A 72,089-nucleotide genomic window follows, 5' to 3' on the forward strand; every position below is an offset into this window, starting at 1 on the left:
CACAATGCAGCAAACAAAAACCATTATCCTGCAGAATAAAATCAAAGCCAGTTTGAAAAGAACAGTTCAGAAAACAACTTTTGAACTCAGCATCTAAACTGGGAAAAAAATAATAATAATAAAAAATATTAAAAAAAAAAAGACTCTTGCTGCCTTCAACTAAAAGTTTCCTGTAGGACTCATAGGACTCTGAAAATAATTTGAAGACAGTGAACTATACAACTTCCTCCTACCAACTAACCTAAAGATTAGTATCCTTGGATACTAATGCCCTAGGATGTCCTGGGCTGTGTTTCCATGCCTTTTATTAACCAGACAAGTGCTCTCAGCACTCAACAAGAAGAAAATTTAAACTTTAGTGTCCTTCTTTTCCAACCCACTCACTGGTATTTCTGAATACAGTTACCACGTTGACTTATGCAGTACTCTGTGGAAGGGATGTAATATGTCATCACCTTCACCAAAGTGAGTGGTCTGGTGACACTTGCCCAGTAGCGAAGTAGTTAAGGATAGGTCTTCAGTTAGTACTCATTTCTTATGTGGAAAACTTAAAATAAAGGATGGTAATGTACAAGATCTGATCACTCCCAGAGAATGCTTTTTTTTGTGAGACAAAAGGTAGGAGATTAGGCACCTACATCTACTAGACTGCCTTGTTTTATTTGAGGTGAGAGCATTCTAGTCCTAATGTTTATTGCAAACACATGAAGTATTTTAATATCTCAGTTCCTGTACCTTTAGAATTTATTAAAGAGATTATTTGATAATTACTTCAGCTGAGTATCTCAACAAAGAATCAGCAAAGGACAAGTAAAAACTTATTTATGAAGCCTTTGTTTCATCATAGTTGTGTACCAGATCCTATGGTGTTACATCTCTACCTAACACATTGCTATAACTACCTGAAAACACTTCCATTTTAAATAGTAAACATTCTACAGTGATATTATTAATCAGAGAGGTACTTTTATTTAAAAAAAAAAAAAAATCTTTCAAATTCATATATCATATCTTCCGTATCATAAGTATTCAAATAAGCTCTCTGAGTCCCATGGGAATTTAGGACTTAGTCCATTTGTAGGGGAAAAAAGAAAAAAAAAAAAAGCTACATATATGCTATTGAAAATTCTGTTCATCTGTCTTTTTGAAAACATTTGTAAAAAAACAATTCCCCACGTGCTAAATCAGAGATCCACATTTAGTTCTAACATTCAAAATTTGCCATTCTTCTTGTACTTGCTATTTACATAAATTAACCAGCAAGCAGAAGTAACATCATACGACTTATGCGAACAGTCAACACGTTCTGAATTATGAATATTTATAGGAACTTCTTTATGCACTAGATATGAAAGAGAAAATTACACAGAAATTAATGAATATTTGTGAATAACAGTGGTGAATTTTAGAATCCATTTGCAAACAACATGCAAAAGAAAAAACAGTGAATGTTAATGAATATTAATTAGCCCTCATTCTTTTGTCTGACATATATGCACTCTCTCCTTTATTCAGTTCAATAAAGTTGTGTAGATGAACCAGATGGCAAAATTTGGTTTACAATATGGGTATCAATTGGTGTTCATATTCATACACACATTGCAGTGTGCTCTTAAGTAGTGTGTTGACAGACCATGCATACCTGTTCCAGATACAGCAAGAGAGTCTAAAATGTATCAATCCATTGTGTGAACCTGCAAGACATTTGGCTGTGCTATTTTCAGAATATCATCCGAACCATTAGGTATATAGGCAAGAAACAAAAGACAAACTTTGAAGTACCTTTTAACCTGGCCAAGTGTTGTTGGCTGCATTATCATAAAACCTGTTTAAACTCAGGGGAAAAGTTTTATTTAAAATCTATGCTTTTAAGAGCAAGCACAGCTTATTAAATGCAATCATAGTAATTTAAGCAAATCCTCTCATATAGGCAAGTATAAAAAATATTCTGTAGATTAAATAATCAAAAAAGAATCTGCAGTCTGAATTTCAAAGCACTTTCCCACAAGAATATGCCATTAATATTTTCTCACCAGAATATTGTCTTTTGCTACCCAAAAGTTACATATTTCCTTATATCTTGATAAGCAGAAGAAAAGATCAACAGGAGTCATCAGTGCAACATGCTTTTTTAACTGAGCTGTATTCCTACTGCCTTTGAACTAAAAACTATATATAACCAAAAGTAGCTGAGTTTAGCCTGTGTTTACCTTATATTTCCTTGTTTCTTGTCAGAGGAAATCAAGTCCAGAAAATAACTGCCCATTTTGCTACATTAGATAAAAGTGCACACTGGGCTCAGCCAGGTTTGCCTGTCAAAATAATCTGGATTTTAATAAGGAACAGAGAGAAAAGATCTTTTGTTGCAAAAGTAGGCAACTGCAGTAGCTGCAAAGAGCTTACACTCAGCCAATATATTAGCTTTATACCAACTCAGGAATTTCTTGAAGCAACTGACCCAGGAGTTTTGATGAAGTCACCACTGACAAAAAAATTGGGAAAAATAAATAAATAAATAAATAAAAGTCTAGTGTATCCCTTGAAAGAGAAGCAGATATGACTGTAAAACCTAATTAAGAAGACACTAAATGCAGCTTTGGTGTCAATTTGTCAATTATTCCTCTTCAAGTTATGCCATAATTTCCTATTTCAGAAACATCTAGTTTCCCAGAGTGGAAAAAATGTTCTTGGTGCTCATTGCTAGCCATGCTGATAATGCTGTCCCTCTGATCTCCCCAGCCTCATGTGGGTGGTCCCATTTCTCCCAATGGGAGCATACTCCCTTCTTTCTTTTCCCTGGATGTCAAAAGAGGAGAGGAAGCAGCTAATCACTGGAGTCTCACTGATATACAGCGAAGTCATCATTAAAACACGAACCTGCATAAAAGGTGTTATTTCTTCAGTTTTTACACAGCTTCTGGTTAGTGCAGCTGACATATTAACTCCACAGGACTATTAAAGACTGAAGTTATATCTTAGAATTGGAAAAATTGAAGTCATCTGTTCTTAGAGCCATTCCTAGAGTTAATGTATCACATGCATCTTTTCTACAGTGAAAAATTCCCTAGTTTTAATTCAGTTGTCTGGTTGGCTCCCTTGAAAATGCATTACAAGCAAAACAATGTCCTATTTCAGTTCAAAACTAGAAAAAACTTTTGAGCAAACAGATTTCATGTATAATTGTTTTTGTCTAATATTATGTTTTGTTATTCTATGTTAGAAGATTTCCTTCTTGAATTAGAGGAAAAGTTTATATTTTAGGAAAACACACTGCTTTGATATGCATATGACTAATTTTCACTTTCCACTGTCCCTCCTAGTTGGACTGATCTTCCTTTCTGGAAGGCAAAAATAGGAAGCAAAGGAATCTTACAGTTTGAAATCCAGGATTTAGTGGCCTAATACTGCAGTGATAAAGGTAAAGGGGAACAATGTTCCTAAAGTGAAAGCTGTGCAGGATGAATATGAATCAGTGACATGAAACCTTAAGAAATTGAAATGATGCCTCAAAGGTGCTGTGCAAGCAGAAACAGGAAAGAGATCATTATTCTCACATTAGTCTCCAAATCAAGCAGAGCTAGATGAGGAACTGGTGCTTCCATGCAATAGCTTTGACAGGTATGAACATCTCTTCATTGGTTAACCAAGCCAAACCAAAACAAAACAAATCAAAACAAACCGATAAAATAAATAAAATAAAATAAAATAAAATAAAATAAAATAAAATAAAATAAAATAAAATAAAATAAATAAAACGAAACAAAAATCTTCTGAAGAGTTCAGCTTCTTTTGGCTAGTAAAATTTTAAATGATATTCAAATACTCTTTTAACTGCCTGTAGCTGGTGACCAGGAGAGTGTTTAAAACACTGCAAAGATAAATTCTAGAATCCAAATCTAGATTAGGTATAAATATAATTTTTCTGGAAGTTATCAGTTTTCACCCAGAGAAATTCATTTGCTCTTCTCACTTTCAGAAAAAACAGGAATACGTAACTGTTTATCATGTTCCCTTGCACTGTGTGCTTGTGATTAGCAATCTGCACAATCATGGCAGTCAGAAACTAGTATTTCACCACTCCTCTATCCTGTATACTTGTGACTCTACTACAAGGACAAGGCAGAGTTTCCGTTTTCATATCCAGTTTAGTTTCTACCATGACCAGCCAGGTTCTATGTCAGAGCACTTTCAACATCTTAGTGTGGTCAAATGGAGGATGTCTTAAAAAAAAAAAAAAAAAAAAAAAAAAGAAATCCAACATTGCATCCTCTGACGTTTGGGATGCATTCCAAAATTCAGATTTTTCCCCTAGTTAATGTCTTTATTGAGGTTAATAGAAGAGTCTTGATTTCTCACTAGATCTTTCAGGTCTGATTAGAATCTTTTCAATGACTTTTGAAATGATTTTTTAGAGAGTCCGCGTAAGTAAAATCAAAACCTGACATATAATTTTGACATTTTGACATTTTGATTTTAGCAAATCTTTCTTGCACTTGGCTTTAACTAGAATGAAAAGATTTTTGCACGCTCAGGCAACAAGAACAACAAAAAACAGCAACAACAGAAAAAAAAAAAAAAAAAACAAAGAAAAAAAAGCCTAAATCATTCTATCTGATTAAGCATTTAGGTTTAATATTAAAACAAAAAAAAAAAGAAAAGAAAAGAAAAGAAAAGAAAAGAAAAGAAAAGAAAAGAAAAGAAAAGAAAAGAAAAGAAAAGAAAAGAAAAGAAAAGAAAAGAAAAGAAAAGAAAAGAAAAGAAAAGAAAAGAAAAGAAAAGAAAAGAAAAGAAAAGAAAAGAAAAGAAAAGAAAAGAAAAGAAAAGAAAAGAAAAGAAAAGAAAAGAAAAGAAAAGAAAAGAAAAGAAAAGAAAAGAAAAGAAAAGAAAAGAAAAGAAAAGAAAAGAAAAGAAAAGAAAAGAAAAGAAAAGAAAAGAAAAAAAGGAAAAAAAAAAGCATACATCTTAAAATCATTGTAACTTCTAAGGGTCAAGAGTAGTGGGAAATTGTAAGCCTTGAATTACCAAATACTATAATCCTTATATTCTAAGAGACAACAAGAGATAACATTTGTGAAGAGTTTGAAATTCTCACTGACCTACATTGTGACAATGTCATAAAAAGTATCACTGAAACTCAAACTCATTTGTGAGATTTCACACTTACAAGGAATGGAATGGAAAAAAGATCAGACAGCAAAAAATATGAAATGTAAACTGAGAGTATTCTTTAAAGAAAATTACATTCATAAAGTATTTAGATGTTGCAGTGTGTTTTGTAATCTGTGTTACCATGGCAAAATCTGTTTTTAGAACTGAGCCTAAAAACACTCTTCAAGTTCAGTTTTCCTCGAACTTTTCTGTAAACATGTTCTTATAATATTCTTAAAATCTTTAATGAGCATTATGTTGATATGATTTCATATGTTTCACATTGTGGAGTACGTTAGCTCATTTTTCAGTAGAATGTATATTTGAATCTAAGTTTCTTTAGCTCCTGAAAGTCACTATATTTCTTGCTTCATTAAACAGTTACTAGTACTAAAGGAATTAAAGTTCTACTATAGATTATATTTAAAGTTTTGTGGGTTGTTTTTGTTTCTATTAAATGATTTTATAGTATTTACATTTTGATAGGGATTCATTAGCTTGTTCATAGATATTCTCAATTGTAAAAAACAAAACACAGAAAATTAATATTGGACCCTTAGTTAGCAAACTATTAGAAGCAGGAAGAAGTACATCTGATTTTTATTCAGTTTATCCAGAAGTACAGAGATGATCTTGGCATAATGGTCACAAAATTTACTCAATTACTGCAAGGTCCTGTTTATAAAGATGTTTAGGTTGTAAACTATGCATCAATATGTGCTTAGATGATTTCAAAGTGATCTTGAATGTGAAATTACTTGCATGGCCATGAATACTCTAAAATAGCTTTTTCACAAGGCTATTAAGTTCAACAAAAACTCAGATTTCAGTATCTTCTTGCTGTTTCCAAGAGATTGTGAGTAATTTTTTTATTATTTTCTTAATATTTGTAATATTTCATCTGAAGTGTTTTAGTTTGTTCCTTTGGATCAGGATTCTCAAACTCTTTGTGACTCTTGTACCTAATTCCCACAGACTACTATCCTCAAGATGAATGTTCTTCAACTCTTTCAGCTATCTACCCCCAGCAACAGTCTTTTCCTGAATTCATCCTTGCTAATAAGAACAAAAGTATTCCCAAATCCCCTTTTTGAGCTCTTCTGCTCCCTGATTCTTTATCTCCCTGAGTGTGAGGCTTTCTGTATCTTCATCTTTAAAGAACACTACACGTCATCTACATCATTTTTTTTCTTTGATGGTCATGATTAATTACCAGTTCAGTTTTACCATTTCAGTTTTTTTACCAGTTCAGTTTCATTAATTACCAGTACCAGTTTTTTACACAATACTAGCAAACATTAGAAGAGTATGAGAAGAGTGGAGCATACATGTAATATCAAGCATAGCTAACAAAACCTGGTTCAACACAAGATCCCTTAAACGTTTAAAACTGTCCAGGAAAGAGATGAAAGTTCATGGGTGGAACTACATATTTTTGACCAAGTCACAATATTTATTTTTTTTATTTACTTTAGAAATCAATAACATATTCACATTTATGTTCATATTACAGGGAAAATTCTTTTTAGTTCAGAAGAAAATTCATCATGCTTAATCTTGTGGTGGTGTTGGTCATGTCATTAGATTTTCATTCATGAAATGGAAGTCCAATGAGCCTCTTTCCACTCTGTTTTGAGGTGGAAATATAGGCAAGCATATGTTGAACAGAGAACTCAGTGTCTGATACAAGGGAAAATGTTTTCTTCTCACTAATTTTCATGAAATAATAAAGTGCTAAAATCAACTAATTACAGAGAAAAAAAAATAAACCAAAAATTATGAAGATATTATTTCACTGCAGTAAAAAATAGAATCACAGAATGGCTGGAAAAGATGTTCAAGAAAAGATGTCCAAACATTAATTTGAACTTCCAAGTCCCATCATTAACCATGTCTTTTAGTGCCACATTCGCACATCTCTTGAATACTTCCAGAGATTGTAACTCCACCACTTGCCTGGGCAGCTTGTTCCAATGCTTGATCACCATCTATGTAGAAATTCTCTATGTAGAAATTCTTCCTAATATTCATTCTAAACCTCCCCTGGTGCAACCTGAGAACATTTCCTCATGTCCTATTAATTGTCACCTGAAAAAAGTGACAAAGTACACTTGAATGAGTACAACACATTTCAGACAGTTGTAGGAAGTGATAAGGTCTCCCCTCAGCCTCCTCTTCTCCAAACTAAACAATGCCAACTCCCTCAGCTACTTGTCATATATCTTGCTTTCTAGAACCTTCACTAGCTTACTTGTTTTCTCTGCAAACACACTCAAGCAACTCAATATCCTTCTAGTGAGTGACCCAAAACTGAAAACAATATTTGAGGTGTGGTCTCATCAGTGCTACGTACAAAGGGATGAACACTTCCCTAGTCCTGTTGGCAACACTACTTCTGATGAAGGCCAGGATGCCATCTGCCTTCTTGGCCACCTGCGCACGATATTTTGGTGCCTCATATTATGTATTAACATTAAATATTTAGCCAGTATTTGCAATGATTATACTCATATCTCCTGGTCTCATGGAAGAATAAAGCAATCAAGATAATCTATTTTTAAAAAATGGAACAAACTTTTAACACTTACTAGTATTTTCTGCTTAGCCTTGAAACCAGAATTAACTCAAACAGCTCATCATGTCTCATTTCCTTTACTGTATTGTTCATAACCAGCAAAACATTAGAATGGGCATATGTATATTCTTTATGAATGACAACTTAGTATAAATCACATTAAAAAAATGGTAAAAGGCATGGGAGGGATGTCTCTGTTAATGCACTTAACAAACAGAAAGGAAAACATATCAGTAACAATAAACTATAACTCCACAAAGGAAGCAGTACTTTCAAATATCAGCCAAATAAAATATGTTCTAAAGTTTATCAGGTAGCCTCAAGAAAGAGAAGTTAAAATTAATAAATGCTATTGTTTGCTTAGCTAGATGTTTCTTTGGCTGTACAGTAGATTTATTTTTAAGTAGATTGTTTTGAAGATAATTATTTTTAAACTAACAAGAAACAAGCATGGAGTTTAATTGAATAAAGGGATGACTGCATTACAACCTGCTAATCACCTGTTGACATGGTAGTAAAAAACATATTCTGTCACTTCATTAAACATTATGAAGAAATCAGATGAATTAGTCTGATGAACAAACTACTGCAGTGCCACCGTTACACATTAAGGGAACTCTACCTGTTGATCTCGACTATGACAGATTTGAGTGAAGGTGATACTTAGTGTTCAGATACCTTGACGGGAAATGGAATGTTACAGTTAGAAATCCTGTAATTAGTAAAGACATGGAAAGATTTATTTCCATTTGAAAACAAAATCTATTTGGAGTCAAACTAGAAGAAAACCATACTGCCATATCTTCAAGAGTCTGCAGATTTTCCATCAGTAGGATACTTGTTTAAACAAAAGTTAGATAGTATTTCTGAAGAAAATTTCTAGATAGTGATAGATATTACAATTATTCCTTTGCCTTTTTAGCTGATATATGTACCAAAAGAAAAAAGAGAAAATAAAACTTTGAAACTTACTGGTTTTTCTTCATTTTCTAAATAAATAAAACAAAAATATCTTAAGATGATTCAGATTTAACATTATTACTCACAAATGAGGGGCTCACAGTCCCAATCCCTTGGGTCATCAAAAAACAATGTAAAACTTTTTCTGGTGTCTTCTCACTTCCTTTTGCTGTACTAATTCTAGAAAGAAAATGAGTCATTTACAGGATTCCCTAACTCATCTTCTGATGAACCTCTTTAAAACAGGAGACCACACAGAAGCAGCAGTATCTTTTCAGACAGCATAGCAAGGAAGCGGATTTAATACTTTAACCCCTTCCTCCGCTACTGAATTTGGTATTCCTTATCAACTGTGAAACTTCAGTAGATCCCGTTCCTTTTCTCTTTACAATGGTGCCAGCTTGTTGATAGAAATATATAACATACTACAGTATTTCTTATAGAAAAAATAATAATAATAATAATCATCCTATTTTCTAAACCAAGTAAGGAGGAGACGTATCAGTTTTCTACAGATGAGGGATGCTTCTCACAATATTTTTCAAAAATAAAAGGATTGCACTTATTTTGATCATATTTTCCACTCGTCTTCCATGCAAACATATAATCAGGTTTTGCTAGTAAAGAGTAGGTTGTTTTTTACCCTTTAATTAGAGATGGACAAAAAATGCAAATGTATATTCCAAGTAGAAATATCAAGTACTATAATCTCAGTGTAGTAATTCAAAAAAGTTCAGTGCTCACAACATTGCTAAAATGGAAAGGATAAGAGCTTAAGGAAAAAGTTTGAAGACAGACACAGGAAAAAAAAAAAAACGCTACAATTTATTTTGAAACTGCCCAGAATATTCAGCTGATAGTAACATCACTTCCAAGTGTGTTTGCACAGTCTTATCTAATCTATCTTACTGTTTTACTCAGTATCTCCAAGAATGTTAATAAGAAAACAAAATGGAATGGATTGGTCATCCCAATCTACTTTGGAAGCCATGAAGAGAGTCACAGGGGATAAAATAAACATTCTTCTCAAGAATTCACTACGGTTGGGAAAATATCTGAGATCTGGGCTATGAAAGTAAGTCTAGAGAAAACCGGATTTCTGTTTAAACATTGGTATAAGTTTTCATAAGCAGTTCTTGAAATTAAATAGGACAAAATCAGGATGGTTCTATAGCATTTGTTCTGTATTTACTTTATAAAAATGACATTTTCCTACAGCTTTTTCTAGAATTACACTGAAAATGCACTTTTTTTCTTTTCTCAAAAGAAAACTGATGTGGAAATCAAATTATCAAAACAATTCATTTCAGATTCAACATCCTGACCTTGGTACAATAATGACAGTATGACATCAACACCACAACTGCATGTTGACATAGGTTACAGTAACTGTTATGCTATGCATACCCATTATGCTGTTTTTTGGGTCACAGGAACAGCTTCACTGTTGTACACCTCACTGGAAATTCTAAACTAAATGGCATTACAAATTCAAATTTAAACTTAAAGCACATTAGACCAGATTCACTTGTCATCTAAGTCAGATTATTATTACACTAGAGCTATTTCAGTTAAATAATGACATTCAGCTATGAAGGTCTACATAGTGTGCATGTCAATAAATACAGCTTGCATTGTGTATTATAGTAGGCATTAAAATGAATTAAGCTACTGTTTAGCTATTTACTTATATCTAAATTCTGACAAATATTGCAGACATAAACTCTAAAGTTTTCCATTCTCAGGTCCCTGAAGCACAGGAGATTAGACAAGACACAGAAATGCCATTCTCTGTTCTCTCTCTCTCAGAAATCAAAAGCATTAAATAGATAGGGGGCAAGGCCAGGACAAGAAAACTACATCACGGAGAATAACAGGAGTTATTCTAAATATATGATCTACAAGTACAAAGTCATTAGTGTTTGAAGGAAAAGGAAAAGGAAAAGGAAAAGGAAAAGGAAAAGGAAAAGGAAAAGGAAAAGGAAAAGGAAAAGGAAAAGGAAAAGGAAAAGGAAAAGGAAAAGGAAAAGGAAAAGGAAAAGGAAAAGGAAAAGGAAAAGGAAAAGGAAAAAGGAAAAGGAAAAGGAAAAGGAAAAGGAAAAGGAAAAGGAAAAGGAAAAAAAAAAAAAAGAAAAAAAGAAGGGAAAGGAAAGGGAAAGGGAAAGGAAAGGGAAAGGGAAAGGGAAAGGGAAAGGGAAAGGGAAAGGGAAAGGAAAGGAAAGGGAAAGGGAAAGGGAAAGGGAAAGGGAAAGGGAAAGGAAAGGAAAGGGAAAGGGAAAGGGAAAGGAAAGGGAAAGAAAAAAAGAAAAAAAGGGAAAGGGAAAGGAAAGGGAAAGGGAAAGGGAAAGGGAAAGGGAAAGAAAAAAAAAAAAGAAAAAAAGGGAAAGGGAAAGGGAAAGGGAAAGGGAAAGGGAAAGGGAAAGGGAAAGGGAAAGAAGGCAAGGCAAGGCAAGGCAAGGCAAGGCAAGGCAAGGCAGGGAAGGGGAGGGGAGGGGAAGGGGAAGGGGAAGGGGAAGGGGAAGGGGGAAGGGGAAGGGGAAGGGGAAGGGGAAGGGGAAGGGGAAGGGGAAGGGGGAAGGGGAAGGGGAAGGGGGAAGGGAAGGGGGAAGGGGAAGGGGAAGGGGAAGGGGAAGGGGAAGGAAGGGGAAGGGGAAGGGGAAGGGGAAGGGGAAGGGGAAGGAAGGGGAAGGGGAAGGGGAAGGGGAAGGGGAAGGGGAAGGGGAAGGGGAAGGGGAAGGGGAAGGGGAAGGGGAAGGGGAAGGGGAAGGGGAAGGGGAAGGGGAAGGGGGAAGGGAAGGGGAAGGGGAAGGGAAGGGGAAGGGGGGAAGGGGAAGGGAAGGGGAAGGGGAAGGGAAGGGAAGGGAAGGAAGGGAAGGGAAGGAAGGGAAGGAAGGGAAGGAAGGAAGGAAGGAAGGAAGGGAAGGGAAGGAAGGAAGGAAGGAAGGGAAGGGAAGGAAGGAAGGAAGGAAGGAAGGAAAGGGAAAGGAAAGGGAAAGGAAAGGAAAGGAAAGGAAAGGAAAGAAAGGAAAGGAAAGGGAAAGGAAAGGGAAAGGAAAGGAAAGGAAAGGAAAGGAAAGGAAAGGAAAGGAAAGGAAAGGAAAGGAAAGGAAAGGAAAGGAAAGGAAAGGAAGGAAAGGAAAGGAAAGGAAAGGAAAGGAAAGGAAAGGAAAGGAAAGGAAAGGAAAGGAAAGGAAAGGAAAGGAAAGGAAAGGAAAGGAAAGGAAAGGAAAGGAAAGGAAAGGAAAGGAAAGGAAAGGAAAGGAAAGGAAAGGAAAGGAAAGGAAAGGAAAGGAAAGGAAAGGAAAGGAAAGGAAAGGAAAGGAAAGGAAAGGAAAGGAAAGGAAAGGAGGAAAGGAAAGGAAAGGAAAGGAAAGGAAAGGAAAGGAAAGGAAAGGAAAGGAAAGGAAAGGAAAGGAAAGAAAGGAAAGGAAAGGAAAGGAAAGGAAAGGAAAGGAAAGGAAAGGAAAGGAAAGGAAAGGAAAGGAAAGGAAAGGAAAGGAAAGGAAAGGAAAAGGAAAGGAAAGGAAAGGAAAGGAAAGGAAAGGAAAGGAAAGGAAAGGAAAGGAAAGGAAAGGAAAGGAAAGGAAAGGAAAGGAAAGGAAAGGAAAGGAAAGGAAAGGAAAGGAAAGGAAAGGAAAGGAAAGGAAAGGAAAGGAAAGGAAAGGAAAGGAAAGGAAAGGAAAGGAAAGGAAAGGAAAGGAAAGGAAAGGAAAGGAAAGGAAAGGAAAGGAAAGGAAAGGAAAGGAAAGGAAAGGAAAGGAAAGGAAAGGAAAGGAAAGGAAAGGAAAGGAAAGGAAAGGAAAGGAAAGGAAAGGAAAGGAAAGGAAAGGAAAGGAAAGGAAAGGAAAGGAAAGGAAAGGAAAGGAAAGGAAAGGAAAGGAAAGGAAAGGAAAGGAAAGGAAAGGAAAGGAAAGGAAAGGAAAGGAAAGGAAAGGAAAGGAAAGGAAAGGAAAGGAAAGGAAAGGAAAGGAAAGGAAAGGAAAGGAAAGGAAAGAAAAAGAAAAGAAAAAGAAAAGAAAAGAAAAGAAAAGAAAAGAAAAGAAAAGAAAAGAAAAGAAAAAGAAAAAGAAGAAAATGTTGGCTCCAGTAACTTCTCCTTCCCCCTTTATACTGGTCTCCAATGAAACATTTGGGAATCTACTGGAAGGTTGGAAGTAAAGCTTATATTATTATGAATCAATGGCTTCTATATTAAATATAACAAAATAGAACATGTCATTATTTGCTTTTGACACATTTGTGCTATAGGAAATTCTATATTTGTGTCACAATTCTTTTTCTGTGGAAATAGAGGAGCATAAAACAAAGTGAACATCAACAACAAAAAATATATAAGAAATATCTTAAACAAATTTAAGTAAGTGGTTGAAATGTGTTCCATAATGTTTTCAAAAATATTTATGGATCCAGTATTATAAGGCTCATCTGTAGGCACAGACATTTATTGCATTCATTATTTTATTTGTTTCTAATATATATATATAAAAGCTTTTAATACATTCTCACTGAACTGACCTTTTTTAATGTTCTACTACCATTTATGCAAGAAAAACTGCACACTCTGAACTTATTAGTGTTATTTCAGTTACTAAAATAAAATGTTCTTGTAGTTTGAAAAAAATAATATTTCAAACTGCCAAGATGCAACATGTTGAGATCTGTTTGTTTTTACCAGACACACACACACACACATGCATGCATGCATGCAAAATCACAGTGGGCTTGAAATAATTATATTTAATTGAAAGAATAAATCAATTCTTTTCAAGCATAGAAAAAGCTTCCTTTTTGCTATTCAAAATGGGCTGGTAGATAATTAAATGAAAATTAGAGATCATAGATAAATGTATACTTTGTTGATTGCACACAGCATCTCATACTAAAGCAGGTGCAGAAATGCTGAAATAATCAAAACAAATTCTCTAGCATCTTTGATCAGTAATATGGAGCAATACAGAAATGTACTTATACTTTCATGCAAATTGATCTGTTAGTCTGACAGACGAAAAAGGAAGAAATATCATACATCCCAGTTTTTCTTAGCAAATGGTCATCGCCTCCAGAATGCTTGGCATTTTCTCAAACTTCAGATTATCATTAAGTAAAATAGCAACAGAGATCAACCACAGTGCGTGCCCAGGTATTGTACCTTGCCAACAAGATTAATTTCTTTGAGAAATCTATACAAACTTCCCATTTATTATCTTCATTTCTGCACAAAATATATATATATATAAGCATAAAATTTACATTATTGTAATGCCTTTAGAATCTGCAGATTAAGATAGTATATGAGTATATAACTTTTATTATTTCATTAAATCTGCATTTTCAGACAAATAATTTTGTAAATCCAGATGCAGATTTTGGTCCAGTAAGCATGAGATCCCTTTTCAAAAACATTTCTCAATTAGGTAAACACGCTCTTTGTCATCCACTGTCTGAGAAGCACCATTTCACGAGTTGCTTCCTTTATAAACAGACTAATCTGTGTGCCTCTTGTGGTACTGTAGAATTCTCAGTGTGGGGGGAGAGAGAATTTTATATATATACATATATAAATGTATGATATATATATTATTTGACCATTCAAAGCCTCTTTGTCCAGCAAATATGGTCTTGCCACTACTTGAAATGGCCTACAGGCTTGGCAGTAATATACACTTCAAGATGTGCAAGGCTTTAGCTGGACTTTTCTCAGTCTGTCTAGAGACGTATTTTAGTTAATAATAGCATTCATCTAACTCTATTTTAGCTTTAGCTTGCTTTAGCCTTTGCTTAACTAGCCAAAAAATAATAATAATAATGCTAATAATCAACATCCACAAAACATACCAAATAAAATAAATTTGAATGTAAAGTGAATGGATGAAGACCGAGATGTAGAAGACCAAGATGAAGAAGATGGATGAAGACCAAGATTTGCTGGCATAGGCCAGCAAATACATAAAAGTGACCTCAAACAGACCCTATAACCATCAGCATCAAGCCCTTCTAACAATGGCCTTAGGATAGTAAATACTCACCATACTCCCTGAACTCCCCTGCCAGATGCCAATGGCCTGAGGAGTCAGAGAGGTAATGAAGGAGTGAGCACAAAGCATGTGTACATTTAGCTTAACTGCACATGACCTGGAGTATCAACACCATTATAACTGGACTAACAATAGCATTTAATTACTTCCTAATCTAACAAAAAACTTAACAGGAAATTTTTGACTGACTTTCCTTTTTTTTTTTTTTCTGAAAAATTCAATCATTTCAGAGCACCATATCAATAACATTTGTAAGCTATCTTAGCTTACATATAATAAATATTCACATCATTCATATAATTCTAAAGGGATTATAGAAAATACATACTATCTAAAGATAATTTTGTCTTAAATTTTGTAGGTATGTCAGCATAAATTTTCCAAAAGTAGAAACATGTAGAATTAATTATAGATTTTTAATTTAAAAGCAATTTTTAGACATGAAATATGGACTTATTTAATGAGCTACAGATTATTTTTCCCCCATGAACAGCTTTGTCTAGGGAACTAAAATGAAAATTATTCAAATACACATTATGTTCTCACCTGGAAAGAAGCGCGAATAGTCCTAAGTGAATAACATTAGCACGTACTATATGCACTTTTCTATTAGGCTCCTTATCTGTTGTTTGCAAGCACAGGGAGACATATGAAAGCAAAACAGAGGTGATCAAACTAATGACAATCAGGGATGATTATTTCTTACGGTCTTTCAATCTGTCTGTTCACTCAGACACAGCTAAAAGGAACCAGTCTGCTAACCAAAGTGATATGGGATTCCTTCAGGATGAAAATCAGTTTCAGTGAAGAGAGAAGTATCTCTTGAAGACTTATTTAGTTTTGGAATCAATTTAAGAATCAAAAGTAATCAAAGTATTAAAATGTAAGTACTGTAAAATGGAGGTCAACACAGCAGTCAGCAAAGCACTGCAATTCTGCTTTTATGAGTTTAGATACTGCTGCTATATAGACCTTTGTCTGATCCAGTTCAGCTTTTCTTATGATCTAGATGAATACAGAATTCAGTTTCCTTTCTTTTTTTCTTTCTTTCTTTCTTTTTCTTTTTCTTTCTTTCTTTCTCTTTCTTTCTTTTCTTTCTTTCTTTTCTTCTTTCTCTTTTTCTTTCTTTTTCTTTCTTTCTTCTTTCTTTCTCTTCTTTCTTTCTTTCTTTCTTTCTTTCTTTCTTTCTTTCTTTCTTTCTTTCTTTCTTTCTTTCTTTCTTTCTTTCTTTCTTTCTTTCTTTTCTTTCTTTTCTTTTCTTTCTTCTTTCTTTCTTTCTTTCTTTCTTTCTTTCTTTCTTTCATATAGGGAAACCTGGGGTGGGAAAGGAAGTACCTCATCAAGTTATGTTCCTTAAACTCTATTCAGTGGGATATTAATACATGTTCTCTGCAAGCCCAGCAATATTTCAGACTTCTTCTGAAAAGTCTGGCATGAAAGTGTTTGAATTAGCAAAAAACCACAGTGACACTCAGCATCTAATTTTAGCAAGATACATTTGTTTGAAAAAAAACTTCTGTGTAACTCAAGATTTTGGAAATCTTAATATACAGAGGAATATACAGGGAAAGGAAGCTTGGCTTAAAATGAAGTAATAGAGAATTCTGTACAGGCTTTCTGAAATAAAATAGAAAATGACTACATTGCTTTTATGCAAACTACACCATCTGTGGGAAAAAGCAAAACTTCATTCACCGCCCTAAGTAAAAAGCAAAAAGTAAAACATAAACAATACTCACTTTCAGTAAAGATTTTGAGAAAGTGTTTCTTTCATTGTTCTGATAATTCTCAGAAGCAATTTTGCATTATTTACCAGTTTGGCTCTCTTTTCCATCATCATATTGAAAATGGATGCTATCTGTTTTTATGTTGTGAACTATTTATGTTATCTTAATTTATTTTATTTTTTTTCCAGAACAACAGTCCTTTTTCCTCTAGACTTTCTCTCTTAACAAAGTGCTTCATCTCTACAATTTAACTATTGGTTAACTTTTGAAAATTCTTATTTCAAGTGTTTCCATTTCTAAATAGTACAGATAAATACTTTTCTTCATTCATAAGTTCTTCAGCAACATCCTAAATTTTCCTTTTTTAATTAATACTGATATATCAAGCACAAATACGGGCTGGGTGGAGAATGGTTTGAGAGCAGCTCTGAGGAGAAGGACCTAGGGTTCAGGAGAAGTTCAACATGAGCTGGCAATGTACACTTGCTGCTCAGAAAGCCAACTGTACCCTGGGCGGCACCAACAGCAGCGTGGGCAGCAGGGTGAGGGAGGGGATTGTCCCCCTCTGCTCTGCTCTCGTGAGACCCCACCTGGAGCCCTGCGCTCAGCTCTGGGGCCCCCAGCACAAGGACAGGGACCTGTTAGAGGGGGCCCAGAGGAGGCCATACAGATGATCAGAGGGCTGGAGCACCTCTCTTTTTGAAGACAGTCTGAGTGAGTTGGGGTTGTTCAGCGTGGAGAAGAGAAGGCTCCAGGCACACCTTACAGCGGCCTGCCAGTGCCTAAAGGGGGCTGCAGGAAAGCTGAGGAAGGACTCTGTGTCAGGGGGTGTAGTGATAGGGCAAGGAGTAATGGCTTTAAACTAAAAATGGGTAGATTTAGATTTAGGTTAAGTATTTGGAAGAAACTCATTACTCTAAGGGTAGTGAGGCAAAGAACCGAATTGCCCAAAGATGTTGTGGATGCCCTGTCCCTGGAAATGTTCAAAGCCAGGTTGGATGGGGCTTTGAGCAACCTGGTCTACTGGTAGGTGTCCCTGCTCATGACAGAGAGGTTGGAATTAGATGATCTTTAAGGTCCCTTAAATTAAGGTCCCTTTGTTTCCAATATGAAACAAAAATTAGGATATTTCAGTTGGAGGTTTTGTTTGTTTGTTGGTTTGTTTTTGACTGATAGCAGTGACCTTAATCCCAACATAATGGTAAAGTGTCACACAGTTATTCTTACCAATATAGGCACTTATTTTATTGTATTCATACTTCAGTTGCTGTTTTATACAGAGTCAATTCTTTGCCCAGTGAACGTGTACTCTGAGAATATACTTTTACTTCTCCATAAATCTAAGATGCCTCCTTCTGACAAATTAAGCTAGGTTAAGTGAAAGTAACTATGGCACACACAGCTGTGCTGGTTGGGTGTGTTCACAGGAGGACCCTCTAATCTAACCTCATTACTGGGCCAAGTATTCCAAAGTAAGCAACACCATGCAAAGCAGTTCTGGTGTACTCCTGACATTTAAGTTATGGACAGCTTCTGTACTACAGCTTGTGTCAACTTTACAAACACCCTTTACAAACTCAATGCTGGCCTCTTCCCTCTTCTCCCATAAAATACTGCTTTGTAAACACACATGAAAATCCTATAAAGACCTAGAACCAAACAGCCGATGTGCCCTGCTTTATCCACTTGTTCCCAGTACCTCTAAGCAGCACAACTCCTTCTACATCAGTAAGAAGCTACATAACAACAGCTGCAAGGAAGTGCTGGCTTCAGCCACACATCTAAAAAGCAACTACCAATGTTATTTCTCTCCAAATATATATTAATGGTGTACAGATAACTACTTCAACTTGGAGTTCAAATCAGAAAGTTGGTAGGATCTTAGAAGCTAATGTTTGACCATTACGGAGGAACAGAAATTAATATTTTAAGTAACGTAAGAAAAAGAAAATGGATGACAGAAGTAAACTTGAAAGAAATGCTGTGTCTTAACTTCACTTATTAGTGCTTTAATACTAACCTGTAATTATGCAAAAATAGTGGCATTTCAGAACTAAAGGTTTAGATTTGGTTTTGACAGTTTTAAAATCTACTTTTTAAATTTTACCTTTAAAAATAGTTTAACCTGTAGCATCACTAAATTGTAGCCTGAAGTCACTACTGGGTTAGTGCTTAAACTGAAATCTGAAAATGATTATTTTTTCATGATAGCTAATTAGTACACAGACACTGCTGTGAATGTAGAACTGTGCTGCTTCTGGCTCCCTAGCTAGCTCATTTCCAATTAGGTGAAGTATCTCTTCATAATATTAAATTGTACACAAGTCACCCTCAAGTAAGGAAGAATGATCTAGCATACTGAGTCAAGTGCTGTCATTTTAACAGCATATGTTAAGGAAGAGGGATGTACTGAGAGCCTTTTCTTCATCTTTCTTGAAGGGCAGGAGAAAGAGCTCGCCATACAATTATTTTGCTGTGCCTACAAAGGATAAGAGAAGTTAAAAGATAAACTCAGGACATGGTATAAAATATAGATTTGCATACTTAAGATTATACATCTGTTCTGAATCAACAAGGTTCCAGACATAAAGACTGATTTTTTAATTTCGGAATTTTATTTTTGCAATACAGGCAACCTGTAGTCCAGTCTTGAGTCTATATGTAATGCTCTATAGCAAACTATTTGTTGTTGCTGTTTTGTTTTGTTTTCTGATGATGGTTATCCTTGTTTGAAAGCAACTGTGATTTGATCAACAGAAAACAGTTATGTGAAAATGTTGCCTCTCCAGCCCTGGAATTAATATTACAATAGTTCAGCTGGAAGGGACCTTCAGAGATCATCCAGTCCATCTGCCTGACCAGTTCAGGGCTGACCAGAAGTCAAAGCACAGTACTGAGGGCATTGTCCAAATGCCCCTTGGACACCGACAGGCTCGGGGCACCCAGCACCTCGCTAGGAAGCCTGTTGCGGTGTCTGGCCACCCTCAGGGTACAGAAATGCTTCCCGATGCCCAGCCGGGCCCTCCCCTGGCGCAGCTCTGTGCCGTTCCCGTGTGCCCTGCCAGCAGCTCCCAGGGAGCAGGGGCCGGCACCTGCCTCTGCGCTTCCCTCCTCAGGGAGCTGCCGGGAGCAGTGAGGCCGCCTCTGGGCCTCCTCTTCTCCAGGCTGGGCAGCCCCAGTGTCCTCAGCCTCTCCTCACAGCACGGCCGTCCGGCCCTTGGGCCGGGCTTGCTGCCCTCCTCTGGGTGCTTCAGGGGCCTTAACACCTGCTGTATGTTGGGGAGCCCACAGCTGCACACAGTGCTCCAGGTGAACCTGCACCAATGTTTAACAGGGTGAGAGAATCACCTCTTTTGCCTGGCTGGTTATGCTGTGTTTAATGCATCCCAAAACATGGTTGGCCTTCTTGGTTGCAAAGGCATATGGCTGACTTGTGCTGAGCCTGCTGTCAAGCAGACCTACGTCATGTGGTTTTTAAGGGTTCATCTCTTTCATTTGAAAGTCTGACAAAACGTCCAGTGCTTCTGTTCCATCATTTCTTATAACATGAGAATGAAAAGCTAATTTTCATAAATGAATTTAGTAAGATTTCCCATGGTTAGCAGAGTACTTTCCAAAGTATTTAGAGCACACATACACACAGAGAAAAGTGTGAGAAAATTTTTGGTAAGTATAACAATGAAAATATAATTTTGATGATTATTTTAACTATACTTTTTCAAAACTTGTTCAATAAATTATCATAAAGAATGTCTTAAAAGACATAAAAAGAAAATATATTTTTCCACACCAGTGCATTCCCCAAATCACAATTTGTATTATATCCTGCAAGAAATACCAAATACAAATGATCAAAAGCTCTTTCTAACTAGCCACTGCTAAATTTAATGTTAGTCTGATCTGCTGATACGTGTGATGGCCATTGCATTTGAAAGTCCAGTCCAAAAACAGTACACAGCTTGAGGACACCCTTCTCTTTTCAAAAGAAATCAGGTGCCAGGTTCCTTTCAGCAAGCAGATCTTCCTCTAACTGTCTTCCTCTCTTGAGTAGATGTTTTCTGTGAAAGGTACATGACAACTTCAGAATATAATTTCAGTTAAAGATACCTTTTTTTTTTTTCTATTCAAAACCCAAGATTTCTACAATTGTAAAACTGTAGTCTAAATGACTGCTTGATGACAGTGAAAAATACTACATTATAATATGAGAACTAGTAGTATATGACATAAAAATGCTATATTGAAAATACAAAAACAAAAGGTATATTGAAAGAAGGATTTTATTGTTGTTGTCATTACCAAAATAAACGTATTTTTTTTTCTGTGTAAAAATTCTTTCTCATGTAATGTGTTTTTAGGGCATTTAAAACTCAAAATAGGAAAGTGACATGCACAAAACAACCATGTTAGTATCATCAGTTTTCAGTCATAACTCAAGCAGTAGAACGGTCATTAGGAAAGCAACAGTTTAAAAACTTACTCTGTCCATGTCAGGAAAGAGGCTTGAACTAAGTCCTCACCTCTTCTTTTACTGTCTGAAAATGGGACAGTGGTGTTCTGAATATATTCCCATTGAAGCTATCCTGCTGTACATAAAGTATTAGTAATCAGGATGGACAAAGTGATTGCTTTAGTCTGATTAGTTTCTGTTCTGGAGGCTTTTGGTATAACATCCATATATATAACACTGTACGTACCACAGAAGAGTGTTGAGAGAAGTAAACAAAAACCCCTGGCAGTGGGACCCCATATATTTGACAAGGAACACTGAGTGAACAAGGAGACTTGATTTCAACCCTCTGCAAATTAAAATGAAATCAAACCCTCACTGGACAGGTGACATCTGTTCATTTATATTTGATTATGTAACACTTTTTTTATATACTTTTCTTTTCATCTCCCCATCTCAAAGCAACAGCCTTTAGCCTGACTATAGCATAACACTGCTAAAGAGATCAGACCTGAAGCCATCTTTCGGAGATGATGGATGGAAATATGGAGACTGCAGAGATGTTACAATTTGAGACACTACTGAAACGTAATATATTGTAAACAAAATATAACAGAAAATCTTATTTACCAAGGCATGGTAGACAAAGAAGAATTTTCTCAAACATTTGCTCACCTCCACCATAGCATTGCAGCATTTTTCTATTTCTCTAAAATATTTTTTATCACTTCTCTATTTATTTTAGAAAAAAAAAAATACTTCAAGTACATAATTTTCTTGATAACATAATGAGTGCCGTCCACTTTACAAGACTTCTGTAAATAGCATGACAACTTACAGCTCCATTTAGAATATAAGTACAGGAGTCTTCTTTCCAAATTGTATTTCCAATTCACAAGGAACAGATTAATTTTTACTAAGGTCAGTCTGACGACTGAATGAGTAAAGACAGCAACAGGTGTCAGAGCACTATAGATTGAGAAGTAAGGGCAAGCAGGAGTCATCTTATTACTGCAAGAAATAAATTATCAACGTTACGGGTAATCTAATTCCATTCAACTGCAAATTACCTTAATCAAAGCAGTCTAATACCAGATGCAGTAGAAGAGTTCTCGCTTCCGGAAAGGATTCTGTCAAATGTCTAACAAATTACTTTTGAGATTTTTGAGGTTTTCAAAATACAAGGCAATAGCAGAGCCAGCTAAAATATCTGAATTATTGTCGTTAATTTATTTTACTCCTGTTTAATTATGTTTTTAAATATATATATATTTCTTCCATTATAGCAGCTAAAGAATGTATGAGATAGTTTCTACTTATATCAATTATAATTACCTTGCAGCAATTAATAAAGATAATTTATAACAATATAGAGCAGCATGTTTTTAGGTGTAATTTCTCAAACGAGTATCATGAATATTCAAATCATGCTCATTTTAATCAGAAAAAAAGAATGATGACAAACAGCAATCATTTCTCAACAAGAAAGCCATTATTATTCAACAGATGAATTTTATATATATATATATACACATGTCCATATATACATATGCTCTTCAGGAATACATTAATTGTATTGTATTCATGTTGTTAAGACTTTGTGACAGCAACAGCAAATGCACCTCTTACACAAGACTCCAAATGAAGAGTTATTACATGTTCTTATGTTGCTGATCACAGCAAAAAGATCTGAGAAAGAGGGTGATTATTTCACAAGCAGCTTTACCTCATTTTACCTGATGCTGAGGCAGGCTGACCACACTCTTCTATCATAAAGAAAAAAGAGGAAGATTAATCACTTGCATGTTCTAAGCATAATTTTATTTCACGTTTATCAAAAAAAAAAGAATTAACAGAAATGCTTCACTTGAATTATTTATACTATTGTCCTATCCATTTAACATCATCTACTAACACTAAACAACAATAAAATGAATACTACTTCTGTCTTGAGTACTTAAGATAATTATTACTGCATTAATTGGTATAAGTTGTATGTATAAAATCAAAGAAGTACAAGTTCTCACAACTTTATGTCAAATAATGTTTTTTTGTTTGTTTTAAAGACTTAAAGTTGTTAATAAATACGTAAGGTAGGCTAACCTGCATCCACCTTCAGGCACTTCTTTCCCTTTACCACTTAAGCTGTTTTACCACTTAAGTTGTTTATTTCTCCTCCACACCATGCACCTGTGAATGACATACATTGAAAAAAGACCGACACACTCAGGTCACCTTGCTTTTCCTTGGGCCCAGAAGTGGAGGCCACAGAGCCTTCACTCAGTTTAAACACAAAAGATTCTGAGTCTACTCAAGTTTCCAGAGTATCTAAAAGTTCTGAAGGATGCTTTGAGTCTCCCCATCTTGAAAACTTTAGATCTACAAATTAAAAATGAGTGTTTCTCTGCAATATCATGAATGAAAGCTGGTAGGCTAGGAGAAGATCAAATTGCAGGATCAAATCCAATGCCAAACATGCTTGGAACTCTTATACTGAACAGGCAAAGAAACAATAATCACATTTTGTATTTATAACTCTGCTTTTCCCAAAAAAAGATAACTTGATGTAGTGCTTACCTTAATTTTAAGGTGGGAGCTGGTGCCTGAGAAAGTGTAGCTAGCAATCATCAGTCTCTAGATTTTTGGAAAACTTATCACGTGCTTAAATCCTGCAACTAAAGCAATGTAATAGTGAATAAATAAATAAATAAATAAATAAATGAAACATACCATTACCCCTTGTCCTATCAATGGCCAGCACTGAGAAGAGTTTGACTGCATTCTCCTTAAATTGTCCCCTCAGATATTTACAGAGGTTGATAAGATCCCCTCTCAATCTCTTCTTCTCTAGGGTAAACAGGCCCAGCTTGCTTAGACTTTCCTCATAAGACAGATGCTCCAATCCCTTAATTGTCTTCGTGGCTCTACGCTGGACCCTCTCTAGAAGTTCTATGTCCCTCTTGTACTAGGGAGCCCAGAACTGCACACAGTACTCCAGCTGTGGCCTCACCAGAACTGAGTAGAGGGGAAGGATCACCTCTGTCAATCTGCTGTCCACACTCCTCTTAATGCAGGCTAGGATCCCCTTGTCCTTCTTGGCCACAAGGGCACACTGATGGCTCATGGTTAACTTGTTGTCAACCATGACCCCACGTCCCTCTCCACAGAGCTGCTCTCTACCAGGTCAGCCCCTAGACTGTACTGGTGGCTGGTGTTCCTCCCCAGGTGCGGGACCCTGCACTTGCCCTTGTTGAACCTCATGAGGTTCCTCTCCGCCCAACTCTCCAGCCTGTCCAGGTCCCTCTGAACGGCCGCACAGGCCTCTAGTGTGTCAGCGACTCCACTAAGCATTGTATCATCTGTGAACTTGCTGAGGGTGCACTCTGTCTCTTCATCCAAGTCATTGATGAATAAGATGAAGAGCACTGGACTCAGTACTGACACCTGGGGGACACCACTAGTCACAGGCCTCCAACTGGACTGCACCATAGAGCACAACCCTCTAAACTCTGCCATCTAAACAGATCTCGATCCACCCCACTGTCCGCTCATAATCCCACACTTCTGGAGCTTGCCCAGGAGGATATTATGGGAGTTGAAAGTCTTGCTGAAGTCAAGGTAGACAACATCCACTGCTCTCCCCTCATCCAGCCAGCCAGTCATCTCATCGTAGAAGGCTATCAGGGTGGTTAAAGATGACTTCTCTTGATGAATCCACGTTAACTACTCCTGATTGCCTTCTTTTCCTCCGCATGTTTAGAGATGGCCTCAAGGATGACCTTCTCCATCAACTTTCCAAGGATGAAGGTGAGGCTGACTGGCCTGGAGTAATGTTGGCTTTCTTCGAGTCCTCAGGCACCTCTCCTGTTCTCCAAGAACTTTTGAAGATGATAAAGAGGCTTAGTAATAATGCCTGTCAGTTCCCTCAGCACCCTCGGATACTTCTTTTCAGGGCCCATAGATTTGTGGTTGTTAAGCTTACCTAAATAACCTGTAAGCCAATTCTCTTCAACCAGGAGAAAGCCTTCCTCTCTCCAGGTTTTCTCTCTTGTTTCTGGGCTCGGTTGTGCGTGGAGGCTAGCTTTAGCAGTGAAGACTGAAGCAAAGAAGGCATTCAGGAACTCTGCCCTCTCTATATCCACCATCACCAAGGCACCCACCTCATTTAGCAGTGCACCCACGTTTTCCTTAGTCTTCCTTTTGCTGCTGATGTATTATGATGATGAGAATGTTAAAGGCAACAATGTGTTGAAATGTCTCAAAATGCTTCTTTCTGTGTATGTTATCTTGTTAGAGAAGATGCATAAGACAGAAAAACAGAAAATGGCTAGGCAAAAAATAACTGGCAGTGATGGCTGGGCAAAAAATAACAGCCAGTGATATAAAACATGTTTTTCTGGGCTGGTCAGGATTTCCTGTTACACTCACAGACCAAAAAGCTTCACTTTCCACGTATGCTATTTTTCTCTATTTTCTGACCTGTAAGAGAAACTAGAGGCACCATACTTCATAAATATATATATATATATGCATCTTTTATATATATATATATATATATATGTATATATTAGATGCACTTTGGTAACCCAGTGAAGGAAAAAAGTGCCTGCCTTTTTTGCCTTTCATATCCATTGCCTGTTGCAATAACTGGTATCTTTATTTCAGGAGGACTTCTTAAGAGGGAACTTATTATGCAGCTGCACTTAAGTGCCTAACCTAGATGCACCAGATCCCACTGTTTGTATTGTTTTTATTGTTTTCCCCTCTTTAATAATTTCGAAATCCTCAAGGACAAGTTATCACAAACAACCAATTACCCTGGCCAGGTAGAAAACAAAGTTTAAAAATCCCACTTCGCAGCAGCATAAACTCAGATGATCAATAAAGTATAATATCTGCTCTGTGCTGTGGGCAGGAGAGGCAAGATCTTGTAAGTGACTAAACAATGAAAAAAAGCTTTGATCACAGCCTGCACTTTTTTAGTTACTAAAATAAATCAGTCTTGAGAAATATCTGCAGGACACCAGTCTTCATTAATTCTTACTAATAGTCATTATGTTAACATGAAAGATGACCACACTTTACTTAGGAACTTCAAATGTTCTTATACAGTGTTATAAAAACATCATCACAGAGAAGGTCTGATTTTTGTTTGTTTTCTTTTGTTTTCCTTTCCGTAGTTAAATAAACACAAGGTCTACGTGTTACCTTTCATCATTACTGACTACCCTTTTCCAGTACTGGGCACAGGGAACAATTATGCAATCTCTTCAGCAGTTGATAATTACTTTTTCTTCACACTAATATGACCAGACTTCAGCACTATATCTTCACTTTTGTTATTACTATTACCCAAGGCATTCTCCTATAAATAGAGAAAAAAGAAAAAAAAAAAAAAAAAGGTGGTGGAGGAAGAGGGGAGAGGGATTAGTGTCTAACAAAAATAAACATACTTAAAATGATGCTGAAATGAGGTGGTGAACAATGTTTGTACACTTGAATTAAATAATTCAACTGCCTGTTGACACAATACTTTACATTCCTGGTGATTTCAATTAAAATCATTAAGACTCTCAAAATCAAGCTTTTGCCATTTATTTTTTTGGCACAGAATTTCCACTAGAATCCAGTTGCATGTAGGAGTAATAATCATTTCAAAAGCCTAAACTTCATATCTGCATTATTTCAAATGTTAGTGTTTAACATACTCATAAATATTTATTCTCCTAATCTAGTATAGATTTTGTTTATAATTTGGAGTTAATTACAGTGCGTTAGATTCAGTGTTGCTCCTTATTGAGTTCAGCACTGCTTATTCAAGGATTTATTGATATTTAACAAATACAAGTAGTGTCTTAATATATCTAATTTGAAACCCTATTTGATTATAGACTGAGCTATAGCAACATACAGCAAAGCAATAGCCTCTGTTCTCTTTTTAACGATGCCTTAGTCTCGTAATTTTATTTCATTTCATTTAAGATGAGTAATACTTGTACTAGTTCTAGTGGAAGATCTTAGCATAGTGATGGCTAACAGATTTACAAAAATGAAGCAATGTTATTTTTCAGGCAGTAGCTGCTTTATTAAATTCCTGTTTTACTAAAATGTTAACTCTTCCTTCTTCCTTTCTCATCACTCTCCCCATGTGTTGCAAATTTTTCTTTTACAGTTCTGATTCTTCTTCTGCAGAAAACTGCTAAGTGTTGCTTTGGAAAATCTTACAGACCTTCCTGAAAGCAGTCAAGGAGCATTTACAATAAACAGAAAACAAATTAGTTTCATTAATTACTTTTACAATGCATTTTACTGCCTATGTCAACTTATTCAGCTAGTGTAATTTTGATGAGGGTAACAATTATTTGTCTGAATAAATAAGCAAAACTTCCCCAAAACACTTTTTAAACATTATGTCAATATGCAAGGCATTGCCAGAATGGATAACTTTAAGAACTTTTCCACAGAAAAGACATTGTTGCTAAATCAAAATACTCTTCTGTAGTCAGAAAAAATATTTTTGGAGTCAGCAAGCAGCATGGACCATCTCTGGCTCCAGGAGCACCCCTGGGAGCACCCAACAACAGAGCACAAGCAGGCCAACGAGGTCTCCTTGAAGACTGTAACAAGTGATTAATGGTGGAAATCTGTTGTTTCAACTGAGTCCGGGACTTCAGCATCAAGACTATAAACTCAGCTCATTCGGGCTGGAAGGAACCTCAGGAAGACTCTTGTCCAACTTCCTGATCAGAGCAAGGCCAAGTCTGAGACCAGATCAGGTTGCGTCAGGTGTTCTCCAGTTGGATTCTGGAAACCTCTGAGCATGGATGTGACCCTACATCTCTGGACAACCTGTTCCAATGTTTTCCTGCCCTTTTGGTGAAAAGACATTTTCCTTAAAACAATTGAGTGCCATAAACTTTTAAACCCAACAGTAAAATAAAACAGTAAAATAGAAATATACGTAAAATACATTCTCAATCATTGCTGATTATTACTACTCTTACAAAAACAAAGCATTCAAATAAATTGAAGTATTTAAAGCAAGAACAATGAACTCAAACCTTAAAGTAACTTAACAAAATTTTAAAATAAGAAAATGCTCTAAGACTTTTAACCTGTTATGACTTCCACTGTTTGGCTTTTCTAATTAAAACTTCGTATGCCCTACTTGTAATTGGAGAGCCACACAGCTTGTTGAAAACACATTCTTTAAAGACCTAATTTATTTTCATGAAGACTACTAAGAGGACGGGGAAAAAGTAATTAAGTATTATCTCCTTTTTTTCCTCTAATAACCATAAACTTATTAAATGACTAATAGTCAAAGTGTACAGATGCCACATCCATTTTAATACCAATTAATTCTGAACACTTGAAGATAAAATGTTAGAGTTAACAAAAATACAAAATGACTTACAGAACTATGATAGTTCACTGATACCTTGGCATCACCATGTACATGCACACTGACTTTCAAATGGACTGAAGTTTCAGGTTCTTTTGACTTTTATGAATAAGGTATGCTGCTCCTTACAAGAAACTAACAAGAACTTTAATCACTGTTTTATGCTCATACAGGAGTAAGATCCCACTTCCAATCACTCAGTTGTGATTTTAACAAAATATCCTTAAGAGTTAAACATGAAATTATTTAGTTTGTAGTTTTTAAAGGTCAGTAGATCAAGGATTGTGCTGTTGGTTTTACTTTTAAAAATGCATATTTATATATGTTAAAGAATATGGCTAAACAATCTCAATTCTGTAAGGAAATTTCTTTATTGAACATAGACATACAAAAAGGAAACACATCACGTAAATGTATAACAAGGTCTATATAAATGTCTTAAAAGGTTTTAAACTGCATATGATCTAGGTAAGTTAATTTCAGTAGTTCTTAAAAGCACAATACTCATGGAAACCTACTTAGTCAACTTTATGTATATTTATAATTTTGCAATCCAATAACAATGTAAACTGTGAAAAGCATTTATGTTGTGTTTTTTTGTTTGATTCTTTTTGTTTTTATGTTGATTTTTTTGTGTTTGCAATCCCCCCTCCCCCCCCCCAAATACACACACACAGAGAACCTTGAAAAAAAAAAAATAGCACTGTAGACCACCAATCCCATTAGCTTAACTTTAACCCTCATTCATTAGTCAAGCCCAACATTTATAAGTCAGGAAGTTTCTTTCCGTAATGCTGATACTTATGGTAAGCAAGTGAGGTATTCAGTAGAATACAACATTTCTGAGAAGAAAAAAAAAAAAAAGCCTTACAAGACTGAAAAAAGGAAGACGTGGTTGTGATTTCCCCAAAACATGTAAGTCATAAAGCATTACTCTAAGGGCAATTTGAGAAGTATTTAGCCTTCTGGAGTAAATACATATTTAAGACAAACATTTTATTGAAAATTCACCACTGTCTTTTGAGATCATCAATAAAAAGTAACCAATTCTAAAGAAAATTATTATTTTCATTTAAAGTCTGTGTGGTCTCCCAAAATGCATTCAAATTTTATGAAAAATGGATCTTGGCACTACTTCCAAAACCAGAGTCTTCTGGCCCCTTCTTTTAATGTTAGGGAATGGCTTTGGGGATGTTTATCTATAGGGAGTGGGGAGAGGAGCTCACTGAAAGTTGCCATGTTGCCCTAGTTCCCCTGACATGCACTACTGAACTCCTTATGGAGAGTTCAATCTTTCACAGACAGAGCACATGAAATGTTATCTTTCTTGGAGTTGCTATTGACTGCTTTACTAAAGGGAGAGGAGTATGCTTTGTTAAAAGCATACAAAGGCTGCTCCAGCAGCCCTTTGATGACTTCACTCTTAGCTGCAATCAAAGGATCAAATAAGCTCTATAACCCGCAACACACCCCCAGCATCATGTGACAGGAGTGAGTGTATTCAGCTATACACAATAGTTTAATCCTTATCTATAGTTTTGAAATATGTCGGTAACACTGTCAAGTCATGCCACGAGTTGTTCATTTATGGATCAAAATCCACCCCTTTAACTATGGTGTAACTTGAAGGACAATTGGATTAACCGCATTAATAAATGTAGATTTCATAAGAGTTTCTCATGGAATCTGCCTGAATTATTTTTAATGAAATGCTATTAACCATTTCTATGAGATAAAGAAAATACATTTAATACCAAAGAATCCTTTGGGAAAACAAATTCTGTTAATAAGAAATGATCCTTAAAATACATTATTTAAAGTATTTCCTCCTTGACAGAGTTTGGTAAAAGTATCTGCACATCTATTTCATAAATAAACCTTGTATTTAGCAAAACTACCAAAAGCACTAGGGGAGGGAGGAGGGATTCCTTTCTTTAGAAAGGAAAGCAAGTAATCTTAGGTGCTAGCCTCCTGGGTAAAACCAATAAAGATTAATAAATTATTTTTCTTTCCAAATCATCTTATTTTGAATGTCTGTGTATTTCCTTTCAGCTGATGTCAGAGACATAACTGTTTATTTCAATTCACCTACCTTCTTTCCTACTTCATCACACCTTGGAGAAGAACAATACCTATAAATAAAAGTTAAAATTATGAAAAAAAATTATTCAGGAATGCAACAAAGACAGAAAAACTTCAAAGACATGTAAACATAAAAATGGTTCTGTTCAGCTGGAAAGCATCCTCTTTGGGCTGTTTATTTCCTACATTAGCTTAATAACATTACTGACTAAATTATACCCTAAAGCTATCTCAGATATTATCATGAAAGTATTTAATGATGGTTATCAGACAATGATTTCTTAATTATTATGATACTGATTATCCCATAAAATTTACTTTGGAAAAAGAGAAAAAGAAAAAATAAAAGACTTGCCTACTGTTTAGGGTAAAATACACATTTTTTTTCCTCAGGTCTGTCAGAAAAAAAGTAATTTATGACTGACAGACATGTTCATCCTTTTAATTGAAACATAATGCATGCAACAAAAATAGACTAGTTGCTCCTTTTTGGTAAACTATGTAATAAATGTTCAGTTTAGAGAACCTTGAGACCGCTTGTTATGCACAAGGATCACCCAGTGATCAACTTGATAGACATTTCAGGTAACAGACATAGTTTAGCCCTGAACTTCCTGGCAGGACTCATTAGATACTCAAACTTATCCACGTCAGCAGCACCCTTACATAGGCTACATCCCCTAACTCCTTAGCACCTTATAGACATCACAGGTCTGAAAGAAATCTCCTGAGCTTCAGAGGAAAAACAAACAAAAAAAAGGATAGCATATGCTAATATACTCCCAATGGAAGAGCTATTCTATTTCACTCTTCTTTTGTGCCTTTTGCAGCACACACAAAAAAAAAAAAAAAGTGTTTGTATCATAAATAATGCAAAGTCAGCATAAATAATAAGTTAATTCTTTCCTCCTGTCCATAAAGTTCCATATAACATCTTAATTGCTATAGCATCACATTATTGATTCACTGCACTTAATTTTTACTGATCCATATGAACTCTGGTATGATTATGGCCTTCACACAGTTTCTGCTTTCTAATGCATTCATTTGAATGATGAGTTCTGCTCCCAGCCATGCTTCTGGTCTGCTACAGAGTCTGCATAGGTTTATCACACTTCTGGACAACGTGACCCCTGACACTCAAAATAGAACAATCTTTCTCAGCAAGTAATTATATGATGATGATGATGATGCTGATAAAAAATATAGTATGTAAACTGAAAATGCAGGATTATCTGTCTTGAGAATTGATCCAGTAAATAGATAAATACATAAATGAACCAAACACACACACACACACTGGGACTGACGTCAATTTTTTTTTACTTTATGAAATTGTTTCAGTGCATAGGAAAGAACACTCTTGCATGCAACTGGTAATGTAAAGGCTGTGTCTACATTTAGGCTATACAGCCGGAGACAGGCTATAAAGAGCTATTTTCTTTATATGTGGATATAAAATGCAGTTTTAGTTACAAAAAGCAAAGAACAGACTTAAAATTTTGAGGAACGCTGCTGTAAGATTTTCAAGATATTTACATGCTCCAGAAATCAAAGTCTCAAGTGGAGTTCATTTTATTTTAAAGTAGCCTCTATTTTTATGAATATATCAGAGTTCTTTGCACAAAATCTTTTAGCTGCCTTTCAAATCCATATAGGTTTGTCTAAGGAGGATTGTGCATGTATGTCATGTTGACACAAAATATAAAATGTCCTTAAAACTTAAAAATAATAACAATTAAAAAAAAAGATAAAGATTAGAATTGTGATAAATATTGGTTTTAGGTTTTAAAACAGCAATTAACTGTCCTATCCTATATAAACTATGTAATCAGATTTTCAAGTTGTGCAGAAATTGCACTATAGCATATTTCTGTTGAATAGACTTGTATATGGAATTATATTTTTAAATATGTTGTAAAATCATAAACAAAATAAACATGTTTATTCACAAGCTTAAACCGTGCAACCTCAATTTACAGAATGTCTTGAAGTCTAGTATGATATACAACTTGCATGTAGAAGATTTTCTACAATGCGTTCCTGACAGTTTAGTAGATATTCTAATCTCTGCAGCTAATTCTACATTTCAATACATAAAATCTACTGAAAAGTCATTACAGTGAAATACTTCATTACAATACAAAACACCAGCTTTTACTCTGCCGTGTAGGGGACCTTCTGGATGGCTGAAAGTGACACCATGTTCTGCTATCAGAGAACAGAATTTCTTGGCTATGTGTGCAAAGGACTTCCACATTTCAGCACACAGCAGTGTGAAATATACATGGCACCTTACAATACCGACTTCAGAACCATACTGATTACATCTTTCACACATACAAAAAAAATAAATAGCAAAAACAGGCCCTAGATGATGTCCCCAGAGATCCACAGTATGTCTCTAACTGTATGATATGCACAACTACTATGAATTTTCACATGCAAATAGTATAATAAGACATGAAAATGTGGAACCTGTCTGATGCTCTTGCTGTGTTTAAACAGGATGTACTCCACTAGTCAATGAAGTAAATCTGAACATTTGAATTAATGTAAGTTGCACTAGGCTTGGGTGGCAATGTGTTCGTGGTGAGGAGGCAACAAGGGTGGCTTCTGTGAGAAACGACTACAAGCTGCCCCACATTGGTGTCTAGCTGCCTCCAGAAGGAACCCACTGCTGGACAAACCCGAGCCAATGAACAACAACTAGTGCTGCTTCTGAGAGAGCACTTAGAAGAAAGGGTAGAAAATGTTGCACAGCAACTGTAAGAGAAGAAAGTGAAAAATGAGAGGGAAACATACCTGCAGCCCCCAAGGTGAGTGCAGCAGGAGGGCAGGAGGTGCTCCCGGCAGGCAGCAGCAGTTCCCCTGCGGCCTGTGGAGAGGCCCCTGGTGGAGCAGGCTGTCCCCCTGCACCCACGGGTCCCACACGGAGCAGATCTCCACGCTGCAGCCCGTGGAGGAGCCCCCGGTGGAGCAGGTGGATGTGGCCTGGAGGAGGCTGCGGCCCATGGAGAGCCCCCGCAGGAGCAGGCCCCGGGCCGGAGCTGCAGCCCGTGGAGAGGAGCCCACGCAGGAGCAGGGGGTCTGGGGGGAGCTGCCGCCCGTGGGGGCCCGTGCTGGAGCAGTTTGCTCCTGGGGGATGGACCCCGTGGTACGGAGCCGTGTGGGAGCAGTTCCTGAAGAGCTGCTGCCTGTGGGAAGCCAGAGAGGTTCCCACACTACACAATCATACTTTTATTTGAATGAGTAATCCATTTGGAGGATGATGTTGAAGTAAAATCTCTGCTGTTTTAATTAAACTACTGTAAGGGTGCTACTACTATATATGTAACCTGAAGGAAGATGAGAGTTATTATAAAACTCAAGTGTTCCAGAAACATAACATCAGGATCAAAAAAAATTTTAAAACTGTCCTGCAACTGTTTGACTATTTTACATGATTTATTTACACCTGGTCACAGAATAGTGACAGAATTGGGAAGATAAGTTTCAAATGAGTTTAATACCACTGACACCAGACTAAATTAATTTTTTTCCCATATATCAATTTCCAACCATCCACCTGCAGATTAGGGAGAATATTTGCTTCACTGATAAAGTTATAGTGCCAAATTACAACTCTGTAAAAGGTCTGTATAATCAGTTTTAAACCTCAGCTGCACGTGAGCATTACAATTTCAGAAGAATAGCATTTGAAATAACACTGCCTTTAGCCTGACGTTAAAAAAGTGTTCAGGTTAAATTCTTTTACATAGCTGTATAGAAAACACAGGAAAACAATAGTAGAAGCCTCAATAGTTTAGTAGCTTTATTAAGTCTATATTTTTCAAATATAATCAGATGTTAACCATTAGTTGCAAAGGTCCACTGAACTCCCCAGATTAAATTCACTGCATGACAAATCTGAGCCAAGTAAGGTTTAGTCTTCCTCTTTTTAGCCCACATGTCTTGACTTCCTTAAAACAAGCCATGGAGGACCAGAAAAATGTAGAAGTGACATTGCTAGACCACAGATCGCTTGACTGCTACTGCTGCTGTCCAAAACCACAGTCATCTTTCTTGACCACAGCCTGCCACTATCATCACCCACAAGCATGTGCATGACATCTGTAAGATGAGGTGAGTTGCTGATTTATTTTCTTGGAGGCAATCCACACACTTTTATGTCTCTTTCTAATGACAGCTGAGCTAAATAGGAGACTTTGGGTAAAGTAGCACAGACAGGGAATTTTTCTTGGATGTTGGCAACTAGTTTCATTTTTTAACCAGCATCAGATTTGGCTATGGATACACCACGGAACAGCACCACTATCAGTTCTTTTAAAAGCTACAGCTTCTACTTGGGGGCGCTGCGCAACCTGGTGTAGTGGTAGATGTCTCTGCCCATGGCAGGAATTGGAAAGGAAAGGGTTGAAATTAAGCTTTAAAGATAAAGGTCCTTTCCAATCCAAACCATTCTTTGATTCTATATATATGTATATTAAATAAATGAATAAATAAATAAATTCAATCTCCACCATCACAACACCTATATGAGAAGGATATACTCATTCCTGAAGTTCATTATGTCTATGAAAAATGCAGAGAAATATTGTATATCCTTAGCACAGTTTCTGTAATACTTTAAAGACTTTGCAGTGACAGTATTCCACAAGGGGTGACTAGTTAGCATTGTTCTTAAACACAGGATTTTTGGAGACTACAGTGACAGTATTCCACAAGGGGTGACTAGTTAGCATTGTTCTTAAACACAGGATTTTTGGAGACTATTTATTTGAAAAATCTCATAAAATAAATCCATGGCAAGTGCCACTGCTGCAGTTATACAAGTGATTTGCCATCAAGAGAGAATTCACCTTAATCTATTTCAAACAAACAACAAAAAATAAATTCCCAAACATAAACCCTGGTAGAATTCTTGTCAGTAGATTTGAGTATACTCAAATCTAAGTATATTCAATACAGTATGCTAAAATCAAATATGAGTAAACCCAATGAGCAAATGCTATACATAATAGACAAATAGATTTGAGTATTCTCAGTTTTTGTCAGTAGATTTTAGTATCCCAAAAAGACCATTCTTTTCATTGTCACTAAATAAAAATACAATTCATTTTACACAACTCATCCTAATGGGTAAAAATTAGAGAAATTATTCTCATCTTGTTTTGCCTTGTGCTAGTTTTGTACAAAACAGCAAGTCATAACAATTTTCTGATTGATCAGTGATTGCTAAAGTAGTTTAAACTATTTGAATTTTTTCTATACCTAGACATTGGAAAAAATGTTCCCTTGCAAATCTGTGTGGCAATAATAGACTGTATCTAAATGTCCTGCTGTAGTTAGGCTTGAAAAGGTTTCAAAGAAGTACAATAGTGAGAATTAATAGCTGTTTCTTAACAAAGAGAAAAATATTTGTGTTTTTATGCCATCATCCTTTTGCCTGTTTTCATCTTCATAAAATGCACAGTCTTCATAGATACATAAAGTTGTCCTTTGCCATGCATTTCTTTTGTGGAACTGGAGCTTCTCAGTTCTTCTCTTTTCCAAGGAGAATTCTAGGCAGTTGAATTTACTTTGATTCTTTCAGTTCATCACTCCTAACTGACAGAAACTTCTTGAAGTACGTTCACCTGAAACATACTGGTGCATCTCAATGGCTGCAGCCCCAGGCATTAATTAACCACACAGTAAGTGCGGCGCACAGCTAAGTGGGCGCAATGGTATACTCATTCTAAGCCATATCCAGTTGTATTTAGAGCACAGAACTGCTTCAACACCTTTGCTGTGAAAGCAAAACAGTTTCTCCAATGTTGATACATGAAACAACACTAAAAGAGATACTGCTGTTTGTTCTCTAAGAGAATTATTTTAATGCAAAGAAGTTAAATCAAACAAAAGCCTGCATGGTGCTGCTACCAGCTTCCCAGGGTGGAGAGACAGGGTTCTTCTGTGTTTACTGATATGCCATACCCTGTGTTGTGTGTGCATATACAGATTCAGGTTTATTCTGAAATTATCTATTAACGCATTTAGGAGTCTCATCTTTCAAGTGTTAAGAGTGGGCAACTTGTTCAGCCAGGGCAGACTCCTCGTTATAACTTACCAATTTTACTGTATTAATTGAATTCCATTAATGACATCCTATGAGCTGTGAATACTATTCCCCACAACCCCAAATTGTCCAGTTTAAAATCCATTAAATTAAATTATGTGATAAAAAGGTTAATTAATCATGCATACCCAGCGGCAGAAAATCAGATATATAAACATATATTGATCTTCAAGGAGCCTGCTACAGCTTGAAATCATAATAGAAATAACAATAGGTATGTTTCATAAGCAGCAGTGATATAATAAACAGGAGTAAACTGTGGCCTTGGTAGTTAATTAGCTCACCTACAGAAAACGTTTCAAAAATTACACTAGGAGATTATGTACTATTTTAAAAACAGCAATCCATTCCTTTTTTTCACATGGATAAAATTTGGAATATCATCCATTAACTAATGAAATTCAAATGATAAGTCATCAGAAAATAGTTTCTCATAGTATCTCAATGCAGTAAAGCTGACACTATTAAAATTAAAATACCAAAATGATTCTATAATACCATAGAACCATAGAACGGCTTGGGTTGGAAGGGGCCCTAAAGACCACCTAGTTACAACCCCCCTGCCATGGGCAGGGATCCCACCTACTAGATCAGGAGTACAAACTGGGAGAAAAACTCATGGAGAGCAGCCCTGTAGAGAAGGACTTGGGGATTCTGGTGGACGGAAGGCTCAACACAAGCCAGCAGTGTGTGCTGCAGCCCAGAAGGCCAACTGCATGCGGGGCTGCATCAACAGAGGACTGGGCAGCAGGTCAAGGGAGGTGATTGTGCCCCTCTACTTTGCCCTTGTGAGGCCCCACCTGGAGTACTGCATCCAGGTCTGGAGCCCCCAGCACAATAAGGATGTGGACCTGTTAGAGCACATCCAAAGGAGGGCACCAATGATCAGAGGGCTGGAGCACCTCTCCTATGAAGAAAGGCTGAGAGGGCTGGGATGTTCAGTCTGGAGAAGAGAAAGGCTCTGGGAAGACCTCATTGAGACCTTTCAGTACTTTAAAGGGTCTTATAAAAAAGATGGAGAAGGACTCTTTACTCGCGCAGATAATGATAGGACAAGGGAGAATGCTCTTAAACTAAAAGAAGAGAGATTTACACTTGCCATTAGGAGGAAATTCTTCACTCTAAGGGTAGTGAGGCACTGGAACAGGTTGCCAAGAGAAGATGTGGATGCCCCATCCCCAGAGGTGTTCAGGGTTAGGCTAGATGGGGCCTTGGCCAACCTGATCTAGGGGTTGGCAACCCTGTCTGTGGCAGGAGGGGTTGGAGTTAGATGATCTTTAAGGTCCCTTCCATCTCAAACCATTCTGTGATTCTATGATCAGGTTGCCCAGGGCCTCATCCAACCTGGGCTTGAACACCTCCAATAATGGGGCATCCACAGCTTCTCTGGCAAACCCGTTCCAGTGTCTCACCGCCCTCAGAGTAAAGAATTTATTCCTAATACCTAATCTAAATCTACCCTTTTTTAGATAAAACATTACTCCTTGTCCTATCACTACACTCCCTGACAAAGAATCCCTCCCCAGCTTTCCTGTAGCCCTCTTTTGGCACTGGAAGGCCGCTATAAGGTCTCCCCAGAACCTTCTCTTCTCCAGGCTGAACAACCTCAACTCCCTCAGCCTTTCTTCACAGAAGAGGTCCTCCGGCCCCTTGATCATCTCTGTGGCCCTCCTCTGGACTTGCTCTAACAGGTCCCTCTAATTCTTGTGCTGGGGGCCCCAGAGCTGAGTGCAGGGCTCCAGGCGGGGTCTCATGAGAGCAGAGCAGCGGGGGATAATCCCCTCCTTCGCCCTGCTGCTTTTGATGCAGCCCAGGACAAGGTTGGCTTTCTGGGCTGCAAGTGCACATTGCCAGCTCATGTTGAGCTTCCCGTCAACCAACACCCCCATGTCCTTCTCCCCAGGGCTGCTCTCAATCCATTCTCCGCTCAGCAGGTAGTTGTGCCTGGGATTGTCCCGGCCTTGATGCACTTGGCCTTGTTCAATTTCATGAGGTTCGCAAAGGCCTACCTCTAAAGTTTGTGCAGGTCCCTCTGGATGTTATCCCTTCCCTCCAGCATGTTGACTGCACTACACAGCTTGGTGTTATCGGCAAGCTTGCTGACAGTGCACTTAATCCCACTGTCCTTGTCACTGACAAAGACATTAAACAGCACTAGTCCAAATACCCACCCCTGACGAACTCCACACATTACTGATCTCCACTTGGACATCAAACAGCTGACCAAAACTCTTTTAAGGTGACCATCCAGCCTGTTTCTTATCCAGTATGTGATCCATCCATGAAATTCATGTCTCCCCAATACAGAGACAAGGATATCATGCATCCATATGTATGTATTAATTATGTTACTTAAAACTACAGATGTTGGAGTATCTTAAAATATCAGTCACACACTCTGAATTTCTTTTATTTGTATACCCTGCTTAGGCAAGTGAAAGGAATTTTATGCTGCAGAAACCAGTATGGTCTCTTAGAGTACTTCCAGTGTTACAGTAAAATGCAATATGCACTTGAAAGCACAAATGGAATAAACACAACAGCTCTATCAAAATACCTCCTACTGAGGCGTGTACTTTGAGACTTCAATCAAGTGAGTCCTTCCAAACAGAAGAAGATATTCAGATAGGACTGCTCTCTATTTTCACATTTTGGTTTTTACTTAGTTCTCGGAACCTTGTATTATAGCTCTCTATTCTTAACGTTTTACTCTTATGAAGGTAGGGTTTTAATTTCCATCCATTACAAGGAATTGTATCACCAAAGAAATCTTAATCACAACACTGTCCTCTACCTGCCTAGAAATAATAAAATTTTTAATGATTTGACACTTCTGAAATTGGTTGAGTCAGTATGCAACTATCTCATATGGACTTTAATGGAGTTTCAGAATAGGATTAATGATGTGAGATGTATCATCCATACTGATACTAACAGGTATCTGTAGGAAAATTAAAATAGGATCATGAGTACTACGCTGAACTCAACCAAGTTCAGTTCACAGAGAGCTTTAAGACTCATTTTTAATGCTTCATCTGTCTCTTCTAGTCAGATCTGAAGATGACTGGAAAAGTCGAAGTGTTACAGAAACCAGACCTTCAAAGTACAGATGGATAAAGTGTTCACATAGATGAACTTTTAATGTGTGGAGGAGTGTGACATTATCTGAAGTCCAAATTAATCTTATAAAGCTTCCACAGAAAAGATAAACCTTCTGGAAAAGACTTGCAATCAGGGAAGTCTGAAAGTGTTTAGAAATAGTACAAGCCTATGAAGCCTAGGTTATAACTAGTTTAACTACTACTGAAGGGGAAAGAAACATAAATCCGTGCTATCAGTAACAATATAATAACATCCGAAATATGAGAAGAAAGCAAATGAATGCACACAAACAGTCCAGGTTGCATAGAGATCAGAGATAAAAATACCAAAACAGTAACTAAAACAGAATTTAAGGAGAAATTCTATTGCTCCAGTAGTCTTGCTTACCCAGCTCTAGACCAAGTGAACATATACATGGACCTACCTGCTCCACGCTAAAGAAATAAACATGGAGATTTCCTTAAGCTACCAATCTGGAGCAAGTGGAGCTCCCAGGGCAAGCACTGAGGTTTCAGGTAGTTTCAATCATAAGAAAAAAAAAATATATATATATATATTTTTTTGTCAAAGCATTCTTCCAGGGAGTTGTGGACAGTAGAGAACATCTTTTAACTTGTGGGTATTCAAAGCTGCCTACTGTACTTTCAGAAGAGTATTCTCACCAAACTATAAATGGTAAGTTTCTCGGAGACCTGGACTACTATGCAGCCAAGAAGAATATAACTAACCATTGAAAAAGGTTCAAGTTGGAATATGTGGCCGTGTATCTGGCTCCCTGCTCCCTATGTTATCAGCTTTCATTTTTATTCACAAACCATTGGAGAAAGTGTACATAGTCATAGGAATAAAAGATTTCTGAGTCTTTGCTTACCTGCCAGGCCTTAAATACTTGGCTGAAGTCCCATAAAGTCTTCATAGTATATGGAACAAACAAACAAAAAAATTGTTACATCTTCATACACAGTGGCAAATTTTGTCAGTGAAAAGAATTGTTTCATTCACCATAGCTTTTGCCTAGGGGTAGGAGATACAGGATTAAAAACTCCTTTTCCCCTACCTTCCACCCCAAAGACTAAGGCGAACTTAGGATCCGGGGCAAGTTGCACTGAATAGGGTTAGTAAACACAAGTTGATCATGAACAAGACTGACAAAGGAGGCAGCAGATAAACAGACGCTTTTGTGGCTGTACTTCTAAACTCAATTTAAAGAATTTTCAATTCTGTCTACTTAAATCCATTGTCAGATCTAACCCCAAACCATTTGTTTTTTGTATTAATTTCATAATAATATAAAGAAACTCTACTCTGAACAAGTACTTATGAAACACAAAGCTGAAAGTCAGAAAAAGAGAGTAACCCTGCTTCTAGGTGTCCCAGAAGATTTGACAACCACCAAAACTAAGGGACAGAGTTGTCATGATTAACACAAAAACTGAGAGAAATGGGACAATACTGGGTTGAGACAATACTCAGGGGAAAGAAAACCCATATCTATGTCATGTGCTAGCTGCATAATTGACCATGTTTCATAACTTTTTGGAAGGTTAGGTTAGCAATAAAGGCTATAGCTGCCTTCTGGCTTCAAACGAAGTAAAGTTTTCCCTCAGGTTATTTCTGAGAGACAGGCAGCATTATCCTTTGTTAAAATGCAAACTTTCTTCTGAACTAAAGTTCAGAATTTAATCTCTATACAGTAAAATAGCATTTCATCAGTGAAATTACAAGTCATAGAATCATAGAGTCACAGAATCATAGAATGGCCTGGGTTGGAAGGGACCGTAAAGATCATCTAGTTCCAACCCCCCGCCACAGGCAGCGATGCCACTCACTAGATCAGGTTTGCCCCGGCCCCATCCAGCCTGGTCTTGAACACCTCCAGGGATGGGGCATCCACAACTTCTCTTGGCAACCTGTTCCAGTGCCCCACCACCATCTGAGTAAAGAATTTCTTCCTAATATCCAATCAAAATCTCCCCTCTTTCAGTTTACAGAATCACAGAATCATCTAGGTTGGAAGAGACCTCCAAGATCACCTAGTCCAACCTCTGACCTAACACTAACAAGTCCTCCACTAAACCATATCACTAAGCTCAACATCTAAACGTCTTTGAAAGACCTCCAGGGATGGTGACTCAACAACTTCCCTGGGCAGCCCATTCCAATGCCTAACAACCCTTTCAGTAAAGAAGTTCCTCCTAATATCCAACCTAAACCTCCCCTGGCACAATTTTAGCCCATTCCCCCTCGTCTTCTCACCAGGCACGTGGGAGAATAGACCAACCCCTACCTCTCTACAGCCTCCTTTAAGGTACCTATAGAGAGCGATAAGGTCGCCCCTGAGCCTCCTCTTCTCCAGGCTGAACAATCCCAGCTCCCTCAGCCGCTCCTCGTAATACCTCTCCAGACCCTTCACCAGATCATTCCTCCTTGTCCTATCATTATCTACATGAGTAAAGAGTCCTTCTCCATCCTTTTCATAAGAACCCTTTAAGTATTGAAAGGCTGCAATGAGGTCACCCCAGAACCTTCTCTTCTCCAGGCTGAAGATCCCCAGTTCTCTCAGCCTTTCTTCATAGGAGAGGTGCTCCAGCCCTCTGATCATCTTTGTGGCCCTCCTCTGGATGCATTCTAACAGGTCCACATCTTTCTTGTACTGGAGGCCCCAGACCTGGATGCAGTACTCCAGGTGGGGCCTCACAAGGGCAAAGTAGAGGAGGACAATCACCTCCCTTGACCTGCAGTTGGCCTTCTGGGCTGCAGCGCGCACTGCTGGCTCATGTCAAGCTTCTCATCTATCAGAATCCCCAAAATCCCTCTCCGCAGGGCTGCTCTCAATGACTTCTCCCAGTCTGGACTTATGTCTGGGATTGCCCTGGCCCAGGTGCAGCACCCTGCACTTGGACTTGTTGAACCTCGTTCGGTTCATGTGGGCCCACTTCTCAAGCTTATCCAAGTCTCTTTGGATGGCTTCCCTTCCTTTTGTTGTATTAACTGCACCACTCAGCTTGGTGTCATCTGCAAACTTGCTGAGGGTGCACTCAATCCCATCATCTATGTCATTGCTGAAGACATTGAAAGATATTGAAGTCATAGCATTCCTTAACAGAAATTGTGTACTGCAATGGGTCAGTTCTCTGCTTAAGCTGCCTTCAGTTAAGGATTAGTATTATTAATTCACGCACAATCAATTACACATGTTCAGTTGTTTACTAAAAGCATTAAATCTGTTCTGAATTTCACCAGAACAAAACTTTGCTCTTACTTAACACTTCTTATCAAGTAAGTGTTAAAAGCTTTACAATTTCAGGATGATAGCAGTACAATTGTAGAATAACTTATATACATTTCATAAATATCATAATTCAAGAAACAAATATTTTTTTAATTTTCCAAATTAATATAGATTTTTTTTTTAATTTTCCAATTTAATACAGAAAGCAGAAATGCAAGCACGCAAGAAAAAAAAATAGGAAAATACTGATTAATAATGTTAGTAGTTATACAAGTATTGCTTGAGGAGAAAGATTAGGAAAAGTTTCTAATCTGTTCTAGGGCTGGGTTTCCAAGGTAATACTAAAAAGATCTGAAAATATTGATCTCCTATCAGTCAATGGAAACATAGCAATCAAACACAATATCCAGCCATATTAATGGAAACATGCTACTCATAATCCAATAGCCAGCCACATTTGTCTCTTTTTAATCATATTGGTCCATTTTTAAAGAGAGGGGGGAAAAATAAAGAGAGGAAAAAAGAAAAAAGAATGTTATCGTAGTATAGAAACCTTAAAATAGACACAAGCACAAAAAAAATAAGCTAAAAATCAAGGACCACAGCTTTCAGAGAGGGTTAATGTTCTAGAAATCCTTAAACTTATAGTTACATTTTGAAATTAAAATTTTCTTTGTATATCTTACCTTTAGAAACAATAATTGACAGTTTCATTATCAGTAGAAGCTGGTTTCTAAACTACCACAGAACAGTGCTGAAACCTATACTTGATTTTAACTCACAGTTAAATCAACTAGGAACAAATCGCCTTTATCCCACAGAACTGTCTTTAGCCAGAAGACTTGCAGGTGAAATGACTTTCTGGAATCTGCACAAGGCAGTATGTGATGGTGCTGAAGGAGAAGTTGTTTGGACAGTAAAGCTAATATAACTCTGTACCCAAACAACCGAGTCTAAGGCTCAGACTGATTGATTCCAAGGCTTAGTGGCGCTGATTTCTTCAACAGTGCTGACAGCTTTCACATCAGTGGATCCATGTAACCAGGGGTGGACTGAACGGACCTTGAAAAACAGGATTTAAACAACTTCATGGAATAACACATGGTGGGAAACTTTTTTGATCTCCAGCACCAAAGCACTGGGAGACTAACAACAGCTATAACTTGCATACTTCTTAGCCTAATACTAAGGTCCAAAATACACTGGTCTCTATTGCTGAAGCCATACAAGAGGCAAATATGTGAGGAGAGCAAAACACACCACCTGCAAGTCATAAGGAAGTAGGAAAAAATTGTTATCTGCACTTATGCAACCATGCATAGTTTCAGGAAGCACCATGTTTCATGCTACCACTTTTGAGACAGGATCACATGTAAAAACACCAGGTTAGAGGTTTAAAAATACATTTGTCCAAAGCTCAAAAAAATATTACAGCACTAGTGCCCCTCAGGACATGTATCTTCTGTGTTCATTTTGGGGCCTCTCACTACAGGAAGGACATTGAGGTGCTGGAGCACGTCCAAAGAAAGGCAACAAAGCTGGTGAAAAGTCTGGAGAACAAGTCTCATGAGGAGTGGCTGAGGGAGCTGGTGTTGCTTAGCTTAGAGAAAAGAAGGCTCAGGGTAGACCTTACTGTACTTTACAATTACTTCAAAGGAAGTTGTAGCGAGGTGGGGATCAGGCTCATCTCCCAAGCACTGTGATATGACAAGGCGAAAAGGCCTCAAGTTATGCCAAGGGAGGTTTAGGTTGGATATTAGGAGAAATTTCTTTACTGAAAGGGTTGTGCAGCATTGGAATAGGCTGCCCAGGGAAGTGGTTGAGTCACCATCCCTAGATGTCTTCAAGAAGCATACAGATGTAGCACTTAGTAGCATGGTTTAGTGGTGGACTTGTCATTTCTAGGTTAAAGGTTGGACTAGGTGATCATAGAGGTCTTTTCCCACATGAATGATTTTGTGATTCTATGAGCTTAATAAATGAATATTGTCACTTTTCTTTTGTCTTAGAATCAACTCTAAACACACTTAATAACACAGCAGAAATTATTATGACAGTGTTATAGTCAAAGTATAAATTGCAAGCTTTCCTTCCCAGAATAAATAAATAAATAAATAAATTTGGGGGACTGAAGTACAAATTGCACACCCACACAACACTAATGTCATCTCTGTACTGAGCATCATAACTCAATACACTCTATTTTTATAAACAGATGGTGACAGAATGTACCAATATCAATGAGATGGACTACACAAAACTAAAAGGGGTCAGCTTCTGACCTTTCTCATAATACTATGTCTTTAGAGAATCAATATTTCCCATTTTGTTATACATGAAAGCAAATGTTTTTGCCATTCACCCCCAGACACAATGTCTAGGACCACTATTTAATTTGCTCCCTTGAAAGACATATATTAAGAATACTCAAATATTTACAGGATTTATTCATATTTAATAGTCTAAAACAATATTGTGCACGGAACTTCACCTTTTCTTTCACATTTGAGAGGTGTCTTTAGTCCACTCTTAGTTAAATGAAAAGTTTATATTTTAATGCAACTTCTATGGCTATTATGTTATCAGAATCCAGAATTCAATTCTTCTTGTATTATTTATGAAGTTACAAGGTATAGATTAAAGTCCAGTGCCTCTGAGGACCTTTCCACCACAGCTGTCTCGTGTATTAATGAGATCTTTTGAAAGATAAAGTTCAAATTCAATATCCAATAGGATGGTGAATATCCCTTCTAATGAAATGAGTTGCATATACCTAAGTGAAGCATCAGCACCAAAGACATGTCATATATAGATCCAGCAGATGGGACACTTATCCCATGAAACCCTTGACACAATTTCTTACTCTCTTCTTTGGTCCCAAAAAATGTATTCAGGACTGGAAAGACTGAAAATCTATTTTCAGCAATATGAACATAGGACTCCTTGTATAGTCTGGACAAAGAGATGAATGCGCACTCCCCAGAGCAGTTTATCCCATCTATTTAGGGCCCAACCTATATATGAATCACCCCATCAGCTTCTTATTTATAGCATTAGTATCTCAGACAGAATGATTAAAGCTGGGGGCAACAGAACTGGGCCAAAGGGTCAAACCTTCAAAGACCTTTTGGTGCTTGAGGCAGAGAGGCAATACAGCTGACTCTTTATGGCCATGAAGGCTGAAGAAGAAACTCTCCTCCAAGCCACTGTACAAGGAGAGAGAGCAATAGTAAGACCAAAATGGGATAAATTAACTTACTGGCAATGATCCAGCAGCAAATTAAGGAAAAGATCTTAAGGATAGAACTGAGCTACTTAAATCAGTTCCCATAAAATGCAAAGCCAAAACCAATTGGCAGGATTCTCCAGATTTTATGTCTCACTGTTTGAAAATGGCACTTCTTGTACAGAGGGCACATATATTCCCTATTGCAACACTTTTTTTTTCCTCCTTTTGAATTTGTACTCATTTGATAATATGGCAGTGGTTGTATATCCATTTTGGAAGTGGGTGAAGCCTAACATTTCAGGAAGAAGCAGACTCATGTTGGAGTTGTTTTTTGTTGGTGGTAGTAGTAGTACTTGTCGTACTGCTGGATTCCAGTTTTAACTTTCATACTGGTCTAGGTTTGATATATCCCAGCTAGTTTTATAGCAGGTCAGAATTCTTTCTTCCAATTTTGCCTTCATAACTGTAGAATAAGTGACAAGTTACCACAGCGCACCCTAGAAAATTATCATGCCCCCTCAGAATCTTATGACTATAAATGTAAATACAAACCAGGAAAAGCTGTATTATATAACTTCTATAAATTATTATAAAGCAGGGATTGGAATTTGCCCATACAGTTCTCTCACAATGCATCAATACAAGGTATTTTCTCTAGCTTAGCATTTCCTTTTCCAGTTTATGTTGTACCAAGTATCAAACTCTTGAATATTGCAGCCTTACAGCCTCGCAGAGTTTATTTGGAGCCATCTCCAAAACAACAGATTTTTTTTCCAGTTTCTGGAAGGTTTTCATTAAATGTACTAAAGCTCCCAATATAAATCTTAACACAGTGGTGGGATTTCTCATGCAAAGGTGTGTACTACTGTGTTAAGATAAATTTTAGTTAAACATTACTAGAGGTTATTAGGAAAACTGCAAGCCTATGTTGCTCAAGAAGACTCTTTCAGTCATACTTGAGCTTGTTTTTAATTCTTCTTTAAGTTATGAATGTTTGAGTATCACAGAAAAAAGGAAAATAAATATATGATTCATTAAATTCCTTGGGTTTGCAGTCATCCTGCCCAGTGATTGCTGCCATTTTATTGTCGGTGTCGTAGTCAGGATGGATCATTTCAAAGAGACCTGCTAAAACAGTCTGAGTGAAACACCAGTGTCCTTACCTAATGCAGAAATTCAGCTTCTCTTCAAAATTTTGCCATTAAAACAGCGAAAAATATGTAGTCTAGCTTTTTAAGAATATAAAGAGACCTAGTCAACATTCTCCTAGTCTGAAAGTCTTGCCTGATTGCAAGGTGAACACCTATTTCATCTACTGAAACCGTTTTTTTAAAGGCTGGGGAGAGAGAGAAGTAAGGTATCCATTCACTATAATTCCCAAGTACAAGTAGTCCTGTCTACTCAGCCCTAGTTCAACACAGCAAAATTGAGACTTAAGGTGAGAACTTAAAAGTGTGCATCTTACCATTTTCATCTTCAGTAACTCAGAGGGTTCCACAGAGTCTTTTTGCCATATAAGTATAAGGTTGAAGGCAATCTTACCACTAATTACTAAACTGGGATGTAATTCTTACACAGCTGCAGAACCTTTATGCTCAATGTGACACATCTGAAGTACAAATACTGAAGGCTTGTAACTACAAGGTACCACTCTTACCCTTTGCAGCTCAAAATTACAGCATCTAGATCATAAGTTTAATAATAATGTATTAATATTATTTAATATTAATATTATTATTAATGGTAACAGTAAGTTATTCATCACCTGCAAAATAATCATTTGAAATTAAATACCATATTGACATTTACATTTTGTAGAAAAGACTACTGAAAGGATCAGATGCTGGGGTCTTCCACAGTGAAGCTTTCTCCTGCAACACAGATTGAAATTATCTTGCTCTCCTCTCTTCTAGAACACATATCATCAACTCCAGCACAACCTCCTCTCCAAATCCAGAAGTCTCCTGTGATATTTCAAGTAAGTGTTTTCTCATCTAGTGTCTTCTGGAGAGATGAAGCATCATCTGCCGGCAGCCCTTTCAGAGTATGTTGGTCATAGTAAGAGCACTTTTGTAGTTCTGCTGAGTAAGGTGACAGCATGGACACAACAGAGTAATCACAACTGGCAGCCAAGACTAGAATTGTGCCAGTATCTAATTAGTATTTTTGTGGTAACACCTTCATTGAGACTTGTGGCATTAAATGGTATAGTTATATTGTCCATCTTTAAAATAGATTTCTTCTGGTACTTTTTAGCAAGCTGGTTTTTTAGTCCATAGCATAGAAATAGCTTCACATATGAGTGAGGACAAAAAAAAAAAAAAAATCATAATGGTCACATTTCTCACTATATGTATGTTATTTCCAAATAACAACACTGAATTTGATCAGAGTTATAACATTTACAGTAAGATGCAAAATGTCTAAGAAACTAGATCAAAATAAGTAAAATTACAAACCTGTGAACGTAGAATTAGCCTTCATTATTTCATTCATTTTAATGCATTACAAGTAAGGGAACTATATGAAAAAGTTAACTCAAAAGGAAAACTCAAGAACTACTCAATTCCATTTCCAAAGGTGAACAGCAGGAAAGGGAACATCTCAGCAGAACATTCAGTTCTGTCCCATGGTATTCTGAAGATCTTTGAATAAATTATTGCTTATTCACATAGAGTGTCACAGTATCATAATTGCACAAGTTTACTGCAGAATACTTGATGAAGTGAGATCTTTTAAAGAATCAATATATTTCCATCATGAAATCAATGGAAACATTGGAGACTCTCGTTCAAAGAGTAAAACAAATTATTTGCACTAAGATTTTATATCATTATAGAATACAGTGAAGAGTCTTAAGACCTGCTTCACCTGAATTGCTTTAGCTTGTCATGTCAATTTGTTGCAAGAAAATTACATATCATCTAACTTGTTTTAGCTTAGGCTCTGAATACCACGAGATGAACCTTGGTGAGATGAACTGCATAACATAAAGGTCTTTATAGTAACTGAGATTGGAGACACGTTCAAATTCCATCTGGGAACGAATAAAAAGAAGTCAGACTGTCTCAAGAAAAGTAAAACAACTCCAGGGAGACTGAAAAGTGAAGAAATACATACACACAAATATCTGCACATGCACATGCAGTTTTTGTACTCTTCCAGTTGAAATGCTATGTAGGATGGTAACTCACTGTGATTTCCACACCTGGTCTTCTTGAGAAAGACTGAAACTGTCAGACCTGGAGGAGCCCTAGAAGGATGAGCACTACACAGTGGAAACTGAGGTAGGTAGGTACTAGGAAATTCATGTATAACAATCTTGTTATTAATGAAGCTACTCTGTAATACTCATTTATACTTATATTGATTAGAATTAAAATATTTATCAAAGGAACTACCATGAAGTGTCACATGAAAAGTGCATTTTTTTAAACCGCAAAAAGATTTGGACTCATATACCAGTCACCTTGAGCTGAGCCTTTCTTAGTCAGGATTACAACATCTGTTGTATAAGTGTTTGAACAGACTCATACTCCTCCCCAAGGCAACTCCCTGCATTGAAGTCTAGCATGTTTTATTATGGTAGTGAAGACTCCTCACTTCAGGAGCAGATACAAGCCTGCTCTCCCATACTTTTAAGATAACACAATATAACCCTTGAGTTATTGTTGCTTTCTGTATATATATGCTTAGAGTCATATTTACAGGATAGGACAAGTTGCATTTGCTCTGCTTGGTTGATACCTAAAAGCAGATACTTATTCTCTGTTGCTACCTTTTTTTATACACCTGAAGAATTTATCATGACTTGTACTATTAAATAAAAATAAATAAAAATAAAAATGTTTTCAGACCTAATAAAGACACATTATAGATCATATGAAAGATGAAGCCACCTGTTGTTGGATTCCTCCACCTCAGGACTAATTAAGTAGAAAAGCTCAACATAGAAAAGCTGAAACTTTCTCATCAGAAACTATAACCTTTTCATTTTATTTTATTTCAGGTTTGTAAGGCCTGGTAACATTCTTCATTTCAAAGGAGAAAATATCAGTATATATGACTAGATAATCTATTCTCTAGAACAGGTAGTCATTCTGTCATGTCAGTAAAACAAACCTCAAGTTTTATTTAAAAACTGTAAATATGAAACATCTCTCTTCTCCCTGCTTATTGTTCTGTTTTATAAATAAAACTGACCAAAATTAAGTATTTTCATGCTAGACATGGATGAATCTTTATGTATTTATTTTAATAACGTGAAGAAACTTGATAATTAGCGACAATTATTGTCTATATTTGCTCCAAAGGTATTCCACATTTTTCATAATTGAATCACTTGAGTGTTCTGTATACAAACACCTTTTTTACTTTCATTAAAGTTATGCATGTATTTGAAGAAATCCTACAGGAGTATCTAATTTTTTTTTTAATTTATTTTTTTACTCTGTTTTTTGGAGGTATACAGCATTGTGGAGATTGGAATTAGATTCTGAACATGAGGTCACTGATTTGATTGATGGAGTGATATTTTGTCCTCTTTATTAAACTTCTTGTCGTCTCATTATGAATTTTATGGTTTCAGAAGGCCTGTCAACACATCTTTTGAAGATGCTACTGAAGTTCTGGGAGTACTTTTTCCGTATTGCCTTTGCTTCTCCAGTAGGATATGCCGGTTTCTCCAGACATCTTTAATCTTAAAACACATTAAAAGAACACATTTCCTACCCGTATGACTATACAAACCAGATTTTAAATCATAAAGCATGTTTCCACAATCAGAAAACTGTACTTTGGGCCTGCGATACCTAATTTTGCAAGTATCATAGAATCATAGAATATCCTGAGTTGGAAGGGACCCACACGGATCCTCAAATCTAACTCCTGGCTCCATACAGGACCACACAAAAAACAGACCGTGTGTCTGAGAGCATTGTCCAAACATTTCTTGAACACCAGCAAGCTCAGTGCTGTGACCATATGTCTGGGGAACCTGTTCGAGTGCCTGACCACCTCTCGATGAAAAATCTCTTCCTAACCCCCAGCCAGACCCTCCCCTCTCACAGCCTCATGCCGTTCCCTCGAGTTTTGTCACTGTCCCCAGAGAGCAGAGCCCAGCGCCTGCCCCTCCGCTCCCCTCGTGAGGGAGCTGCAGGCCGCCATGAGGCCTCCCCTCAGCCTGCTCTGCTCTGGGCTGAACAAACCAAGTCACTTCAGCTAAGTATTTCTTACCTTAAATAAAACAAGTCCTACATTTTTTAGGATCTGTAGAATATTATAAAGCTGCCAAATTGGTCACTTTCTACCCCATACATCATTGAAAAGTGAAAAGAAGACAGAGCTAACAGTGTTCCTGGTATTGCAATGGGACAGCTATCTGATGAAATATTGAAAAGGCTAATAGGAAAATGATTGCATACATCTTTGCCCACACATAAGGCTTTCCTAATGGAAGATTAGGTTTGTTGAGAAAAGTAGAAGAAGGTGTAAATAAATTCTGACAGTTCTCTTTCATCATTTCCGTTTGTTTTGTATTACTTTTACACACTGTGTTTGTTTGTAATAATTAGGAACAATCTATTACACTTCTTTACTGTTTACCTCTGGCAAATTACGTTCAATCTGGAGTTATATGGAAACACAAATGTTCCTGAAAATCATCTAAGATAAATTCATAAGAACCCTGCTTATGTGAATATGAAACAAATGAGAAATATTAAAAACATTAGGATTAAAAAAAAATAATCATCATCGTCAGAATGAAGCAGTATAAGTGTGATTTCATAAGTGATACAAACGCACTCAAAAGTTTTAAAATCAGATATATGTTAGCATCTGAGGAACTTCTGGAATCTGAATATTACACAACAATTTCACTTATATGTTTCTGAAAAAAAAAAAAGAAAGAAAAAAAAAAGGAAAAGCAAAAACAACATAAATTTACCTGTTAGGATCTATGCTACCCATATACAATGGCTTCCAACATGAACAGTCTGTCTAAGATAGAAATAGTTTTCCAATAGCATCAAAGTACCTCAAATAAGAAAACAATTTTGCCTACTTGTAAAGCAAACTGTATCCTTTTTGGTTATAAAGACATAGCTAATAATGGTAATTTCTGCAGGATTACTGATTGTTGTTTGCTGTTTTTGTTTGTTTTAAGTGTAATCTTCATGTATGTAACACTAAGAGAAGTAAAGTCCTTGCTTGCTGCAAGACACAGATTTTTAGGTCTAAGAGGTAACAGAAGGGAGAGCTTTCTAGAGATGTTGGTACAACATATCCGTGGTTTTGCTTTCTAGAGATGTTGGTACAACATATCCGTGGTTTTGCAGCTCAGAAAACTGAGCTGGAACATCTATATTTTTTAAAGGCAGAAGATTGAAGACATGATTATTGGTGAAAGAAGTCAGCAAACAGTTTGCTGGGAATTTAGAGGGATAAAAGGATAGGGAAAAAAAAATAAGCTAAAATAAGAGTATATCTTTCTGATAAGACTGATTTATGAAAAGCTCTTAAAGACTGGTGCAGCCTGAGAAATGTATTTCTTCCTTAAACAAGCAAAGAAACAGGAATCAGAAAAAGAGTAGACGAACTGTAGAAAAAGTATTAATGGGAAAAATGACCTTAAGAGAACAGCAAAAATAAATTTTTGAGGAAACTGTGAATAAGAATTTCAGCAACATGCCTCCTTAAACAGTTATGGATGTGCAGGATGTTCCTCAACAGTAAAATATACAAAAGAACTAGTCATCTCTAGGATCCATCAAACTTGTGTGGATGCTCTTATAACTCCAAGACTGCTTAGTATTTCAGAAAACGAGTAAGACAGTCTGCTGTATGAGACTCAATGAAAGAAATACAGACAGCATGTACCATTAGGCTGTTAAATGTTGTTGTTAATTACCCAGACTAAATGTTGTTAATTATTAGTAATGTTACAATATTACAAATAATATTGTAAAGCTATGAAGGGGGCGTGTTATATGGAAACTGAAACTTAGGGAGCATCTTGGAGGCAAGGGCCACAAAATTATTCTGTTTCTGTTTTTATTAGAGTCAGATTCCTACGGATGTGCAGACAGAAATTGTCATGAAAGGTAAAGTTACTACTTTGCCTCTGTACCTAGCAGCAGAAAAGATATAACTTGAATACTTCATCCAAGTCACTGATAAAATGATTCAGAAAAGAGTTGGTGTAAGTGAAAAGATCAAAAAAGCATAAATGACAAATACTTCATTGGTGTTGGAGGATAAGAAAAGTGAAATAAGGGCTGAAACAAAGCAAGACATGAGGAGGTGGCATAGGTTGTTGATGAAAACAGACTTCATATTACGTTTTGTCATTTTTCTTTTCAGAGAAATCAGTAATAAGCTAAGTAATAAGCTCCTTAGAGACAGAAGCAGAGGAAAAAAAAAAAAAGTTAGTCTGAGAATTGAAATTAATCATACTAAAGAATCTTCTGGGACAAGACATTATGTAAAATTAGAAAAGTTGTTGTTTACAAATAGGGAAGGTAGAACCAAAGCCAGAAAGGATATTTTCTGCTGGTCGAGTTTGTTGTTGGATTTTTGAAGTGAATCATAGTAAAGACCCTGCAGTCAGAGTAAATAGCCTTACAATCAATTAACCTGTTCTAATTAACCTTGAAGAAATTGTTAATTTATTACATTTACAATTCTCAACTAGTGAACAATTATCTTGCAAATGAATTTCTTTATCAAGCTTGTTTGATTAAGTCTTAGACTTTGAATTCACATTTTAATTTGGCCACATGACTGAAAAATGTGGGCATACAAAGTAAAACAACAAGGTTTGACATTTAAAACAATTCACACAGAAAACATCTGTTTATTACTTCACAATCGTAACTTTAGAAAACTGCATAGAAAATTCTAGGCAGAATTTGAAAAGTCCTTGAATATTTTTAACAGCATGAAGATGCATTCTTCTCTCCAGATAATATTGGCTGATTAAATTAAGAAATCCTTGCTGTTCTGATAAATAAATAAATAAACAAATAAATAAAACAAAACAAACATATGTGTGTTACAAGCATTGGTTCAAGAAATAATTCTGAAAACATTGGCTTCAACACTTATTCTTTATTGTCCCCCATGACAGGTTTCTTTGTTATTATTGTTGTTGTTTTTTCCATTATTGTTATTCCAGGTTTTTCTTTCAGATATAGTCAGTCAGAGGAGAAAGAGAGATTGAGAGAAAGAGAGAAAGAGAGAGAGAAGGAGAGAAAGAGAGAGAGAGAGGGAGAAATGAAAAAGAGATGTGGCAAGTATTGGTTCTAATGCTCACTGAAAAAATATGGCAGAGACAATTCAACTGACTCGGTGTAGTTAATATAAGTGGCATACCTTTAAACAGTCTATGGCCTTCTGGGATATTTTATCACCTAAACAGAGAATTTATGGGTTATGAGTTTATGTAAAGAGGTCTTATACTGTCTGTCATACCTCATTTTCATGTATGCATATTGGTAGCAACAATAACTTTATAACTAAGTTAAGTCTTTCCCAACGAAGTTTCCACATACTCTTCAGATAATAGATAAATAATAGATAACAAGCATAACATTCAAGTACCAATAGGATTTTAACTTTCAGGATTTTGCTGATTTCCAGAAATATTTCACAGCCTAAGGAGTATGCCAAGAGGAGAGGAAGAACTGTAGAAGAGATAAATATATATAACTGAGCATCAGCATTCCTCCAACGGGTGGAAGGTAAATTTTGAGGAGAAATGGAAAGTTCTATAAATAAAAAGGGTAAGTGACATTCCAAATGAGGAATTTCTAAGGTGAATGAGATGTTGTGTTCACTCAACAGAGTATATTCAGTTTCCTCACATCTTCTTTTCTTTTTTTTTTTTTTCATATTTCATCTATCTTAAAAAAAAAAAAAAAAAGTTTGTCAGGTTTTCTTGAATTGGCCCTCACCTTAAAAAAAAAAAAAAAAAAAGTTTTCATCTGAAAAGATCTATTCCATTAGAACAAGTGGGAACTGTTCCACTGAAACACGTGAAGCAGTTATCTGCTGTCTATTTTATAAAATGTATACAGTGTCAGTGCCCTTATCTGTACTTCAAGCTGGCTTTCAATTCTCCCAAAAGAAATGGTGCAATGGAAAGAAACTTTTACTGCAGTCCCAGAGCTCTGATGTTTCTGTTTGTTCTATAGATAGCCCATTAAACACTGGCTTTATATTTTTATTAGAGTCTGGTAAAATATTTACAATTTATGAAACAATATTGATTGATCAGCCCTTCAGTGTTCCTGGTGATGATGAAAATAGGACGTTTCCCATGACCACCTTCTTTGCCCCAGAATTTACCATGAGATTCAGTTAATCTATGGTAACTAATGGAAACCTTTACAGAAATGAACAACTGTGCTGATCTGTTTTGTTACTATTCTGTTGCTTTTTATTTAAAAACTAATAATGGAGACACAGATACATCTATTTTAGACTCTCTTGTTTCTGTTTGTAACTTCTGTAATACTACTTGTTGCTATGTGGAAGGGAGTTATCAATTATTTGTATATATATTTAACAAATATTTTGATGATGATATTGAAATGGAGTGCTATCTGTCCTTTTAACTTTACCTAACTGGTTCTGGTACAGCATGAGGGGTTATCATCTTTCCATTTTAATACAATCCAAAGCAAATTCCTACAGATCGTAGTTGTAATGAAGCGATGTTGCCATCCTCTTCCATCTGTGAGAGTGATCATAGGGAAGTATTATGGCACAATCCTTAGCTTCTGCACAAGCATGGGAGAGCTCAGATTACCTGAGATAACCAACAGCACTGAAACCCTAGAATTAAATTAAATACATTAAATATGCAAATAAGAATACACTTAGCTTCACAGGTTTTCCTTACACGTCAGCAATTACAGTAAGTGTTTTTGTATTCTATAGAACTAACCAGAAAGATGTAGCTGAAATCTTTTCTGAAGTCTCATTTGCTTCACCACAATGGAATATGTGATAGAAAATATGCATTTGGATATGAATGTCTTGAATAAAATCATTTGTATTTTCAAAACAGTCACAGTATCTTGTTTTAATACTTTAACAGTAAAATTTGGTGTTCATGCTGACATTATTTTATTCTGAAATATGAATTTAATGTTACTTAGCTGCAATTTCAAAACCTATGCAGATTATTAGGTAGCGATAATTTTCTTTAAAATTAGTTGTGTATTACTTAAAACACTTTTTCACAACTGTTTGTGATAACAGATCTTATTGTTAACCAAAGACAAAAAACATTCTCTTAAGGCTCAGTAGTCTGTTTTTCTCTCATGCATACAAAGGAATTAACCTCTTTTTTTCCTCTTTTTTTTTTTAATATATATATATATATTAGCTGTATTCTCAGATACCTAATTACATACCATAAAACACTATGTTGTTCAATACCACAATAATACCTTCCTCATATATTTCAGATTTTTTTTGCTTGTATAAGAATGATGTACAATGAAGATCCAGAGCATGATCTTTGTGCTATTGCTCATGAATGTATCCAACTGAGAATAGGAAAGCATCATGTTTTCAAGGATCATAAAAAGTACGGTATTATCCATCAGTGGAAGCAAACTGAAGTGGAGCTAGTTCTACTTTTAAGGTGCAAATAAAATTAACTTCTACATGGAAGATTCAACTTAAGACTTACTACTACTTATATAACTTTTGCAATTGGTTTTGAAACTTAATTGATGGGAAATTATTATAACTCTATTTGAGTCACATACCCCAAATCAATAGTCAGTTTCAAAAGGTCTTGTCTGAAAGCCTCCAAACCTTGCATATACATATACAACAATATTTATCCAGGGAAAATGGGTTCAATTGATCAAGAAAGTGGTGTGGGTTTTTTTTGTTTGTTTTTTGTTTTTTTTTTTTCCAAATATAATTGCCCATAGATTCATATGAGTATATTAGTTATTCTCCTGGAAGAAAAAAACAAAAAACAAAAACAAAAACAAACAAACAAACAAGAAAAACAAAACAAAAAAAACTTTACTGGGAATTATTCTCACGCTGAATTTTGTGTATCCCTTTCAAGCTCAGAGCAAGCTGAATAATTTTCTGAACTGTAGGCAATAGAGTATCAGTTGTTATACCTAAATCAAAATATCTGTGTCTGTTTTTACCATGTTCAGGGATCTGTTTTTTGTTTGTTGTTTTTTTTTTCTTGTTTGTTTTTTACAGAAAATATGTTTCCTATTTAAACACTTACTGTATTTGAACAATACCTGTGTCATAACCTTCTGGTAATGTGCAGTAATGACTGCAGCTAGCCATCATTACTTTTCCATTTCAAGAAGGGATAATGGTGCTGTGCTTTCAAATAGCAAAGACAAATATACTAAATTCTATGGAAAATAAAATCCTCTCTTGGAGAAGAAAAAAAAAAAAGTTTACATTTAGAAATAAGTCCACCTATGATATCTAATTATGTTTATAAGAGCAATTGTCACACTGTGGTAGTTTTACCCAGCTGGCCAGCCAAGCTCCCCTACATCTCCTCTCAAAGGGAAAGGGGAAGAAGATACGATGGAAAAGGCTCAAGGGTTGAGATAAGGACAGGGAAGTCACTCAACAATTACCATCACAGGCAAAACATAACCAGCATAGGGAGATTAGAGAAATTTATTACCTATTATTAACATGGAAGAGAAGTGAGAAATACTCAAAACAAACTAAAAACCACCTTCCCGCCCCATCCACCCTCTTCCACCTCCTCCCCCTGAGCGATGCAGGGGAACGGGGAATGGGGACTGCGGTCAGTCCCTGACGCTTCATCTCCACCGCTCCTTCACGGTCCCTCTCTGCCCCTGCTCCACGTGGGGTCCCTCCCACGGGATGCCGTCCTTACTGAACTGAGCATGCAGGGGCTGCCCACAGGCAGCAGCTCTTCAGGAACTGCTCCCACATAGCTCCGTACCACGGGGTCCATCCATCCCCCAGGAGCAAACTGCTCCAGCACGGGTCCCCCACGGGCGGCAGCTCCCCCCAGACCCCCTGCTCCTGCGTGGGCTCCTCTCCACGGGCTGCAGCTCCGGCCCGGGGCCTGCTCCTGCGGGGGCTCTCCATGGGCCGCAGCCTCCTCCAGGCCACATCCACCTGCTCCACCGGGGGCTCCTCCACGGGCTGCAGCGTGGAGATCTGCTCCGTGTGGGACCCATGGCTGCAGGGGGACAGCCTGCTCCACCAGGGGCCTCTCCACAGGCCGCAGGGGAACTGCTGCTGCCTGCCTGGAGCACCTCCTGCCCTCCTGCTGCACTCACCTCAGGGGCTGCTGGGCTGCTTCTCGCTCCTCTTTACCCCAGCTGCTGTTGTGCAGCAGGCATTTTTTTTCCTTTTCTCTCTCAAATCTGCTCTCAGGGGTGCAACCAACAACGTTTATTGGCTCAGCTCTGGGCAGCGGCAGGTCCCTTTGGAGCCGGCTGAAACTGGCCCTTATCTAACATGGGGCAGCTGCTGGACCATTCTCACAAAAGTCACCCCTGCAGCCCCCCGCTACCGAAGCCTTGCCACATAAACCTACTACACACTCTCACGTTTTAAAATATAATTTTGAAAGGCAGATCTAATAATACTCCTGTTAACCCTATTTTATTCATCCACTTCCCAAGCTACTGCTAAGATTCATTTATCAAGGTGAATATATACAACCACCATTGATGAAATATCTTTTTCTTATGTAAAATATTGGAAGAGGTTTTGTTTGTTTTATTTTTTTTTGGTTGTTTTGGTTGTTTGGTTGTTTGGTTTTTTTTTTTGTTACTTTTATTGAATAGTGTTTGGTGTTTGTTACAGAAAATTAATGCATAGTGCCCAAGAGAAACTTATTGGTCAATTATAGATGAGAAACCACATTTGACGTCAACTCTTTCCAATTTTGTAAAAGGTGATATTCGGGACACAAGAGATAATGCTTGTGTACCTGTACCTGTACAACAGTGAAGAGTTTCAAGGTATTTTTATTCAGGCATTCTATTCAGAATTGCTTCAGGACTTCAAAGTGTCTATGCCAATATCTGATGTAAAAATGCTAAGAAATATGTAAGTCTTAACTATGATATGTCATCACTCACTACAGCATTCAGAGTTTGAGAACATTTATTTAGTAAAATCATGTACCTACTGTGACAGTAGCTGTTTTTGCCTTTATATACAATAATATTTGGGGTAATTTATCTACTCTAGATGCAAAATACCCTTCAAAATAATATTTTATGTCTTTATAGCAGTCCTTTCCAGTTCTGTTTGAAAGAGTCCAGAATGCAGGTAGATATATGGTAAATTTAGGCAGCAGGGAGTGTCTTTGCCTACTCTGGATGTCCAAAAATAGAATGAACTTTTGGATCTGCCTCAACTCAGCGACTTCGGAAAGCAAGTTTAAATACACCTTTGCAGTCTCATCATTTCTTAGGATGCCAGATATGGTCTCAGAACAAGTTAGTCTTTTAACAAGATTGGTTTGAAGCAACTTAAATAATTTGTTCTACATGTACTTTTAATAGATTATTGTTATTATTATTGTTGTTGTTGTTGTTTTGTTGTTGTTGTTGTTGTTATTATTATTATGGTATGAAATGTCAAAAAAAAAAAGCAAAGACTCTTAATAAGGAATGATTTTTTCTCACATTTAGACTTTTTTTTTTTTTCCAGAAAAGATAAAAAGACTTGATGTTTCAAATGGCAGACAATATTTTAACAATTCAGAAAGGGTAACAGTTGCTAGCGACAAAAAAGTTAAGGGTAATTAAGACATATGGGTGATTTTAGAGCCCTGTCACAACAAACTTACTTCTTCAAACCAAGATGTAACTGAGATTCAGTTACAAAGTGATGACCAGGTCTTACTTACCTTGGTGATTTAAAAAATCAAATCAAATCAAATCAAAACAAACAAAAAAATAAAAATAGAGAGAGAAAAAAAAAAATACTCTCATAATACTCTCATAAGCCATGCAGAATTAAGTAGAAATCCACTTTTGGAAATATCAATTAAATGGTTTTACATCTGTCAGGAGTTACAATATGATCTAATATTTTCTGTGTTCCCTACGATTACACATTCTGTACTAGACAGTGATCCAAATATTTGTTCCTCAAAAGGCACTCAAACTCCATCCCACATTTCCAATCAATCTTCTAATAGAAAAGTTGTCCATTTGGAGCATAGTATCTGTTTGTACTCCCGTTCTTCTTTATATATATAAGAAAACAAAGGTGAAGCCCCAAAAAGTTTACTTACCTGACACTGAATGGTCATCAGCCAGGATGTAGAAGATTAAGCTTCAAGTTTGTAGGTCAAATAAGACAAAATAGGATTGGTCATAACTGTCTTCAGCATCTTCAATGAATGAATATAGTGAATGAATAGTAGTTCAACCAAAGGTTGCTTCAGGATGAGTGGACATGCTCTGTCTATGGTAATGAAAAAAATGCGTGTTTGTGAAAGCAACTGTGCTTGCTTCCTTGGATACATTTAGGTCAAGTGAAACAATCTTTTATCATAAAACCTAATTTCATCTTAAAGAGTTCTGGTAATTCTGTCTGATAACCATAAAAACTTTACCAATATTTTCAGAAGGAAGACAGCTATGTCAGCCATAGAGATATATAGCTGATCTATCTCTGCTGATTTTCCAAGCAATATGAGATTAGGTAAGGATTTAATAAACCAGATACTTGATTGCTTACAGTCAAGATGCAAATTCAGCAAAACTCTACTTAAATATATTTAGATATCAGCCATACAAAAAATAAACCGATAGTATATTTATCACATTTATCACAGTCAATCATTAAAAATTATGTCTGACTATTTGAGGACAGCACAAATCCTACAGCAAATGATGAGGAAATCATTACCCCATGCTAAATCTCCTCAGTCTGAAAGATCACAATTTCTCTTTACCCAAACACAAAATTAATGAATAAGAAAAGGATAAAATTCAGTCTGTTCCACTTTTCTTTGGTGAAAATCAAATTGTCTTTATAATATTTTTATTGCATTGCCTTCAGAAATTATATTAAAAATTGTAAATTAGTAGGTTCTCTGGTACATTGTAAACATATTCTTCTATTCTCTTCGCAATGGAAATGTGAGGACGGTGGATTTACCGTGCTGGGCAGTGAAACTCCACTGCAATAACTCTCTCACCACCCCTGCACACCCCCTCAGGAGAAGAGGGGAAGAAGAATATATGCTGGAAAGAAAAATAAAAATAAATAAAGGCTCACAGGTTGAGATAGGTATAGTTTAATTAAAGAGAAAAGGAAGAGAGAAAAGAACAAGCAAAAGCCATGCAGAAGCACAGAGAGAGAGAAAAAAATTAATCTCTAATTCCCATCAATGAGCAATGTTTGGTCTCATCTTTGGAAGCAGGGCCTCAATATACATAGTGTTTTTTTGGGAGGACAGAGGTCTTCATAATAAGAGCCCCCAACCCTCTTTCCCCTTTCCCACGTTTCATTGCTGAGTATGACACCATATGGTATGGAATATCCTTTTGGTAGGTTTAGGTCAGCAGCCCTGATGATGTTCTCTCCCCACTTCTTGACCACCCCCAGCCTGCTGGCTCTGGAGGTATTTGGAGGGAGTCCTGATGGTGTGCCAGCACTGCTCATCAGTGGACAAAACACTGGTGTGATACCAGTGCTGTTCTAGCTACAAGTGCCGAGCACAGCACTGTATGGGCTGCTGCAGGGAAAGTTAACTTTGTCCCAGGCAGACCCAGTTCAGAGGGCAATATCAATATGCAAGTAGTCCAAAGGTATTGATGCTATGTGTTCCTACTGAAACAAAACAAAACAAAATCAAAAATATTGGAAAAACTGATGACATTTTATTAAAATTATTGTAATAACTTCTATCCAAATTTAGGATTCAAAATTTGACTGTTTAATGACACAGCTTTACTAGTTTTAGACATGAAATTCACAGATAGTCAGTTCTTTCATTAAAGTCCTTTCTTCTCTTTATTTGGCCTATCATTGTCCAAATAAGTATCAGTCCACAACAGATTGTTGGAAATTTTACTGCTAATGACTCTATGAAAGTAATTTTTCAGTCTCATCCTGCAGCACACAATTTAAAGGCTAAACGCACCCTTCTGATAAATAGAATCATTTCCAATTGATTTGAGCTCAATTTAGTAATTCGGGCGTAGTCATGTCAGCTAACTGTAAATAGGGAAAAATTACAATGTAAGTACATTCCTCATCTCTCCAATTTAAGTAGTGAGTGGAAGAATGTTTAATGGTTTGCAGACATATTTTTTTCTACATTTCTTTGATGTTATCTTCATAACTTATATACCTGAACATGCAATATAACCTTTGTATTGTAGCTACATAAGGCTTCTGAGAGTGTTTAGTGCACTAAATTAAAAATATGGAGATAGAGAAACATATCCTATATTTCACATTGAACTGAAATACTATAGTATTGCCATTCACGTATAGTTAGATTTTTACAGCAAGTCGTTAGCAAAGTGTCTTGATTTACATTTGGTGACACTTACAAAATTGTCATCTCTATGACTGAAGTTAGAGTTTAACCTTATGGTCTAAGACCTGAAGAAAAAAAAAAAAAAATCCATTATAAAGACGGAAAAAACAGCAGAGGGAGAAGATACAATATAATGTTACATTACAGATGAGACAAATTACAATCCAGACTACCTGACGAAATCAACCTCCAAATACTCACCAAAATTCCCAATTTAAATATATTTAATACATTTACATTTCGAAGAAAACAAAAAAGTAATTTGAAAGCAAGATTAAATATATTTCTTTAAACTTAAAATAGTAATAGATGTAATTTCTTTTCTGTGGGTGCTAAAATATTGATATCTTGAGAATTAACGTAAAAATCTATGTTGTATTTACAAACAATTAGATTTTTTGCCACTCTCACTTTTCTACATTTACATCAAAAACTTTCATTTAAACTACTAATTAACTCACTTTAAAATATCACCTGACAGTTCAGTTTACCCTTGATATATTGACATTCATGTTGGCTCTCACATTTTTATTTTTTTTTTAGTAAAATTCCTTTATGGTATCAAACCTAGTCAGAGTGTAGTATTTTCTTCTATCTTCTTAAACAGTTTTTTTACACACACATTATCACAGAATATCCTGAGTTGTAAGGGACCCAAAAGGATCATCAAGTCCAACTTCTTTCAGAGCTTCTGCTTTACTAAGTGTTTACTTTTATACAACATTCCCAAGTGAAAGTTTTTAGATTCATTGAAACATTTAAATAAAAGCTTTTTTTTTTTTTTTTTTTCCCTAGGGAGCATGGCCTTCTGTTTTACGTAGTTGCTACTACCAGCCACCCAAAGTCAGCAATTTTAATATGCTCAAAAGCTGAAGACAGAGTGACATGTCACAGAGACATGGAAGTGTTGGTTGGGACCTCTGCAGGTGGCTGGGGCCAACTATCCTTGTATTGCATTATTTGGCAGAAAATATCAGAGCAATTGGTATGCTAAACAATCTCTAAATGCGGGCTTGCGTCTTTAAGGTAAAGACGGAAATCTACCTCCATTCTTGCATCACTGCTACCAACAGTCACTAAGTTGATTACAGTTATCAACAGCGATAAAGATGATCAAACAGTAACTTTTTTGTTGTTGTTGTTGAGCTGCCCGAGTTTCACCTTTTTTTTATTCCTTTTTCTATTTTTTTTTAATCAGTCTCATAGAGTGTTTTAAAAAATTTTAATAAACAATTGTAAAACATGCACTATATCTCAGAATTACGTTCTGCTGTACATATATGTGGTGGTGGTGGAGGTGGCAGTGGAGGTAGTGGTGGCAAAATCCCCACATTTCAGTAAGCTGTTGGCCTCAGGTAAATGGTTGTATTCTGGTGATTAACTAGATGTTAACATACTTGTGTTGTAATCTTTATTCACTCTTGCTGCCAATATAACCTAGCTACATACGTGCTGAGCAGCAATTTTTCAGCAAGATTTTATGGTAAATATTTTCAACGTTTCATAAACCAGTGGAAAAATACAGGGAAGAGATCTTTATCATAGCTCGAAAATTAGCTATAGAGAGTTAAAGCAAAGATCTATCTGTCCCAATATCCTTGGAAGAGGCCTGTTTGTGCTTACAGGAAAAAAAAAAAAAAAAAAAAAAAAAAGGATAAGAAAAATGAAAGAATAAGAACAAAGAAAGATCCTGTCACTGGCAGCTACCCAGTCCCTCAGGAGCTGCCACCCCTGCTGCTCCCTGACTTTGTGCTTTGCCTCATCCTTCTTGAACAGTCCTATCTCAACACATCCTGTGGCACATAAGGTCCAGGTCTTCATCCAGTCATGAGCTTCGCTGAGTTGAGAGGGATGCTCATGAGGACATGTCATTGTGTGGCTCACAATAGATCTATTTTCTAGTGAAGAGGAAGCCAGGGACGGTATTGAGTGCTCCCACATAATTTGAATACACTATGCAATGCTTACCTATTTGCTTGATTCAGCTCCATAACACTGCACCTCAGCTTCTTCTGAAGGCAGATAATATTTTCTGTTACTTTGGAAATATATTTAGAAATTCAGAATTAGCCTCAAATAATCTTTAATATATTTTCTCCATGGAAGAATGAAACAAAGCTAAGATTAAATAGGCATGATACATCGAGTTCAAAAATTGATTCTCTTGTGTGTGCATATAACTCCTATTAATCACAAATAAATAAAAATCCAAAAGATTATGTTCCCATTAGCTTATATTTTAGAGTATTGGCTCAGTCAGGCAAGAAATATTAATCTGCAAATTTCAGGAACTAGAAATAGCATATATTTAAATGTAGCTTCATATCCAAAACTCCACACTCAATGAGCTATCACTGAAAGTTCATTATATGTATGACATTGTTACAAATATTTTTGATTCATTTGTAGAAGAGTTTCATGTTGTTTCTGATCATTTTAGAACTTGGGCAGAAAAAGATAATACATGATCTCTGAAAGCAAAGTCAGGCTTCAAGGGGAGATTACAGAGCTCCAGATGGAATTCATAAGGAGAAGATAAGAAAAGCCAAAGCACAACTTGACTTGACACTGGCCAGTGTGGTGTCAAAAAACAGAAAATTTTTTTTTTTTTTTTTTTAAGTATGTCAACAGGAGGAGGTCTAAGGAAAACATTGGACTGATACTTGATAAAGATGGTCACCTACCAAGTAAGAAGAAGTCAGAGGCATTTAATATCTTTTTAGATTTATTTTTTAATATTAATGACGGATCCTTGGTTGCCTTATCCTCTGAGTTGGAGGACCATGACTAGGGGAGCTTTCCATTTCATGATCACCAAAATTCTAAGGGACCAGTTGTATCAGCTGAGTGGACATAAGTTCATGGTGCCTGACAGGATTCACTCCAGAGTACTGAAAGAGCTAGTGGGTGTTATAGCTGGACCCCTCTCAAAAATTTGCTAACATTCTTTGGAGTCTGCACTAGGTGACTCTGCTTGGCAGAGGATTTGGACTAGATGGTCTCCAGAGGTCCCTTCCAATCTCAACCAATCTGTGATTCTGTGAGGTCCCTGCTGTTTGGCAGCTATGCAATATTATACCCATCTACACAAAGGGCATGAGAAAAGACAGGGGAAACTGCAGACATCCTAGTGTAACTATTTTTAGCATTGCTGTGGTCTCACGTGGAATATTGTATGCAGCTCTTTGCTCCACAACATAAAAAGGGTGTTAAGGTCCTTTAAAGCACCCAGAGGAGTGCAGCAAGTCTGGTAAAAAGGCCGGAAGGCACTGTGAGAAGAGGCTGAGGACACAGGGCTGCCCACTCTGGAGAAGAGGAGGCCCAGAGGTGCCCTTGCTGCTCTCTACAACTTCCTGAGAAGCGGAAGTGGAGAAGGATGTGCCAGTCTCCTCCCTGGCAACCAATGATAGAATATGTGGGAATGGCACAAAGCTACACTAGGGGAGGTTCAAACTGGAAATCAGGAAACACTTCTTTACCGTGAGGGTGGTCATACACCAGAACAGGCTTCCTTGTGAGGTGCTGGATGCCCCATGCCTGTCAGTGTTCGAGAGGCATTTGGACAATGCCCTTATTAATATGTTTTAACTTTTGGTTAGCCTTGAAGTGGTCAGGAAGTTGGACTGGATGATCTCTGAGGGTCCCTTCAAACTAAACTATTCTATTCTGTTTTATTTTATTTTATTTTATTTTATTATTTTATTTTATTTTATTTTATTTTATTTTATTTTATTTTATTTATTTGTTTTATTTATTTTATTTTATTTATTTCCGTATTTTATTTTATTTCCAAAAACTGTATGCTTTTAATGAAAAAAAAAAAAAACTAGAGAAAATTTTGAAATAATTTTTTTGAAATAACCTCAAAAAAAAATTTTGGAAGTCTCCATTTTTACTTCATAACTAGTCTGTGCTCACTTACTGAATCACAGAATCACAGAATCATCTAGGTTGGAAGAGACCTCCAAGATCACCTAGTCCAACTTCTGACCTAACACTAACAAGTCCTCCACTAAACTATATCACTAAGTTCAACATCTAAACGTCTCTTAAAGACCTCCAGGGATGGTGACTCAACCACTTCCCTGGGCAGTCCATTCCAATGCCTAATAACCCTTTCCGTAAAGAAGTTCCTCCTAATATCCAACCTAAACCTCCCCTGGCACAATTTTAGCCCATTCCCCCTCGTCTTCTCACCAGGCACGTGGGAGAATAGACCAACCCCTACCTCACTACAGCCTCCTTTAAGGTACCTATAGAGAGTGATAAGGTCGCCCCTGAGCCTCCTCTTCTCTGGGGTGAACAATGCCAGCTCCCTCAGCCGCTCCTCGTAAGACTTGTTCTCCAGACCCCTCACCAGCTTTGTTGCACTTCTCTGGACTCACTCGAGCACCTCCATGTCCTTCTTGTAGCGAGGGGCCAAAAACTGAACACCGTACTCGAGGTGTGGCCTCACCAGAGCCGAGTACAGGGGGGACAATCACTCCCCTAGTACTTCTGGCCACACTGTTTCTTCTACAAGCCAGGATGCTGTTGGCCTTCTTGGCCACCTGAGCACACTGCTAGCTAATATTCAGCCAACTATCAACCAATACTCCCAGGTCTTCTCTGCCAGGCAGCTTTCTAACCACTCATCTCCCAGCCTGTAGCACTTCTTGGGGTTGTTGTGCCCCAGGTGCAGGACCCGGCACTTGGCCTTGTTGAACTTCATACAGTTGGCCTCAGCCCATCGCTCCAGCCTATCCAGATCCTCCTGCAGAGCCTTCCTACCCTCGAGCAGATCGACGCACACACCTAACTTGGTGTCATCTGCAAACTTACTGAGGGTGCACTCGATCCCCTCATCCAGATCATCGATAAAGATATTAAAGAGAACTGGCCATAATACTGAGCCCTGGGGGACTCCACTAGTGACCGGCCTCCAAATGGATTTGACTCCATTCACCACGACTCTTTGGGCCCGGCTACCCGCCAGTTTCTAACCTAACGAAGTGTACGCCAGTCCAAGCCAAGAGCAGCCAGTTTCTTGAGTAGAATGCTGTGGGAAACAGTGTCAAAAGCCATACTGAAGTCAAGGTAGACCACATCCATAGCCTTTCCCTCATCCACTAAGCATGTTACTTTGTCATAGAAGAAGATCAGGTTCATCAAGCAGGACCTACCTTTCATAAACCCGTGCTGACTGGGCCTGATCACCTGGTTGCCCTGCAAGTGCCACATGATAACACATATAGCCTTCTGTTAAAAATTAAATATAGCTTTCTGTTAAAAATTGTTTAGAATTCAAAATTATAGGTTAGAAATGAACAATGTATCAAATATTTTACATTAAAATGAGAATCCTCAATGCTTAATTTCAACTGTCATGCTACTACTAATGGGCTAGTCCTAATAGGACTATCCTATGGATGCCAATTTTCACTGCTGATTATCTTTCCCTCCCCCAATTCAAACATTACTTACGTCTACCTATTTGTAATTTCTTCCCTGAAAATCAGGCATTTTGCTTTCCAAATAGGACCATTTGTCACATTGTAGACATTTGTGGATTTTCTATTTTCCTCTGAGGAACTCTTTGACCACTGCCACTTCATCCTCACATATTCTGATGTATGTGGCTCTTCAAACATGCCACATCACAGCCCATGACAAAAGCTTCCAGGAACTACTGCAGTTGTAAAGCAACTCTTCCAGATCAGAGTGACTTCATTTATCAGGCAGTATAATTTAAATTGCAGAATCTTTAATTCAGTCAATGCACAGATCAAGAGCTTCTCCCTACTCGTCTATTTCTGGAACTCATTTTATGTTTAATTTGTATGCCGAGCCCTCCAACTAAAACTTTTACTTGCAGACTGGAGTGGGCTGGGATTTTGTGTGAAAGCTTTCCTTGCTGAAAATATAGCTCCTGCAAAACTGAAGTTGATGATGGAGAAAATATTTGTTTTATGTCTCTTTCTTCTACTGTGAATGACATTGGGGGTGGTGTACCATTATTTATAGATATATATGAGTTTATCAGCTGGCCAGAACTTTGGTTTTGTTGTCTTTTTTGTTTTGTTTTGTTTGGCTGTTGTTCTTGGGTTTGTTTGGGTTTGTTTGTTTTCAGATGAAGTTAAAACTATTAGAAAGTTTAAGTTTTCTACCCCTTCTACTAATGCATGGCAGTGGTTTCCTGTAATACTCAGTTATTGGGAATTGCTTTCTTAAGAACTTTCAAAATGCAGATCCCTACTTGCACCTTTTCCAGGTTCTGGAACATTTAAAGAGAGAACAGAAGAAGAAAAAAGAAAAGAAAAAAGAAAAGGAAAAGAAAAGAAAAAGAAAAGGAGAAAAGAAAAAGAAAAAAGGAAAAGAAAATAAAGAAAAGAAAAGAAAAAGAAAAGAAAAGAAAAGAAAAGAAAAGAAAAGAAAAGAAAAGAAAAGAAAAGAAAAGAAAAGAAAAGAAAAGAAAAGAAAAGAAAAGAAAAGAAAAGAAAAGAAAAGAAAAGAAAAGAAAAGAAAAGAAAAGAAAAGAAAAGAAAAGAAAAGAAAAGAAAAGAAAAGAAAAGAAAAGAAAAGAAAAGAAAAGAAAAGAAAAGAAAAGAAAAGAAAAGAAAAGAAAAGAAAAGAAAAAAAAAAGAAAAGAAAAGAAAAACTATTTTGTTAAATTCAGAGCAAACATTCTCGGTTTGGATCAGTGACTACGTAAGATGAAGTATTTTGAGAATCAAAGCTATAATGGGATATTTTATATGACTGATTCAATTTTGTAATGTGTGACGTGTGTGTGTGTGTGTGTGTGTGTGTGCGCGTGTGTGTGAAAGGTCATATATATATATATTTCTTGTCAACATTAGTTTTTCATGTTGGGGGCAAAGCAGGAATCAGCAAAAGTACACACTACAACCATTTTTTCTCACAATCCTTCTAATAAACATTGGAAACAGGTTCAGAGTATGATTTGTTCTCCCAAGCATTCCTGGATATCACTACAATATTTCTGTAAGCTTTTGCTCAATTTCCTGTCAGTGTTAGAAGACTGCATTACTGTTTAGTTTGACTGATAGAATACCCCAGATGCTAAAGACATAGCAGTGCTGAGCAAGTCATATCTTAGGGACATGGTTTAGTGGCAGACTTGGCAGTGCTATGTTAACAGTTGAACTTGATGATCTGAGAAGTCTTTTCCAACCAAAATTATTCTAGGTTTCTTTGAAAGATAAAGCTTGGCCTCACTGATTGCCAGAAGGTACTTAATGGTTTGGGTCTTCACCAAGCAAGTGCATTCCAGTACATTCCCCAAGCAGATGGTAAACAATCATTTCTTTCTTTTTTTCCCCCTTTTTCAAGGAACTTGCGTCAATAACCTTCCAAGTCACTAGGAATTCACTAGACATCAAGCTAAGGCTACATGGGCACAACATCCTTCCAGTTCTGGACAGGGGTTCTCAACTTTCTATTGAACTGTGAAATCACAACCTACAATATTTATTTATACGAGGAAGGAAAGTGGTCTAATCACTTCAAAGTTGGGCTCATTCTCTCTGTTTTAATCTCTCACAACACCCATCACTACACAACTATTCTATGTAAAGTTGAACTGCTTCAAAAAAGAAACCAACTGTATCTTTAAATACAGTCCAGAAATGTCTTATTAGATGTAGTTTGGGCTCTCTTCCGGGAAGTGGGAGCAAGAGATACAAAAGTTTTCAGGCAGAAGAGGGAATGAATTCCAAGTCAACAGTTAAGCCCTGAAAGTTGTGCTATAAAAAGGCATTCAAACTTCAGTCATTCAGTGCATTATTATTCAGTGGAAAGATTCACAGCCTCAGACATTCCAGACAAGTTTCTAAACACAGACTGCTTAGAGCGTGTTGGTTTAACCTGACAGGCACCTCAGCACCACACAGCCATTCATTCACTCCCCCACAGTGGGATAGGGGAGAGAATCAGAAAAAAAGGTAAAACACATGGGTTGAGATAAAGACTGTTTAGTAGGGTAGAAAAGGAAGGGAAGGAGAAGGAGAAGGAGGAGAAGGAGAAGGAGAAGAACAAGAACAAGAACAAGAACAAAGAACAAGAACAAGAACAAGAACAAGAACAAGAACAAGAACAAGAACAAGAACAAGAACAAGAACAAGAACAAGAGAGTAATATATGCAAAACATGTGAAGCACAATGGAATTGCTCAACTACTGGCTAATGCCCAGCCAGTCCTCAAGCACCGGCAACCTCTGCCCCATCAAACTAATGTTGTAAGGTATGGAATATCCCTTTGCCCAATATGGGCCAGCTGACCTGGCTGTGGCCCCTCCCAGCTCCTCGTGCCCCCTCCCAACTCCTTGTGCCCCCCAGCTTCTTCACTGGCAGAGCAGTGTGAGAAGCCAAAAAGTCCTTGGCTGTGTGTGAGCACTGCTTTGCAACAAATAAAACATCAGCTTGTTTTCATCATTGTTCTCATCCTAAATCCAAAACACAACACCATATCAGCTAATAGGAGGACAATTGACTCTATTCCAAATGAAACCAGTGCACACAATTTTTTGATTGTGATTTTATGACTGTCCACAAAGAAAGGTTAAATGTCCTCAGAAAACCTGACACAACAAAATCACAAGCATGAAAAGATATATCATTTTCCAGTTAGCACTGAACAGAAAATAAAATTGAAACAAAACAAAATACAATAATTAGCAGATATATACATAGATTTTTGCTGTTTTCCATGTTTTTTGATAAACCTCATCTTTCAAATCCCCTTGAATTTTTATAAACCACATGCATTAACTGACAATATTTAATTCATTTAGAGATCATAATTTTCAATTAAAGATGCTTCTTCTATTTCTCTCTGCTGTCTATAGCAGATTCAAGCTAAACAAGTGCAGTTATATTCAGCTTTCATAGTTCAGTATTATCATTGCATAAATGTTGTACTGGGTAATAGAATGTGCAACAAATAGTGCAACAAATGTACTAGGTAATAGAAAACTTACTTGTGAACTGTAGTCTTGGAGAAAAAGCTCTAACACTAGCAGATAACTGCAGATATTTATACATGCTACACTTCAATAAATAAGCAATGGTTTCTAGTATCTTTGGTACTTCTTTGAATCCATAAGTTATGGAGGTGAAATAAAATTTTGGTTTCAGTGTCTATGAGACATAAAATTCTGTTTTTGGAGGACAGATATGTTACTGGTGTAGAATACAAAGTGATCTACACATAGATATTCTATTCCATAGGATAGGATGACCTACTGAACTGCCATTAGTTTTTTGTTTTTTTTTTTTAAACAAAAATTGCTTCTTAATTAATGTAATAGGAACATATGTCTGGGCATAATGTCTGGTGACTTTTAGATTGGTTCATATTACTATATCATTCATTATGCAATTCCAGAATTTTCAGGTGTGTTGAGAGGCATTTGGGTGAGCAAATTTTTGGCTTCTCAAAGTTTAAGACTCTTTTAAATTAACTAA

General features: G+C 36.8%; 2 long non-coding RNA genes across 4 annotated transcripts; one reads left to right on the forward strand and one right to left on the reverse strand.

The window, feature by feature from the left end:
• Positions 1–17,416: 17,416 nt before the first annotated feature.
• On the reverse strand, positions 17,417–33,553 carry LOC106038383 (uncharacterized). 3 transcript variants are annotated; one of them, XR_010827686.1, is made up of 10 exons: positions 33,188–33,553; positions 30,393–30,432; positions 26,104–26,260; positions 25,056–25,386; positions 23,473–23,570; positions 22,999–23,085; positions 22,622–22,661; positions 21,966–22,036; positions 20,926–21,031; positions 17,417–20,503 (listed from the first exon to the last, which is right to left on the reverse strand). It is a non-coding gene; the product is annotated as an uncharacterized lncRNA (long non-coding RNA). The 3 variants fall into 3 exon arrangements; XR_010827687.1 differs by having other exon boundaries at positions 20,926–21,028; positions 23,473–25,386; XR_007157391.2 differs by having other exon boundaries at positions 23,473–25,386.
• Positions 33,554–33,639: 86 nt separating this feature from the next.
• Positions 33,640–50,922, forward strand: LOC125179720 (uncharacterized). The gene is made up of 3 exons (XR_007157398.2): positions 33,640–34,507; positions 47,980–48,044; positions 49,005–50,922. It is a non-coding gene; the product is annotated as an uncharacterized lncRNA (long non-coding RNA).
• The last annotated feature ends 21,167 nt before the right edge of the window (positions 50,923–72,089 follow it).

This window comes from Anser cygnoides, chromosome Z (genome assembly GCF_040182565.1).
Source record: "Anser cygnoides isolate HZ-2024a breed goose chromosome Z, Taihu_goose_T2T_genome, whole genome shotgun sequence".
Lineage (NCBI taxonomy): Eukaryota > Metazoa > Chordata > Aves > Anseriformes > Anatidae > Anser > Anser cygnoides.